At 39.1% G+C, this 60,948-nt stretch overlaps 1 long non-coding RNA gene across 1 annotated transcript; it reads left to right on the forward strand.

Annotated features, from left to right (window-relative positions):
• Positions 1-31,444: 31,444 nt before the first annotated feature.
• LOC128928691 (uncharacterized) lies at positions 31,445-53,958 on the forward strand. Its single transcript, XR_008474119.2, has 3 exons — positions 31,445-31,656; positions 51,229-51,333; positions 53,643-53,958. It is a non-coding gene; the product is annotated as an uncharacterized LOC128928691 (long non-coding RNA).
• The last annotated feature ends 6,990 nt before the right edge of the window (positions 53,959-60,948 follow it).

Raw genomic sequence — 60,948 nt, forward strand, 5'->3', positions numbered from 1 at the left:
GCATGGTGGCTCACGCCTGTAATCTCAGCACTTGTCAGAGGCCGAGGCAGGCACAGCAACTGAGGTGAGGAGGTGGAGACCAGCCTGGCCAACATGGTGAAACCTCTGCCTCTACTAAAATACAAAAAGTAGCTGGATGGGGAGGCTCATACAGGAGAATCACTTGAACTCGGGAAGTGGAGGTTCAAATGATTCTCCTTGTTCAGTGAGCCAAGATTGCGCCACTGCAACTCCAGCCTGGGTGACAGAGCGAGACACCTCAAAAAAAAAATAAATAAATAAAAAGAAAAGCAACTTAGAAACTGTAACTATTTTCCCCAACATTCTCAGGGAACGCTCCCTCTTTTCCATGGAGACTTCCTGATGCCTTTTACATCTGTGGGTGTCCTTAGGCATGTTTTAAGTTGATTTCTGGGCGTAGCAGGCTTCTCCCATCCTTGTCAATACAACACAGCCAAATTACCACACAGAGTTCCTGGCTTCAAAAGGTCCGATGCCTTTTTAAAGAAACATCTCTTGGGGCTTCCAATTCTTGGAAGTTAAGGAGAACTCTTAATGCCTTTCCCGCCCCATGACTGCACAACATGGGCAAGGTACAAAATGTTAATTTGGAAAAGCAACCTTATCAAGTCACATGGATGCATATTCATAAATTATTTGTCTCCCTGCCCATTAAGTTTCCATGTATTTGTTTCCCAGATTGCTGCACCTCTCTCAGGCCCACCCTGTTTCCTGTTTGTGAGCTCAGGCTGAAGAGTAGGACATCAAGCTCAGGTGTGGAGACACTCAGTAATTAGCATGTTAAGCACTGTGAGTTTTAGGTTGTATCTACTTTCTCAAGAAGATGTGTCCAATTACTAGCAAAGAACATGGAGAATCTGGTTTTTTATTGTCTATAGCCCAATTTGTCTTCCACATTTGAATGACTGAATAGTCATTGTTGGGAAGACAGTGAGATTTGTATGAAAGAAGAATGAATGACATACAACCTCCTCCTTGCAGTATGTAATCCACTAATTTGAGCAACAAAAAGAAAAAGATGAAACAAAACAATCTAAGTTCTAATTCTAGGGTTGCTATACCAGATAGGGCTTCCTAATGTTTTTACATAAGAAGATTACTTTTTAATTAAAAAACAGTCATGTATTCATATCCCCCCACACACAAACACAAACCATGTACCCCCCCTACACATGCAAACACACACAATTGTGGTTGTACTTTAGGTGTGTGTTATTTGGTAAAACATGTAGTGCCCAGATGCTACTATGTGTTCAGAAAGCTTAAAATAAATTTATATTTTAATCAATTAATTTTAAGAGTTAATCATGGGGCATCTATATACATTTGAAATATAACTGTGCCTAAATGTAGAAAATATATTTAAGCCACAGGTATACCTATGGACTCATACATTCCTAATAATAGCACTGAGGTTTTCACAGACTTGGATCAGCCCACAAGTTGAAAAGTTCAGAGTTGGGGAAGAAACACTCTATTCCACTTGAGCTGGGCCAGAACCAGGCTAGGCATCTGGAGGCCTTGGGTTTACTTGTGTCTGTGCCATTTAGCTATGTGAACTTGGGCATGTTGCTTAATCTCTTTGGGCTGCATCTTCTTCCTCTGTAAAGTGGTGATGATACGATCTAATGATGTCAATATGATTCTCAAATTAGATAATAGATACTATATAAAGATAAAGAGACTAAATTACTAGGATCGCAGCTACTCTTTCCCTTTCTATGACTCTCAGAGCTGGCCCCACAGCACATAGCTTATATGTACTTGCCTCATACAGCCAGAAGTAAGTGACTCAAGCCATATGGGTAGTGACATTTACCCACCACTAGCCATGCTGAATTTAAACTGATGACCTATTTGTAAACGTTTTGGTGTCTGTTTTCCAGCTTACCAAGTCATTTCCCAAACAAAATCTCTGCTAATCCCTCCATCTCCTGATATGATATGCAATGTTGCACAATGTTGCTCTCTTAAGAACTATTGATTGCGATTTATTCAAAGATTTTTAGAGAAAATGAATTCACAGCAGAGATGAGTCAAGGAAGTACCACATTTGTGGAAGAGATGGCATCATTGAAATTTTAGTATTTTGAGTCCACAAATTGTGACCCTTATGTAATCCATTATTCTCTGCAAGGATCGGTGGGCTCATATCTATTTAACTCATTTTTTTCTTGTCATCTGGTAAGATTTAGCCTTAACTGTAGCAGCTGTAACCCAAATTACCATGCTGCTTGGAAATGGCTTGTAGTATGCTTCTCTATAATGAGTATGTCTTTTTCTCATAGCAAACTTAAGAGTGTGGGTCCCATGCTAAGCATATATTCATAACCCAGGACGAGAGAGCAGGGCAGCACAGGAGCAGGTAGCATCCCATGGAGCATTGCTCAGCGAGCTGCAGCTGCTCAGCCCTTACCCCAAGGGCAGCCAAAACATCTAGATCAAAGGAAGTTCAGAAAGAATGAAAGCACAACCCTAATTCAATACAGGAAAATTGCCATGACTGTAGTGCTTAGTTCATTCTTCTAAGAAAACAACAACAGATGGGAAAAAAAATAAGATGAAAAATACCTAAGATCAGGCTCTGGCATCAGGAATTAGGCTGCCAAGGCGGAAGGCATACCCACTGGGAAAAGCAGCTCGTTTTCCGAGATTAATCAGAGTGCTTTGAGTCTGCTTTTATTTTCAAATGTACTACTGCCAAGGTACAACATAAGCCACTTAATTCCTTCCCAGAAACTAGAATTATTAGCTGTCATATAAGCTACCCAATTTTAATAAATCCCCAGGAAAAGTAAAACGCATTTTAGGTGGAAGAGTTAAACCAGGAGATAGGTAGTCAGAGGCTAGTGGGTTTCTACTTCATTAAGAGCCTAATACAAATCCATTTCTGGGTGTCGACGAAAAGCAGTTACCCCACGTGATTACCTGTTGACACCTGCCCAATAAATTGTTTGGTAAATCATTTTTGTGATGGACAGAGGGCAATAACAATAACCAAAGTTTCTCGGTGGAAAAACCAAAGATACAGAAAAATCTATGGGAAAATTATACTTTCCACTGATATGGGGCAATAATTGTTCTACAACTAGGCAAAAGGGGAGAAAACATTTGAATGAGGAACTTTTTCAGGTAGAGAGGGGTGCTCCTGGGACAGGAATTTCTGTGAGGAGTGCTCCAGAATGAGTCTTCCCACCCTGGGGATGTGGGGAGAGAGTGGGGAACAGCAGACCACAGAAGAGGCAAAGTGGACTCACACGGCTCCGGACTAGAATGGATTAGACTGACTCTTTTACTCCAGAGCAAGAATGCGCTAGCTGAATCTGTAGTTGCATTTTGAACCAAGTCTTAAATTGCCATCTTTCAGAGTTTGCATGAGGACATTTATCAGTTCGATTGGAAAAACCACCAACTCAGACCCAAATAGTTCATTCAATAATAATAACCTTAACCACAAAGATAATAGAGCATCGATTAAACTTTCCTTTAATATATTGTTTTAGACCAAGAGAAATGTATTCCTGGTCATATAGCAAAACTCCTTTGAATTTACCTAGTAATTGCTACTGCATACTGGTATAATTAATAATTTAACTTGGAAAAAGAAACACAGTAGGTTTTGTTTTGTTTCATTTTAAAAATGTTTCTAGTTTTGCATGTGTGTACCTCTTGTTCAACATGGTAGAGCAAAAGTAAGTTTGGAAAACATTCACATTTACTAGGTTTCTGTGATTATTTTTCTATTTTTATTTAATCTATTTCCCTTTGCTGTTTGCCTTTCCTTTCATTTCTGTAAATGTCCATCTTTTTTTTTCTCTGATTTCTAAATAGAGAAGAATTGAAACAGAGAATTGAATTATTATTAAAACAAATTTCCAAGTGAACAAATTCATCAATATTAGATAAGATGCCTTTCTTGACTAGCAAGGGTGCACAGCACTGGAGCAACAACCCTCTTCTGCTCTGAATGGACAATATGGTTCATATCAGCTTCCTTCCTATGAGAGATATTTTCCCTGTGTATGTTGTATAAAAAGCAAATATCGAAAAGACATCTAATTACAAATTCCTATTCTTACTAGAGGAAAGAAACGGTATGTGGAGAAGGCAAATTTTGAGGATTTTATTTACCAGTAGTTTATTGCTGATTGGGGAAAAAAGTTGAGATGAAAGAGACAAAGAAGAGAAATTTGAATCAGCTATTACCGCTGCTGATGCCTTATCCTGCTTAGGTGAAGCACAATAAGGCTTAAAAATAAGAAAGGATAAAGTTCATTGCTCAATAATTCTATCTGGCCAGCCCTAGCCTGAGGCTCCTGATATAAAACTATCATCCTAGGAGCCAAAAATCACTCCACTCTCCAGTAACTTGAAAAATTAGCCGATATCATTGCTACAATGTATCCTACAATTGTTCTAGACATCAGTTCTACTAAATTGCATAAAACAATAAGGAGGAGTCCCTGCAATCCAAACCCTTTCCAGAAGTATCAGTCAAGTTGTTTCTCAGGACTGCTTTCAAGTAAGATTAGTGCCTTTTGACTAGACCTGGCAATAGAAAGATGTGTAACATCACGAAACGGTGAGATTATTTCCAATGGGTCAAAGAAACAAGTTAGTTCCTCAGAAGCTGAGTGAAGTCTGCATCGTGTGGTGTTGGAATGCCATCTGATCCAAACTCCCACTCAGTGGTTAGAAGAATCTTCTACACCATGTCCCCAACAGATGGCCAGTCTCCACTTTAACATTTTCAGTGTGCAACACATATGACCCACACATTTACAGAATGGCCCATTTCTGTTTTCCAACAGCTCCAGTGTTTAGGTTGTGTCAATATCACACAGTTTTCTCCCTCTTTATGTTTTCATTCATCTGATGGTTTCACTCCCCTCCTCTAAACACAGATAACTCTACAGTGGCTTCAGAAGAAATCCAAATGCCTTAGCAAGGCATTTCAAGACCATGATGATGTACACCTCATTCTTCCACCCAAATCTACTTTCATTTCCTTACTTCAGCCATTTATTCAGCAAATATATATCAAACCATATACATATATGCATATACATATATGTGTGTGTGTATGTGTGTGTACATATATATATATTTGAGACAGAGTTTAACTCTTGTAGCCCAGGCTGAAGTTCAGTGGTGTAATCTCAGCTCACTTCAACCTCTGCCTCCCAGATTCAAGTGATTCCCCTACCTTAGCCTCCCAAGTAGCTGGGATTATAGATGCTCACCACCACACTCAGCTAATTTTTTGTATTTTTAGTATAGATGGGGTTTCACCAGGTTGGCCAGGCTGGTCTCGAACTCCTGACCTGAAGTGGTCCACCCACCTTGACCTGCCAAAGTACAGGGATTACAGGCATAAGCCCCTGCACCCAGCAAAACACTATATATTTTGGACACTGTGGTAAATACTGGAAGAAATCTGGCTTATGTAAGCAAAGATATAAATTAGATCCACATTAGGATCCACATTAGGATGTTAATAAAGTAAGGACTATGAAGCTTGGTTAGACTTTAAACCCAGAAAAAGAGTATTTATTGCACAGATAACAATACAAAAACATTTCTGTAAGACAAAATTATTCACTTCTTCCTATGTTCTCTTCCAATGCTTGATCATATGTATAAAATCCCAGCACGGATCAAGTTACGTTTTTTGAACTTCTTCTGTTTCTATGTCATGCACATTTCTTCAGGGTGCACAGTCTTTAACATTTTATTTCAGTTATTTTAGAATATCCAGTGTGTTCCTAACATATAATTTGCTCATTGGATGTTTAGTATATTTCTAATGTTTGCTCCTACACATAGTTCTATCTTAACGTATACAAATTTTCTTTTTTTTTTTTAACTTTTATTGTAAGTTCAGAGGTTACATATACAGATTTTTTTATATAGGTGAATTGCATGTCATGGAGGCTTGGTGTACAGATTAGTTTATCACCCAGGTAATGAGCATAGTAGTAATAAGCATGGATAATTTTTCTATCCTCACTCTCCTCCTACCTCCCACCCTCAAGTAGGCCCCATATCTATTGTTGCCCTCTTTGTGTCCATATGTACTTGATGTTTAGCACCCACTTATAAGTGAGAACACACGGTATTTGGTTTTCTGTGCCTTCATTAATTTACTTAGGATAATGGCTTCCAGTGCCATCCATGTTCCTGCAAAGGACATAATCTCATTCTTTTTTATGACTGCATAATATTCCATGTTGCATGTGTATTACATTTACTTTATCCAGTCTGTCACTGATGAGCATTTAAGTTGATTCTGTGTCTTTGCGATTGTGAATAGTGCTGCAATGAACATACGCATGCAGGTGTCTTTATGGTAGAATGATTTATATTCCTTTTGTCATATACCCAGTCATGGGATTGTTGGATCAAATAGTGGTGCCATTTTAAGTTGTTTGAGAAATCACCATTCTGATTTCCACAATGGTTGAACTAATTTACATTCCCATCAGCCATGTATAAGCATTCCCTTTACTCCTCAGCCTCACCGGCATCTGTTTTGTTTTTTTTTTTTACTTTGAATATAGTCTCTCTGACTTGTGTGAGATGGTATCTCTTGTGATTTTAATTTGCATTTTTCTAATGATTAGTGATGTTGAGCATTTTTTCAGATGCTGTGTGTATGTCTTCTTTTGAGACGTATCTGTTCACATCTTTGCCAGCTTTAAAATAAGATTATATTTTCCTTGTAAATTTGTTTAAGTTCCTTATAGATTCTAGATATTAGACCTTTATCAGATGCATAGTTTGCAAATATCTTCCCCTCTACCCACACAAGCTAGAAAACCTAGGAGAAATGGATAAATTCCCAGACACATACAATTTTCCAAGACTGAACCAGGAAGAAATTGAATCCTTGAACAGACTAATAATGAGATCCAAAAATGAATCAGTAATAAAAAGCCTACCAACCAAAAAAAGTCCAGGACCAGATGAATTTACAGCCAAAGTCTACCAGATGTGTAATGAAGAGTTGGTACTACTCCTACTGAAACTATTTCAAGAACTTGAGGAGGGACTCCTCCCTAACTCATTCTGTGAGGCCAGCATCATCCTGATACCAAAACCTGGCAGAGATACAACAACAAAAAAGAAAACTCCAAGCCAGTAATCTGGATGAACATAGATGCAAAAATTCTCAACAAATTACTAGCAAACTGAATCCAGCAATACATCGAAAAGCTAATCCACCATGATCAAGTAGGTATCATCCCCAGGATGCAAGGTTGATTCAACATATGCAAATCAATAAATGTGAATAATCACATAAACAATTAAAAACAATAACCGCATGATCATCTCAATGGATGCAGAAAAGCCTTTTGATAAAAATCAACATTTCTTCATGTTAAAACCTTCAACAAACTAGGCATTGAAGAAACATACTGCAAAATAATAAGCACCATTGATGACAAACCCACAGAAACAACATACCAAATGGGTAAAAGCTGGAAACATTCCCTTTGAAAACCAGAACAAGACAGGAATGCCCTCTCTCTCCACATTTAATAGACCTAGTACTGGAAGTCCTGTCTGGTACAATCAGATAAGAGAAAGAAATAAAAGGCATTCAAATAGGAAGAGAGGAAGTCAAACTACCCCTGTTTGTAAATGACATGATTTTATAACCACGATATAGATATAGAGTCTGTAGTCTCTTCCCAAAAGCTCCCTGGTCTGATAAACAACTTCAGCAAAGTTTCAGGATACAAAATCAATGCACAAAAACCACTAGCATTTCTTTTTTTTTCTCTCTCTTTATTTTCTTTTTGAGACGGAGTTTCGCTTTTGTTACCCAGGCTCAGCTCACCGCAACCTCCACCTCTGGGTTCAGGCAATTCTCCTGCCTCAGCCTCCTGAGTAGCTGGGATTACAGGCACACGCCACCATGCCCAGCTAATTTTTTGTATTTTTAGTAGAGACGGGGTTTCACCATATTGACCAGGATGGTCTCAATCACTAGCATTTCTATACGCCAACAACATCCTAGCTGAGAATCAAATCAAGAATGCAATTACATTCACAGTAGCCACAAAAGAATAAATTACCTAGGAATACAACTAACCAGTGAGGTAAAAGATCTCTACAACAAGAATTACAAAACATTGGCTGGGTGCAGTGACTCAAGCCTGTAATCCCAGCACTTTGGGAGACTGAAGCAGGCAGATCACAAGGTCAGGAGATCGAGACCATCTTGGCTAACACAGTGAAACCCCATCTCTAGTCAAATACAAAAAAATTAGCTGGGCATGGTTACACACACCTGTAGTCCCAGCTACTTGGGAAGTTGAGCAGGGGAATCGCTTGCACCCAGGAGGTGGAGGTTGCAGTGAGCTGAGATTGTGGCACTGCACTCCAGCCTCGGCAACAGAGCAAGATTCCATCTCAAAAAACAAACAAACAACAACAACAACAACAAAAACACTGCTCAAAGAAATCAGAGATGACACAACAAATGGAAAAACATTTCATGCTTATGGATAGGAAGAATCGATATTGTTAAAATGGCCATACTGCCCAAAGCAATTTATAGATTCAGTGCTATTCCTATGAAACTACCAATTGCATTCTTCACAAAATTAGAAAAAACTATTCTAAAATTCATATGGAAACAACAACAAAAAAAGAGCCTTAATAGCCAAGGCAATGCTAAGCAAAAAGAACAAAGTTGAGGCATCATGCTACCTGACTCCAAACTATACTACAGGTCTGCAGTAACCAAACCACATGGTAGTGGTACCAAAACAGATACACTGACCAATGGAACAGAATAGAGAACCCAGAAATAATGCTGTGCAGTTACAACCACATGATCTTTGACAATGCTGACAGAAACAAGAAATGGGGAAAGGACTCCCTCTTCAATAAATGGTGCGGGAATAACTAGCTAATCACATGCAGAAGATTGAAACTGGACCCCTTCCTTACACCATAGACAAAAATCAACTCAAGATGGATTAAAGACAAATGTAAGACAAATTTTCTTTGTTTCTATCATTTTCCTTAGGATAAATACCAGTAAGTGGGATTCTGGTAAGATAAATAAAGTAGAAATGTTTTATAGTTCTTGAAATGCTTTGTCATATAATTATATAAAAGATTTACCAGTTAAAATTTTCCATCAGCAATGTTTAATTCTCCCAAATTATATGGCATTGCCATCATTTTGTTAATCATTAAGATTTAAAATACAATTTATTGTCTGGAAACAACAGATGCTGATGAGGATGTGGAGAAATAGGAATGCTTTTACACTTTCAGTGAGAGTGTAAATTAGTTCAACCATTGGGGAAGATAGTGTGGTGATTCCTCAAGAATCTAGAACCTGAAATACCATTTGATCCAGCTATCCCATTACCAGGTATATACCCAAAGGATTATAAATCATTTTATAATAAAGACATGTATGTTTATTGCAGCACTATTTTATAGCAAAGATTTAAAACCAACTCAAATGCCCATCAATGATAGACTGGCTAAAGAAAATGTGGCATATATACACCATGGAATACTATGCAGCCATAAAAAAGAATGAGATAGTGTCCTTTGCAGGGACATGGATGAAACCATCATTCTCAAAAAAGTAACACGGGAGCAGAAAACCAAACACTGCATGTTCTCACTTATAAGTGGGAGTTGAACAATGAGAACACATGGACACAGAAAAGGGAACCTCACACATGGGGGCCTGTTGGGAGGTGGGGGGAAAGGGGAGGGAGAGCATTAGGACAAATACCTGATGCATATGGGACTGAAAACCTAGATAGGTGCAGCAAACCACCATGGCACATGTATACCTGTGTAATAAACCTGCATGTTCAGCACATGTATCCCAGAACTTAAAGTAAAATTTAAAAAAAGAAAGAAAGAAAGTACAATTTGTTGTTTAAATTTGTTTAGTATATGAGAGGATTAGCCACAATGTGTTCTCATATGCTTGTGTAAGAGGCAGCTTGGTCCGAAGCAGCTTGGTCTGAAGCTACTGATGCTTGGTCTGAAGCTACCTATCCTGATGTTGTATTTCGTGTGTGTGTGTGTGTGTGTGTGTGTGTGTGTGTGTTTTACCTAAGTATCTTCTCCATTCCAGCAAAAACAATTTTTCTGCTTTCCAATATACATAATTATGTTAACATGACTTTTTTTGAGCCCTCAAGTGTTTTGCTGGGCAGAAAAGTTTACTTGTAAGTTTACATAAGTTAAAAAGAAATAACTTTCAATTCATTGAAGCTACAAATTTAAAAACCTTTTGAGTTCACCTTCAAAATCTTGTTTTATATATAAGCAAAATCTTTATAATTTCTCTGAAAATTAGTTAGAATAATATTTTGTTCTGTTTATAAGCTTTTTAAACACTTATGAATAATTTTAACTGCATTAATACAGTATTTCTTTTTTGCTTAAATACAGTACTTGTTTTTTTAAGAACAAGTATATTTTAGGTACAACTATTTTGACAAATTTTTCTGAGTACTTTTAAGACTTTATTATTCTGGTAAGTTAAAACCATCAATACAATGGACTTTATGCTTTTTAAACTCATCTAATACTCAATAAGCTTGCTAAGATTTAAGTTAAAAGCACAAGTCTAAATTACTTACACAATTACACATTTCAAATTGGAGTGATAAGGCTGATCTATGACAATAAGTAAGTTTTCTTAAACATTATGAAATAAAATAATAGGTATATCAGATTCTTTATTATAAAAGTAATAATGCTATATGTTTGATTAGCTTAAACATCTCTAATTAGTGGCTAGGTCGACCCACTGGAAAACTTCCTTGGCTAACTGAAGTTATTCCTCCACCAGAGCTTTAGCCTGGGATACTGCCTGAATTTGTGTTAACAACTCTGGGGGAACACATTGAACCCAATGTATAGTCTATAACAGAGACCTCATAAACTTAAAACAAATATTGGTTTCATGTCCCTCCTAGGCTCATACCCAAAATGGTCTTCATCTCTGTTTATCTCATAGAAGCCAGACTGGTCACTCAATGGTCCTGGGCACTTGATTGGATTCCAACTCCAAAATCCTTTGAATCAGACTCAGTTCTGTATTTTCTTTCCTTTTTTTTCTGTTTTTTTGGGTTTTTTTTTTTGTAATTGCATTTTAGGTTTTGGGGTACATGTGAAGAACATGCAAGATAGTTGCATAGGTACACACATGGTAGTGTGATTTGCTGCCTTCCTCCCCTTCACCTATGGCATTTCTCCCCATGCTATCTCTCCCCAAATCCCCGCCCCCCACTGTCCCTCACCTACTCCCCCCAACAGACCACAGTTTGTAGTGCTCCCCTCCCTGTGTCCATGTGTTCTCATTGTTCAACACCCGCCTATGAGTGAGAACATGCGGTATTTCATTTTCTGTTCTTGTGTCAGTTTGCTGAGAATGATGGTCTCCAGGTTCATCCATGTCCCTACAAAGGACATGAACTCATCATTTTTGATTGCTGCATAATATTCCATGGTGTATATGTGCCACATTTTCCCTGTCCAGTCTATCATTGATGGGCATTTGGGTTGGTTCCAGGTCTTTGCTATTGTAAACAGTGCTGCCATGAACATTCGTGTGCATGTGTCCTTATAGTAGAATGATTTATAGTCCTTTGGATACATACCCAGTAATGGGATTGCTGGGTCAAATGGAATTTCTACGTCTAGGTTCTTGAGGAATCGCCACACTGTCTTCCACAATGGTTGAACTACTTTACACTCCCACCAGCAGTGTAAAAGTGTTCCTATTTCTCCACATCCTCTCCAGCCTCTGTTGTCTCCAGATTTTTTAATGATCGCCATTCTAACTGGGGTGAGATGGTATCTCAATGTAGTTTTGATTTGCATTTCTCTAATGACCAGTGATGATGAGCATTTTTTCGTATGTTTGTTGGCCTCATCAATCACAAGCATTCCTATACACCAATAACAGACTTAAAGAAAGCCAAATCAAGAATGAACTGCCATTCACAATTGCTACAAAGAGAATAAAATACCTAGAAATACAACTAACAAGGAACATAAAGGACCTCTTCAAGGAGAACTACAAACCACTGCTCAATGAAATAAGAGAGGACACAAACAGATGGAGAAACATTCCATGTTCATGGTTAGGAAGAATCAATTATTGTGAAAATGGCCATACTGCCCAAAGTAATTTATAGATTCAACGCTATCCCCATAAAGCTACCAATGACCACTTCACAGAACTGGAAAAAACCACCTTAAATTTCTTTTTCATTTTTATCTTCTCATGTCTACATGGGTCCTATGGTTAGTAGAATACAGCTGAAATTTTGATATCTTGTGTGGTTTTGTCTGACAGCTCAGTCACAATTTCCAAGATTATTCTACTGACTATAATAAATTAACACCCACTTTTGAGCTTTCATTTTTCTCCCCTTTGGAATTCATGTCTTTCTTTTCTATTATCAACCCTTTAAGATGAAAACTTGCAGAAACCGACTTGATTAATTTATAGGGCACTATATGACTTTATATTGCACCTCTCACATTATTGGGTTCATTAAGTAGTTATACCTTCACCATAACACTGATTTGTAGCCAAAGCATCTAGAAGTATATGTCATATAAGGAGAAGCAGAGAGATTCCAAGGACTAGGAAAAATATTTGTCATTATTTCAACACTTGGTGATATCTAAGAATTCTGGGTATTTGATGAAAGTAGGAAGATTTTAATGATCACATAATTAGAACAACAATAATTACGGTTCATTGAGCATTTACTCTAGTGCAAATAAGATTCACTGTGCTCTCACCGTGTGCCAGGGACTCTGCAAAGTTCTTTATATGTGTTTTCATTTTATCTAGTCATTATCGAACCCATGGAGTGACAGGTTTCGTAATATTCTGGCATTCTTGGTGTCGGGGAAAAAAAGGAAAACTTATAAGATAGGAACAAATATATGTTAAACACCAGTGTGACATCTAGCTCTGGGAATAATTAAGAGTTATTAAATAAAGTGTCTCTTGAATGGTTTGGGTGTTTTGTTTTCCATGTGTTAATCAGCAGTAGACATTATATGCATATTGGAACACAAGCTACTGTGAAATCATTTCAATCTTCACAGTCAAGTTTCAGGTCTCCTGTTGTTTGAATGTATCCACCAAAAGTCCATGTGTTGAAATTTTAATCCCCAGTTCAATAGCCTTGAGAGGTTGAACTTTTAAGAGGTGATTAGGTCATGAGGGCCTCACCCTTATAAATGGATTAATGTCATTATCCTGGGAGCGGATTCATTACTGTATGAATGGATTCCTGATAAAACAGTAAGTTCTGCCCTCACAATAGCTTCTGTTTCCTGCCTTCTGCCATGGGAGGACCCCCACCAGATGCTGGTGCTGTGCTCTGAGGCCTTCTAGCCTCCAGAACTGTGAGCCAAATTAACTTCTGTTCTTTATAAATAACTCAGTCTGTGGTATTCTGTTATAGCAGCAGAAAACAGACTAAGACAAGGCCCTATAAAAGTTAAAGGAGAACTTAATCATGTTTATAGTCAAGCAATCCTACCACGTGTCTCTTTACATGATGGTCCCAACATTGCTGCCAAGCTGAAAGACCATCTACTGGCCATTCACTTCTATCTTGAGGTGACGGAATAGCTGCCAAGCCAAAGGGAATGTTCTTGTTATCCTCCCACCACCGTACTTTCTAAAGTAGTATCACCAGCACTTGCATTTTACATATTCCCTTCTCTCAGCTCTATCTTCCCCAGATCATCTTCCACTTGCATCCAGAAATAATCAAGAAAAGTTATCATGGATGCAGTAGGTGAACGGCTTTCTTCCTTTGTATATACAAAGTCAAACAAAGGTTTGCAGAGAGAGGCTAAACAAAGTTTACAAACCTTTTCAAAAGCAAACCAGGCTGAGAGGATGGTGGAGGGAGAGAAAGCATGGCATCTGCTACCCAGAGGGACCGAGGCGCAAAGTCTTCGCTGGTGATTCTGGAGCTGAAACAGGGCAGCTGACATGAGGACAAATCTTCCTCCAATAAGCTCCCCAATTCATAATGTGGCTCACAGATGGGTTTTAATAACAAGGCTAAGCCATCTGGTAGCTTCCTATTTTAGCTAATTATTCTTGGTGACTAAGTGCTAAGCTTTTAAAATCGTTGTTTAACTTTTTTTGCCACACTCCCTCTATATTTTTGTTTCCTGGGGTAAATCCCTGCCCTAGTTACTTTTCTGGAGGAAAGCCTGGCTTATCCACTATTCTTAGGAGAAAAGCCCCTCAATACTTGCATTAGCACTCCGATTCTGTAAATGTTCCAATAAAATACACTGCCATAAACAGCAGAGTTGATTAAGTGCCTATCCCGGAAGTCTAGGGGTATGGCTCAAAGCAGCTCTCACTAGCAGTCTTGTACTATACCTTAAAATTTCTACCGGGTTTTCCTTTTGCCTTCTTATTCTATATGTGTCTTATTTGAATATGAAAAATGATTCAATTATCATTGAGTAAAATTGAATCTCCAGGAAGATGCATCAAATGATCATATGTCATTCTATGCCATTTATAAAGCTGTCACATTGAAAAAGTGAAATTGAGGAAAAAGACTTCAGGGATGTAGGGAATCATGGAAGAGAGAGGTCCTTGTTAGGTGTTGATAAACTGATACGTGAATTCCTGAAGAAATAATGACCGTATCTATGAAGCAGCCTAAAACTGAAAAACATCATTGGTAAATTAGACCAGCCAGAGGCCTTGGCCCCTAAGTCTTCACCGTTAGGGTCGAACTTTATCTGCTCTCAGCCCCAGGCCCTGCGAGCCACCACTCAGGGCCAACCTGTTTCATCAGTCAGAAAAAAATGAGATAAGGGGGACATAGGCTCCAGATACTCCAAACTATAATGAAAATGCAGTGGCCCGATCTTGTCTCACTGCAACCTCTGCCTCTCAGGCTCAAGAGAGTCTTCTGCCTCTGCCTCCTGAGTAGCTGGGGTTACAGGCATGTGCCACCACGCTTAGCTAATTTTTGTATTCTTAGTAGAGATGGGGTTTCACTATGTTGGCCAGGCTGGTCATGAACTCCTGACTTTATGATCTGCCTGCCTTGGCCTCCCAAAATGCTGGGATTACAGGCATGAGCCACTGTACCCAGCCCAAAGCCTGAGGGGTTCACAACATGGCTAATGCTGATTCAAATCCCAGCTCTTTCTTTCAGAAGGGATGTAACTTTGGGCAAGATTGTTTCGATTTCCTCAGTGATAAATGTGTAATGCTCATCTCATAGGACTCATTTAAAGATTTACTGAGGTTAAACATTTAATAGGGGCACATAGTTGGCACTTTTAAAATAATACACGATCTGTAGATTTAGGAAGTGTACAATGATTTATTAAGAAAATAAAGGCCCTCTATTTCATATAACTAATCTAACACTTTAAATGAGCTTCCTGTCACACTGCTGGGGGTAGACCGAAATGAAGAGCAATGAAGAGCACACATTTGTCCATTGACAGTAACTTCTGCCTTTTAGGAGTCTTGGATGTGTGTTTAGCCCATTAGTTTTTACTGCTGTCTATTGCAGACCATCTAGCCAATCCCTGGAACCGTCATGCTGGAGTCCATTGTGGGATAGCTGCCGAGCCTGCAGTCTGTACTCTGCTCAGTGGGCCTGATCAATGACCAGGGAGGCTGTGTCTCCTTGCAGCAAGCTCCCTCTGCGTGTGGATGTCTCCATGCCAGGGTTCAAAATGGACAGTGAAATGAAGCAGCCTCCCTTATTTTGACTTTTGCTTGAATCTCTCTAAATCCATCCTTCATCTTTAACATCCAAATCTTGCTTTTCCAAGTCTGTCTCTCCTTCCCACCACACGTATCAGGACTGAATGGGGAGGCTCCCACCCACTTTCCTGTGGCCTCTTTCATGAGGCTCTTGAGCTCTATCCAGCCCAGGCTTATAGTACCTTAAAAGTCATACTCTTTGTAGATGTGTAGCTACGTCATGGGTGTTGAGGAAATTTAAAAACATTTCCTCTCTAGATAAATTCTAGATTTCAAGACTATTGTCTTGATATGGTTTCAGAAATTCTGTTCCACTTGTCAAACACTGGATACAGACTGTTTGCATTCCTGCAGTACTAATCCTAAACTTCCCTAATGTAAATGGAGGTCTCTGGCAAAACAGAGAGAAATATAAACAAGAAAAGCATACTGATAGATTTTAAAATATATATTATTCTCATGCATTATTTCTTTCTCCAGAAAGGCAGTGTTTTATTTGATAAGGAGATTTCATAGCACTATACTGTCATATATATTTGTGTGGTGGGAGTTAAACTGGGTTTTATGGGCTGGCCTAGGAGTGTAATCATTATAAATAACATGATTTCTATGGGAAAATTTCTTGAGAGCGCCTAATAACTGACTTTCAAATGAGTTTTTGGAACACAGATGGTTTGTAAATTGAGAATGAGCAGTATTCCACTTTAATACCAAAAACTTCCCTGAGTTACACAAAGTGTAACCTAAGGAGGATGATTATCTTGGACTAGAAAAATTAATATTTCTAGTTTCTCTGTTTTTATAACTCACTTCCTTAGCTTTTTAGCACAAATATAATAGATCAGAGAGGCCAAATTTGAACTATAAACTAGAGGCTGTGGTGAATTAAATATATTTGCTTTGTTCTGCAGATGTTAAACACAATTCCCACAAAATTTGAAAGGTGGAGTTAATTCTGACTTTGACGAATCTAATGAGCATCTGTTTTGATTTTTCTTAACCATTGATCTGATTTTCTTTTAACCTGATACTGCATGGTTTACACAAGTCCATGTGATAATTGCAAATAGCCAAAGGTGAAGTCAATTCCAGAAAACCTCAAAACAGTTTTTTTCTTAAAATGTCAAATGATTCTTTGAAGATATTTAACAATTGAATATGAGTGCAGGATATATGACACATCAATACATTTACATTTATTTCTATAAATGTGTCTATATAGAAATACATAGCTAAATAAAGATTGAGACGTTCCTGTCTATAAAAGGAAGATGTTTCTTTAACAAGGATATAGAAAATTTTAAAACTCCACGTGATGGGCTGAATTGCCTTCTTCCAAAATTTATATCTTAAAGTGCTAACCCAGCGTACTTCATAATGAGACCACATTTGGTAATAGGGTCTTTAAAAAAGTAATTAATTTAAAATGAGGTCATTAATATGGGTCACCATATTCAATATGACTGGTGCTCTTACGTGAAGAGGAAGTCTGGGCACAGGCAGATACACAGAGGGCAGGCCATGTGAAGACGCAGGAAGAAGACAACCATCCACAAGCCAAGGAGAGCAGCCTCAGATGAAACCAGCTCTGATGATACCTTAATCTCAGACTTCTCACCTCCAACATTTGGAGACAATAAATTGCTGTGGCTTAAGCCACTCAGACTGTGGTACTTTGTTTTGGCAGCCCTAGCAAATCAACATGCTCCATAACCTAAAATTATGCCAAGAGGTATAAAATACAATTTAGGTTATTTGTTCTGGAGATGAGCAAAATCTGCAGAATAAATATTTTATACTATATTAATAGATCATGGGTTTTCAAATTAGGTTGCATTTTGGAGCTCTGTAAATGCTCTAATTTAAATTTTGCTCTAGGTTATATTTTAAACGTTTAAAAAATATATGTAAACATTCACATATATTGGGTATCGAAATTTGGTCCACTGCAGGCTTTTATTTCACTGACTTGCACTGCCCTGTTGTAGCAGCATTGTGTAGCTCTCAGAGCAACGCTTTTCCTAACATCGCTGTGTGGACATTTTAATTATCTGTAAATATCATCAGAACTACTGCAGTTTTACAATAGTATTTTTTAAAAATAGAGTCCTGCATAAAATATCTATGGCAGTAATTCTTTAACTTTATCCCATTAAATAAAGATTAATGGATCATCAAAATATATTACATATTCTTACAAGAAAACCTGGAAAACCAGTAGGAAGAAACACCCCCATAATCTCACCTCTTAGTTATATTAGTGATTTTCTCTGTAATTTCTTGTTTGAGGATGTTTTATGTTTTGAGACAGAGTCTCACTCTGTTGCCCAGGCTGGAGTGCAATGGAGCACAATCTCAGCTCATTGCAACCTTCATCTCCCCAGTTCAAGCGATTCTCCTGCGTGAGCCTCCCTAGTAGCTGGGATTACAGGTATGTACCACCATACCTGGCTAATTTTTGTATTTTTAGTAGAGAGTGGGTTTTACCATGTTGGCCAGGCTGATCTTGAACTCCTGACCTCAAGTGATCTGTCCACCTTGGCCTCCCAAAGTGCTGGGATTACAGATGTGAGCCACCATATCCAGTGAAAAGTTTTTTTATAGTTAGAGTATTAGACATGCATATACTGATAATTAAAACTAAAAATACATAATTTCTGAGAGTAAATATGTAATATGTTTATTGGGAATCATTCTGAAAACGTGGAAAATAATAAAGAAGAAAATAATAACTTAGAATTATAAACATACGCACACACATACATGCAGTCCTGCATGTATATCTGTTCACATAAAGCTATGTGCCTGCTCTTTCTGTGCAGATTGTTGAGTAGAGGTATGCCGTACTCAAATGTCAAGTAAGGCTCTGGTGTGTGTGTTCAGTACATGCCCTTGCCATGGTACATATAACAATCAGTTATATTTTTTAAAAAATACCATGACATGCTGAGTCATGGTGACATCATGTTAAAGACAATTTTGGCACATACTGTAAGTTTACTGTGTGATTATGTATGCAGCATAAGAAAAGAAGGCCATTATTAACAGTTAAATTTTGAAACAAAAATGTCCTAGTCATCCTCTTTCAAACGTTTATATCGTTTAATTAAAGAGAATTCTAAGATTGCAAGGGAAGCTGCTTTAAAAAAAACTAATACTATTTGCAATTCAAGATTTTTTCAGTACAAAAGATAACTGGATGTTGATGCAAATCTGCAGTAACCATCTATAAGCCTTTGTGTCAATGTTTTTGTTCTTAGTGTATAGTCTCATGGCTATCCTTAATTGACTTTACAGTAAGGACATATTTTACACTGACCACTGGCTTTGCCCTGTCATTTCAACCTAAGTTTAATTTAAAAAAAAATGTGAAAAACATTAATGTAGAGAAATGAGTAAAGGAACTAGGATCTTTAGTCTAATGAGGAAAAAGTTAAAGGAGAACATGTAAGCCGCCTTCATACATCTGAAAGAGAAGAAGTTTGCTTCAGACAGTTGGAGAGTGAATCGAAGTTGCAGAGGGACAAATCTTAGCACAATACAGTCCAAGGAAGAACTTTGCTATGACTACTCCTTTCTACAAGTAAAAGGTTACCTTATGGGCTCCCAAGAACCCCATCATGGGAGACATTCAAGTAAAGGTTGGGACTTTAAGGAGGACTGGATGAGAGTCCTCTTTGGGGAAATCATTAGCTCCAATTCAGAGCTCAGAATTTCTTTCTGCTCTTGGAGAAGAAAGAAAGCCTATTGGCCTTGTCTTTTAGGGATTTAACAGAAAATCTGTAAATTTTCTGTACTCTTAATCAGGTAAACCAGAAGGTTAAAGTCACAAATAGCCAGAATGCCACAACTGATATAGCAGAGCTCTACGGCACAGAACAGCTTTAGAAAAGCGCTCTCCTTAGGTGGGGATAAAGTGGTGCTTGGAAACACTAAGCTTCAGAAATTGGGGTTTGCAAGTAGAAAAAACAAGAGAAGGGATTCAAGAAATTACAACCTGAAGGGGGGAAATAATAATTTTGAGTTGACTTACATAAGAACACTTTACATGCTCAGGCTTATACAACTAAAAAGGGAAGCCGAGAAGCCTTGTCAATGAGGATGCTCCCGAGCCTACCCTAATATTCATGGCTTATTCAAGCTCTTGAATATTTACTTCAGGAAAAAGTTGAGGCATGCCCATTGCAACCTGTGACTTACTGTTGAAGTCATCCAAGACAGGTAACATAACACAATCTTTAGCAGTGTACCCTCTGAAGCCTGACTTCCTGGGTTCAGAGCCTGGTCCTACCTAGAGAGAGACCAACTCATCCCAGATTGCCAGGGACTTGGCCAGTTTTAACTCTGAAAGTCTCATTTTTGAGAGCCCTCTCCAGCCTCACGTAAACCAGAACAGTTCACTGTTCTAGCTCTACAACTGCCCAGTAGGGAGAACTTGTATAAAGTCCCTAAATTCTGTAGGAGCAATAAATGTACCTACTTCATAGTGTGGCTCTGAGGATAAAATGAGTAATAAATATAAATTGTGTAGAACATGGTTACTCAGTAAACAGGAGTGGTTTTTAGTATCTGTGATCTGTTCAGTCAGCAATGTGACCTTAAGTAACATGTCAGTTCTGGTGTGTGTTTACATGCAACTATTTAAAACAAACCCCCTCCCTGTTTTCATCATGGTCCTACTAATAGCCCAATTACTAGCCATTTAAAAAAAAAAGAATGCTCTCTGTCATTTAAATCCATAAACTTAAATCCGCATATAAACTTCCCGTACATTGCTTAAACCTACTGATCAGAAAACCATACTCCAGGAATTTCAGGAAAGTGCTTCATCTGTAGAAGATACAATGGGTTTTAGAATCACCTGAAATGGCCCTGCGAAGGATGTTGGAGGATGGGAAAAGGGAGCAGAAACAATAGATTAATCAGCAGGATGAATCAGAGTGCTGATGCAGTTCAATGGAACTAGTAACTTCAGAGACACATTAAGGAAAAGGCCTGGGAATAATGCAGTGATTGGTTTCATCATTTATACCATGTTTGATATTCATCATGAAAAAGATGTATAAAATGCAGAGTATTTATGCCTAACTACGACTGGGCAAGGACATTCCTTTACAACCTAAAAAGCACCTTCGTCATATATGCGGGAAAGACTGACTGTGGGAGACCACACCTTGCCAGAGTCATTAAGGGCATCTCACTTGCTTTCAAGTGACACAACCCAAGGCCACCAGGCCACTATTTCTACTTTAACTAAAGTGGGCTGGGTGATCTTTGAGTGTCCTCATGGAAAAAAAAAAAGTGAGGGGGAGAGTTTGCTGTTTCAGAGCTTAGAAATTTAGTAATAGTCACTGAAATAAATCAGGTTAGCACAGGTTGCTGAAGACCCAAATGTGTGTGGACAAGATCCCATAAAGCACATTTCCTGGAGGCCTGGATCCTGCTTCCCGCCTTCTAAGCAGCTGGGTGTGGGGTGTGTGGGGCAGGGTGTTATGTCTCCAAGCATCCCCTTACCACCAATCCTTCTCAGACAGGAAGTTTGCAAGTTGCTAGGCTTTGAAAGTATTGTTCCTTGAATGATCCAGAGGTAACAAACCACATCAATTTTGTTCTTTCATGGAGTAGTTCCATTTATTCACCCTGGAGATTGGTTTAGACAAAAGAAAACCTTAGTCAACTGGAGCCTGACTTACTACAACCATCAATTAACATTTTTCCTTTTCATTTAGCTTCCACGAGAAATGAAGTGAATCACAAGGAAGTCATTTGACATTAGGGATTCATCTTTTTAACCAACCCGTTCCCAGATCTAACCAGGTATTTGTAAGTATTCTTTTCTAACTCATGTTTTATGTCTTCTAAATTAAAAATGTGAATTTATGCTCAGATTAATGATCCTGAAACATAAAGTGGTGTGAAATATCCAGAATTATTTCAACTAAAAGGTTTTTACTTATCTTGCAATCAAAGAGCATACTAGCATTTCAGAATTGAGAGGAACCTTAGAGATAAGGTGTATGCTTCTGATCTGGTTCATGGTCCTTCACTCTCTAAGGACTCCTGGTTTGGACAACACATCATTTGCTCATCATACAGATCATCCATCTCAGTGCTTTAAAGACAATGTTAGCAGCAAAATCTTTTTTTCAAACAAAGTCTTACACAGCGCTCTAATATATAGACAGGGTGACTGGACATCCCAGTTTGACCAGAACAACAGAGGGGTTTTAGAATGAAGGACTTAAGGCAAGAATTGGGATAGTCACTGGTGAAACAGATAGGTCTGTCACCCAATTACAGAGTACATAAAAGCTCTGTTTTGTCAGCGTGATTGCATTTCGTAAATACAAATTCATAATATTCATGTATTATTAACACAATCAATGAAAAAATAAGGCTATTTTAATAACCACTAAACAAGAATAACATTGAGAGTGAGGCTCATTCTTATATGAGCCTCAGCATCCAGCTAATTTTTAAATTCATTTTGGTTTTGTAGTACTGAGGAAATTCTGATTCACATGAAGAAGTAATCGTGAATGTTAGCTCATTGCTGATATTTAGCAATATTCTGAGCTTTATAAGCTCAGAATTCTAATTAGACTAGCCAAGAGGCTTATAAGAAGAAAAGCAGACTGTTTTCATGTTAAATCATTAACTATATCTAACATATTATTTATGAAAAATGTAAAAGTCAGATAAGAAGCATCAAAACTTATGAAGGGCATAAAAATTCTCGATTACATGACATACATATGTGTATGTGGTGTGCGACATGCTAGTGGCCCACTTTTCATTGCTCAGCTCTCCAAACATCAGATATTAAAGCTCCTGAGCCTGCCTGGCTTTCTTGCCCTTTAATTGAGGCTGTGGCATCTGTGCTACAATAGTGTAGTGTCCTGTACAATTCTGCACTGGGAATACATGTATAGGCCTGAATGGTAAGAAACACCAGCACTCTTAAGCAATAGTCATACATTTGCAAGAAAATGTGGTAGGAGAAACTTTGTCCATGTCTATACAAAGCAAAGTTAAATAACACAAATTTAAAAGTTGTCAATGTGTTGTATGTTGACATGTAAAATATCTTTGCTTATTATTTTTAATAATCAACACACTTTAAAATGATATTACAATTATACCTTTACAGAACTGGGTTTCAGAAAGTGCAAAAGTAGTGATGATAGGGAACGCTTCTCTTTGTTATTTTTTTTTTAATTTTAAGTTCAGGGGTACACGTGCAGGATGTGCCGGTTTGTTAAATAGGTAAATGTGTGCCATGGTGATTTTCTGCACAGACCATCCCATCACCCAGCATCCACTAGCTGTCCTTTTTGATGCTCTCCCTCCTGTCCCCACCACATCCTCTGACAGGCCTCAGAGGGTGTTGTTCCCCCACCATGAGTCCATGTGTTCTCATCATTGGGCTCTCACTTATAAATGAGAACATGTGGTATTTGGTTTTCTATTCCTGCATGTTTGCTGAGGATAGTGGCCTCAGCTCCATCCATGTCCCTGCAAAGGACATGATCTCGTTCCTTTTTATGGAGGCATAGTATTCCACAGTGTACATGCACGATATTTTCTTTATCCAGTCTACCATTCATGGACGTTTAGGTTGATTCCATGTCTTTGCTATTGTGAATAATGCTGCAGTGAACACACATGCATGTATATATACAATAGAATAATTTACATTCCTTTGGGTACATACCCACTAATGGGATTTCTGGGTCAAATGGTATTTCTGCCTCCAGGTCTTTGAGGAATTGCCACACTGTCTTCCACAATGGTTGAACTAATTTACACTCCCATAAACAGGAAATCTTCTTTATGTAGCATTTAATCCACATCAGGCTCTAAATATCAACTCATTTAGTCCTCACAACAATCTATAAGATAGGCTTTACGCCCTTTTGACAAAAACTGCAGTGCTGGGCTGAGTGATTTGCTGAAGGTCACAGAGCTATGAAGTGACACTGCCAGACTTGACTTTACGCAAGCTGGATCCAGGTCTGTGTTCATAGTCACCAAACTTGACACTACACTCACCTCGGTGTAAAAACCCTGCTCCAATATGTTTTATAGACCAGGAAACCTGCTCCTGAAAAGTTATGGGACGAGGCCATGCCTATGAAATTTGTAAACGGCAGAAGGTCAAGAATCTGCCTTCCCAAAGCCCACTTCAAAGTCCTCTCTCCCACACCTGGGCGTCCCTCAGGGTGCTCTGCTAACCCACCTGTACAGACACCAATAACAGATTTTAGTTCTGAGCTCTCTGTTTCCTGCCTCTGAGTAGCAAAGGCTTTTCTAACCGTGGGGTATTGCTTTATGAGCATTCATCTAATCGTGGGGTATTGCTTTATGAGCTCAGCAGGACACACAGATGCACACTCCATAGCACCAATGGACAGTTAGAGAGTAAGTGAACAAGGTCCCAATCCATTAAAAGAATAAAGAGAGCCTCTTTCCTTGTACAGATTATCTCAGCTATAAAGGATCTAAGGATCTGTTTACAATTACACAAATGTTGCCTGTTTTGTTCCAGGCAGGGCTGTTTAAAACATCATAAGCAAGCCGCAAAAGCCCAGAGGGTGGCCCCATTTCTCCCTGAGTATTAAACAACTCTGTGAGCTTCTAGAGTACAAGAGGGACTCCTTCTTTCATCAGTAGCTACAGAGAAGCAAACATCTGCCAGTTTGGTGCATATCACTGAATTGCCCATTAAATATACCCCCAAAAAACAGACTGATGGAAAATCACAACTGCCTTTACACATGCATGCCATTCTCTCCTTAACTGATGTTACTAAAATGTGATTTTAAATTGGATATGATACTTTCATTTCTTGTATTTTCCAAAGAAACATCACAAATGGTGATATTCCCAAACTATCTTCTTTCCCAAATGTATTCAGTGCCTGTTAGGTGAAATACTACATATTTGCAATCAAAAAGAGAAAATGATATTATAGAATATATTGTCTTCAAAATAGCAGAAGTACCGTATATTTAAACCTATGCTTTATAAATATACTTTAAAAATAAATGCATATAGTAATTTCTGGAACATATTGGGACATTTGTCACTAAACAATGTTGAAAGCATAATTACATAACTGTTCTTAGTTATCTTTAATCATGAAAACCAGACTTAATTACAGAAGACAAAACAGTAGGTAGCAGTAGTAGTGCTGCAAGGAGCTTCTGGGCACTTTCAAGAGCTGAGAGTAGGAGAGTGCCTTGGTTCTCCGTGTCTAATTTTACTTCTAAACAAAGGCTCTCCTTTTCCTTCCTGTTGGAGGCAAATCAGATTATTTGCTGCCTCCCGCTGCCTTCTCCACCACGCTCCCTCCTTCGCTGTGGCTTCAGTCCCCACGGACCACTAGTGAGGTCACATGCTGGTCATGGGTTAGGCCGGGTGGCCTTGCACAGACACATCTCACGGCACTCTCAGAGGCTGCAGATGCCTGCTCAGAGTCTTGTTCTAGGGCCAGAGGTTATAGCAGTAACTAAGGGCTGGACAGGGGCCAGCATGCTGCCTGCATGACTGCTGGCCCTGGCCATGTTGGCCCCACCCACCGCCTCACCCCAGAAGCAGTATCCACAGTCAGTAAACAAGAATGTTCTATCTTTATATTTGCAGGATAAGAAGACAGGTATTTTTTAAAATCCAGCCTCGATAAAAAAGCAACGATTCTTGCTCCACAGAAGAAAAATATGAGAAAAACATAGGCACTAAATGTAGATTTCATAAAGAGAGTTGACCCAGGACCCAGAGCAAATCCTCTGACTCACATGCTTAGTTTGATGATGTTCAATGTGACTTCCTCTAGGAAGTGGCCTTGCCCCTCCGTGGCAGGTAAGGGTCCTCTCAACTTCTCACTTGGCACCTAATCACAGTTTCCCTCACTCTGTGGTGGAATCCCAACCTGCTGGTCCTCATTCCTCACTGGACCCTGGAATGTGGTGGTTAGGAGCATACACTTTCGATCCAGAATGATCTGAATTCTAGTCTCCCTATCCGAGTTGGTCTGACCGTGGGCTAGTTCTTTAACCTCTCTTAAGTCTCAATTCCTTTATCTGTAAAATGAGGAGATGAAGAATTTCTTACCTCATAGGTTTACTGTTACTAACAAAATTATTATTTAAGTTCCTGGAATAATTATTTAAATTACTAGCTGTATCACCAGCTCCTATCATGGTGCTCAGCCCAGAGAGTATGTAAAATAAATATTAATTAATTGGATCATTAAACAATGCTCAGCTAAGGAAGGAAATACAACACCAGATATAGAATGAGGTCTTCACCCAGGCACCTGCTGCTAAGAAACAGTTAAGTTGCCGCAAAGGTTTTCTGAGAGCGTGATGCTTCCTCTGATTTTAAGGATGATAAGTGGTCTCTGCTATTTCAAGTGTGGCAGGACACCCTTGCTCTGTGAAGTGCTGTTTCACAAACAGGTCACCATCTGCTGCAATGATAAAAACGTTTGGCGCTGAATTTGCTGGGGTTGTCGGTATCGACGTGCCTGATATTTAGAACACTTACTTTTTTATGGAGGCGATTTGGGAGCACAGAAAACTTCTGGGAAAATTGCCCTACATAGCTGCCCTTTACAGGCAGAACAGCTGTGTGGCAGTTTTACTGTTCTGAGGCTGAGAATAGGGAATTAAAGAATCCTCACAGCCAGGCACCATTTCAGAGCCCTCGTAGGATGCTATTCCAGGGCAGCACACACCCCATCTGCACCTAGCTTACCAGCTTTGTTTTGATTTTAGTTTTTAACATTGCACGTCAGTGTTACGTTTTTAAATGTTAAGTTTTAACTTTGTAAAGTGCCATGTGGATATATATTTGGTTCACAAGTCTGATGTGCAAGAAAAGTGTTTCCTTGAGTATTTTTTCCTATTAACAACTTCATTTCTATTTAGAGTTCCTATTTCTTGGAAGCTGCAGAAATTTGATTATTCGTTCGGTTTGAATCCTTTTTCTCAAGGGTTGCATGGACGATCCGAAGGTTCAACACGTCAGGCTGGTGTGGAGTCTGGGATGTGCCTGGTTCTCCATGCGTCTGTCTTTACCGAGTCATCTGTGGACCCTCAGGCATGGATCCTCCAACTCACTTGCCACTTCCGGTGTCACGCTTTGGAGGTGGGGAATGATCCTGTGGTTTTCTGGTTAGGGTAGAGTGTGGGATTCTCGGTGAGGCTCTCTGTGGCCTTGTTTGCCAAGGCTCATGGAAGAACCCTTCCCTTTCTAAAGCTGTGTGGCCTGGGGTAGGGGGACAGGTCCAGGCACATGTCCTTTAGAGAAGGTGTGTTTTAGAGCTCACCTGTCGAAAAGGCTGTGTAGGCCCTGCTGTCTAGGACCACTGCCTCAATACCCACACTTGGCCCCCATCTTTCTCGGGGGCAGTCCAGGTGACAATCTGGAAAATCCTAATATTCATCAAGCTCTCAACAATTTAGAAAATTCCAGAGTACTTGCCATTTCCCTGAGGCTGTGGGATTTTGTAAGAGAGAGAGACTCCCCTTTTTCTCTCCTTTGTGCTCTGCCACATGCTTGCCCTATTGCCAGGAGAATAGGCCAGGAGTATAAAGAGAGAATAGGAAATTGCAGAGGGCAGATAGAGAAAAGAGGTGGGCATCTGTTAATATTTCAAAAATGATCTAGCCACAATACACTCATTGGTATCGTTTAACTGTCACGACAGCTGTGTGAGGTAGAAGACATCACTTTTCAGGTGAGGAAGCTGAGACTTAGAAAGGCTAAGCCATATGTTCAGTGCCAGTCTGGCACTGTTTTGTTTTTTTCAGGAAGATGGGGAAAGGTAAACCAAGTCTCCACACCCCAGACCCAGTGCTCTTTCCACAACACGCAGCATTCCAGGTGAACTGGATTCCTCTCCGTCTTCATTCACAGCTTTCCTGCATATCTTTGGACCTTTCTCCATGCTCTGGAATGTTCTCTTTGCCATCCCAACCTGTCAGAGTCCTCCCCATCATACGTTCTGGAAGGCTTTTCTCATCACTTAGGGCAGCAGTGATGAGAAAACCTTTAGACATCAGCTCCCCTCATACTGCCTCTTGCTATTCTGCTCTGTCAGGGTCATGTGTACTCAGATCTTACTGCATGCACAAGATGGCAAGACCTTTTTTTTTCACAGAGTCTAGCTGTTTCTCCCAGGTTGGATTGCAGTGGTGCGATCTCAGCTCACTGCAGCCTCTGCCTCCTGGGTTCAAGTGATTGTTGTGCTTCAGCCTCCCAAGTAGCTGGGATTACAGGTATACGCCACCATGCCTGGCTAATTTTTGTATTTTTATTAATAGTAGGGAGGAAGCTTGGCCATGTTGGCCAGGCTGTTCTCAAATGCCTGGCCTCAAGTGACCTGCCTGCCTTGGCCTCCCAAAGTGCTAGAATTACAAGTGTGAGCCACCGCACTGGCCCTAGACTGCAAGCTCTTCGAACTCAGGAAACTTACCTTGTTTTCTTTAAAAGAATGAACAAATGAATGGATGGGTGGGTGAGTGGAAAGTGGTGCTTTGTGACTCCAAAGAGAAAAAGTCTTGGCAGCCTCACGTCTCAAGTCAGTCCATGGGAAGAGCTATCAAATTTTAGGGCAAGATGGATGGGAAGAAGCTCTGTTAACTAGCTGGCTAGTCTAGAATAATGATGGCAGCCTATGTATTAAGGAAAGAAAAAAAAAACAGGATCATGGACAGTCATAATAGTTCTTCACTCTAAGCAAGGTTGTCCTTCCAGTGAGGGGTGTTCATATGTCCACTGCTTATTACACCTAGATTCTCTGTCCACATAAATGCAGAAATAACAGGGCCTGAGCATGAGCTGCTATGAAATAATCACCTCACAGGATCATTTTGAGGACAACACTATAGTAATATTATTTCAGTAGCTTCTACTTACTCAGGGTCTGTAGTCTACCATGCTTATGCCAGGCACAGTGGCTCATGCCTCTAATCCTGGCACTTTGGGAGGCTGAGACATGAGGATCATTTGAGGCCAGGAGTTCAAGACTGGCCTGAGCAACATAACAAAACTCCATCTCTACAAAATATACAAACATTAGCCTGGTATGTTGGTGTGCATATTGGTGTGTGCCTGTAGTCCCAGCTACTCAGGAGGCTGAGGAAGAGGACTACCTGTGCCTGGAAGGCTGTGGCTGCAGTGAGCTGCAATTATGCCACTGCACTCCAGCCTGGGCAACAAAGCAAGACCCTGTCACATTAAAAAAAAGGGATTGTGAGAGAAAAAATTCTCAATTTTACTTATCAACAGTTAAAGATTTAAAAATAGCTATTGGGGCTGCTTTAATGACTTCTAAACATCAACGTGGAAGAAGATGTTCAAAATAACAACAGGGAAAATTTAAATTTGTGAGAGTGGAAGGAGGCATAGAGGTTTTCTAAGTGGTCAGCAGAGAGACTTCGTGGTTACCCTGCAGGAACACTAAAGAAAATAAGCAGTTGGTTGCTAAGCACCATCTTTCCATCAGCATACCTCCACACTCAATGACATCATACAAAACAAGATTCATTCTTATGATCCATGAGCTTCTCTGAGGGAAGTTCATCCCAGATGCCTGGCATATCAGGAGCTTATTTAGCCAACTGGTAGGTGGTTGATCAACTTAAACCAGGGTTGCAACCAAATGTATACAACCACATGCTATATAGAAAACGTAACTATTAAAAGGTAACTGTTAACTTGTTAATTATAATCTAACTTCTTTTTTTAAAATGCAGTACCAAGTAATAATTTTTAAAGGAACAAAGGCTTATATCAGGGCTTTTCTCTCCATGATTTAAAGAGGAAATAGACTATGACAGGAGAATATTTTAGGTAAATAAATGATGTGTGTCAATTTCCTCCATTTGTTTTAACCTTCTTCAGAGACGCTATTTGGCAGTCCATCCCCCTGTCCCAAAGGGTGGGACAAGCTGTGGACAACATTCTTCCACCAATTACCAAGGTGTCTTGCCTTGGTAATTGCTGTTTCCTTAAATAGAACAACAAAACCAATGCTATGTGGGCAAATGACAATGAGGAATCTCTCATATTTCCCAGAACAAGGAAAATCTTAGCCATAGGGGTAAGGTTGCGTTGAGCCAGATACTATGTCAAGCATTGAAAGTATAAAAACACAAAAATTAGCAAATAAGCTGTAGCCCCATTTTTCCCAGGTGGACTTTAAAATGCACCCCCCCCATCACACAATGATTTCCACCTCCTGGTGTTCATGCCTTTGTGTAATTTCCTGGTCTTGAGCATGAGCTGGACCTAATGACTCACTTCTAATGAACAGAGTAAGTCAAAAATGATGAGCTGTCACTTCCAAGATTAGATGGCAAAAATATCTATGGCTTCTGGCTTTGGCATCCCTTCTCACTCTCCCACTGGCTTGTTCTGAGGGAAGCGAGCTGCCTTGTCGTGAGCTGCCCTACAGAGGGGCCCATGTAGCAAGGAACTGATGTCTCCAGTCAAGAGCAGCAAGGGTCTGATGCCTGCCTACAGTCACTTGAGTGAGCTTGGAAGTGTATCCTCTCCTGGTTGAGCTCTAAGTTGACTGCAGCCCTGGCCAGTATCTTAATTGCAGCCATGTGAGAAACCCTGAGTCACAGTGATAGAGTTTGGATGTGTGTCCCCACCCAAATCTCATGTTGAAATATAATCCCCAGTGTTGGAGGTGGGGCTTGGTGGGAAGTGATTGGATCATGGGGGCAGATTTCTCTTGAATGATTTAGCACCATCAGCTTGGTGCTGTCCTCACAATAGTGAGTGCGTTCTCATGAGATCTGGTCACTTAAATGTGTAGCACCTCTTGCTCCTGCTTTCTCCATGTGACTTGCAAGCTCCAGCTTTGTTTTCTGCCACGACTGTAAGCTTCCAGCGGCCTCCCCAGAAGTAGATGCCAGTGTTAGGCTTTTTGTACAGCCTACAGAACCATGAGCCAATTAAACCTATCTTCTTATAAATTACCCACTCTCAGATTTTTCTTTATACCAATGCAAGAACAGACTAATACACACAGGCACCCAAATAATCTGAATCCAGGTTTCTGATTCACAGAAACTGAGAAAATAAACGTTAGTTGTTTTAAGTCACCAAGTTTTGGGGTAATTTGTTCTGCAGCAATAGATAACTAAATAGTTACAGAAACAAAGAGTAACCAGCATCCACAGTATCTTTATTATGCATCAGAAACTGGACTAGATGTTTAACATGCATCATTTCATATATTTCTCACAATGCTATCCCCTTCAGAAGAGGTTCTTAGCCTCACTAACCCAGAAGAATAGGGAAAGGGGCACCAGAGGCCTGGTGAATTTGCCGTTGGAATAAATATCATGGACCCAAAGAGCTTTGTAGAAAAGTTGTTTATTAGAAAGAGAGAGAAAGACAGCTCCCTTGCTGTCGTGGGAGGGAACCCAGAAAAGCAATCGTTTAGGTAAAGAACAGGGGTAGGTTTAACCCTGGAGTTATTCCCTCCCCGTTCATGTCTTCGGCCAATGAGAGGAGTTCTTTTAAACTTCGTCTGGAGTGATTGATCTTTGACTCTGATACCAGATTGGCTACTTGGTCTACAACTCTGAGTTACACAGCCCCCTCCTCCCAGAGCTTTCCACGGGTTTATTGGGTCAAATGAGCTCCACATGGCTTTCTCCACCTAGCCGGTGAAGGGGAAACCTAGACAAAGAACTTTACATTTGAAACCCCTCTGGATCCTGGATGGAGGCGTGCAGCCGGGAAATTCCTGCCTTTGAAACCACACCTCTCACAGACTCGGAAAGAGAAGCCCCTGACTATGAGATATTATTGTTATCCCCATTTTACAGGTAAGACAATGAGACATAAAGAGGTTGCTTAACTTATTCAAGGCTACACTGCTAATAAATGGAAGAGCTAGGGCTGAAGCCCATGTCTGATTTAAGAGTCCTTGCTCCAAGGTCAGTAAATACTTCCTCACAGGCACATGCAATGAGGTTCATGCAACAAAGAAAGTATGTAACTCCCGAGGTGACCAAGGGAGGGAGTCAGGCATTAATGCCTGAAGGCTTTAGAGACGTTTTTGTATTTATGTTGGGTCTAGAAGAGTAAGAAGCTGATCAGACCTCTAAAAATTAAAAGTCCATTATAGGACTAGCCTAAGCAGACTATCATATGCAAATGCATATGAGATAGGAAACGCTCTTCAAATTTAAGAACTTCTGGTATAAGTTCAAAGCTATAGGAGATGAGGCTAGGCAAATAAATAAGGCTAGATTGCAAAAGGGTTTTCTCCTGTTAAATAAAACACAAATTTTTAATTGGGTTACTCTTCCTTTATCTTTCAGCTCTTAAATATAAATAAGATATTAATTCAAAATTATGTCCAAAAAACACAATTTAAATTTCCAGGTCATGGAAGTTAGGCTTTGCAATTGACCAGAATTTTTATTTGAAGTTTTAGATTCAGATTACAATACAGACAGTTCTAAGAAATACTAATCTTTTTATTTAATGGTCTGTGACAAGTAAATACATAATGAACAAAGTGAACAGAGCTTACTGTTTGTCAACATGACTAATTCTGTAAATATTATCTCAGCCTTTATGATTTCATTGATTTCACATCAGGTGTGCGGTTTCATCTATCTCAACAAGCTGCTGATCTAATGCATCTTACTTGGGAAACCTGGCCTTGGGTACTAAAAAGAAAACACAACATTGAACTCTCATTTATTGAGGTGGTAGCTTTTATTGTAGAAAAATATAAAATTGCAACTAATATTTATTATGTCAAATATTAAGTTGCTATACACCCAAATGGATCTCAGATGGTTTAAAGAATTATGTATTATCTTACAATAGAAAAGCAATCAGAAATGCTAATATTTAACAGAATTGTAGAGGAACAATAACTTATTCAAATATAAAACATAAAGAAAATAAAAACAAATGTATAGAGCTTTCAAAATATAAAATTAGCCTGGCAACATAGGGAAACCCCATCTCTATAAGAAATAAAAAAATTAGCTGAAGGAGGGGGCACATGGCTGTGGTCCCGGCTACTTGGGAAGGCTGAGATGAGAATCCTCTGGGTGGAGAGGTCAAGGATACAGTGAGCCATGACCATGCTACTGCACTCCAGCCTGGGTGACAGAGCCAGACTCCGTCTCAAAAAATAAAATATAAAGTTATTATGCTGTAAGTTGAAAATAGAAGAGCAACATATTGCAGCAGTCATTTCCATTAAATTGGACGGAAGGTAAATATGTATAAATAACTGAATTCTACACAGAGAACACCAATATGCAAATAAGCAGTCACAGTTATTCCCAAAACACCTTTTGTATTCCAGATGCTTTGTTCATTTTCTCATTTAATTTTTTCAATAATCATGCAAGGTCTTGATTGTGATTCTAGTTTTGCTCCTGAGAAAACTGTAGCTTAGCAAGATTAAATAACTAACCCAAGCTTAGTTAGTGGCAGAGGCATCTTTTAAATGGGACTCCAAGGTCTGTGTTTTGTCTGCCATGTCATTCCCTGTAATTGAAAGCATGAATATCACAAACAGACTCTATATAACTTCTGTAACATATTATCCTCAAGTATAACCTAAGTAAAGTAACTTGCAGGTAAATGTTAAGCATTCTAAAATACCTTTAGATTTAATGATAACACAAATATCAGTATAGGTTTGAAAATGGAAGGAAGGAGTAAATTTTTCCCCATGTCAACATTATGATTTGATAAAACCTAACTGGAAAGAAATTTGGCAAGTACTTTATAAAAAAATTCTTTGGGACTATCTGAACACTGTATTCACTAAAGCCTTTCCTATTGTCACCTTGCCCAGACAGAATTATGTACCTTTCCTCTCTACTTTGAAAATATTGACCTCTGTGTCCCTAATGCATCATGTGACTGACACACACAAAGAATTTCTTCATAAGTATTTATTGACCAAATGAAGAAATAATTCCTCAGAAGTTAAAAAACATTATACACATAGAGACATTCATTGCAGCATTCTATACAATAGCAGAACGTTAAAAACAAAGTCAACAAAACTGAAATGGTTAAAGGTCATTATAACAACAAGACTGTTTCATTGTCTAAAAACAATTTAATATGCAGTCACCAGTGAGACTTAAAGAATATTTAGCTATTATGGAAAAATAAAAATTGAATACAAAATGTAGTATGATTGCTCTAATGTTAAAATGTGTTTGTATAGGACAAGGACTGCAAGTTAATATATCTAAAGGTAAAAGTTGCCAGATGTGGCGGCTCATGACTGTAATACCAGCACTTTGGGAGGCCAAGATGGGAGGATTGCTTGAGCCCAGAAATTCAAAACAGCCTCGGCAACATGGTGAGACCCTCTTCTCTACCAATATATATATTAAAAATTCTGGGCATTGTTTCACATGCCTGTGGTCCCAGCAACTAGGGAGGCTGAAACAGGAGGATACCTTGAGCCAGGGAGATTGAGGCTGCAGTGAGCAGCCTGCACTCCAGCCATCTCCAAATTAATAAAATAACCAGTAAAGTAAAAGTTAATGGTTATCTTAGAGTGGTGGGATGAGGTTTTCTTTAATCATTCGGAAGCCAAGAAAAAATATTTTGTTATCAAAACTTTCTGTCTTGACCATTAAGAAGTTCAGAGCTACTAGAACTTTCCTTAGCTATTTGTTTCTGATATAATTATTTTCTCCCACCTCGATCTCTATTAATACTTAGCCTAGTTCTTACTTTTATTGTGCTCTAAGTGATTTGAGGAGTTTATATCTGTGTTTTTAAGCTGCTTCAAATTATTTGTGGAAGTAGAAGCTTTACAAATAAGTAACAATAAAGATTGCCATGTAATAAATAAGCTATACATAATACTAAGACATTATTCAAGGAATTAAGCTGTTGTCATTAGATGTCTAGAAAACCAACTAAATGCTAATAAAAGCTAACTCCTTTACACTTTCAACCTTCCTCTCTCCTTCTCCCCCAAAGAACTAACACCCTTACACAAAGCTCTACTGCATTACTTATCCATGACATCTTTTTATTTTAAATTTGTACCAGCAGTGCTACCTTGGCACAGGATGTGCTCTTAGTCTGAACAGGCTGCTGAACTGTACGGCATCATCGGCTCCCAGTGGGTCATCACCCCTCTGTTGCCTTCCAGGCCACCACCCTCCTCCTCCCCCACAAGCTCTTTTTCTTTCAGGATGTGATCTGTACTTTAATCCTTCTCACTCTATTGTAATGCTTTGTATTTTTAGCTGTTTCGTCATTTACTAAAAGCAAGAGTCACATAACTCAATTGTTCATTTTATAAGCAATTCCATTCACAGAACAAAATTGCTCATTGTAACACAGCCCTTGGAGTTAACCAACATAAGAATACACGAGAACTAGTTGTATCTGGTTCTCTCTTAAGGTTTATTAGCACCATTTTCCATGTAGGCTCTTTTAAAAGACATGCTATCTAAATAAAACCAGCCTTAAATTGTATAGGAAGAGACTAGTTCAGGTAGGATATCAAAAGACTAATTGTCTGCATTTACTAAATCAGATACAGTGACCTTGAACTCCTATGACCATTATAAACCCTGCCTTCTAGCCTCCCATCCATCTTACCACAATTGGTATAAAATTGGTATTGAACAGAAAATTGAAAAAAAAATCGCATTTTATACCATTTCATAATAAAAAAGGAATTGGAAATAAAACCCAAACAATATTTATATAGTCCATCTCTATCTTACTGTGTAATTTGAGGACCTTACAGGGGTTTGAAAGATTAAATATTATTTTCAGTGTGCAAAGGAAGTAACTTACTTAATACCTGGCAATTAAGCCTTTGCAAACTCACAGGCTGAAAGGTTTTATTTATACCTAACAGAGACCAAGTTGAAAAGAGTTAAAAGAATTTATTTTGCAAAGTTAAGAATAATCCTAAGCAAACTTAATCTTTTCTAAGCACACAACAGTATTTCCCAAACCTTCTCCATTAAGGAGGATAAACAGAGAGGAAGCCTATACAATCTACATTGTATTTCAGGACAGGAATTACATTTTTAGTAGTGTTAAACAGAAAGTCCTGATAGTTCATTTCAAGGGAACCATTGATACCAAAAAAAAAATAATAATAAGAGTGGAGAGAATGCCTGTTATGGGCATGTGCTTGCTTCTAGCTGACTGACTAACAATAGAAACACCATTTGGGACGTTCCTAAGAAATGAGCACCAACATGATTTTTCCTTAACAATGTGTAGAAATAGATGAATCAAGTCATGTCAAGAAAGTAATTTTTGTTACCTGTGTCATAATGATATGATTAACAGCTATAGAATCATAAAATATAGCTCAAGGACAGCCTTAACTATAAAGTAAATACATCCAGTCTTCTACTTTTATTTTATAGGTAAGAAAACATGGGTAAAAGATACAGTGGGTTGCCCAGGGTCTGACGATTTGTGGTAATCAGCCTCAGGACTAGAATTCCTAATCCAGTGTTCTAGTAACCATGCCATACTGCCTCTCATCCATCCTTCCATCTGTCCATCTGCCCAGCCATCCATTCAGTCTATTCTACAGGCATTTATGAAAACTTCGTGCCAAAAACAATGTGGGGCCCTAATGAATCATTCCTCCCTATGTGCACACTCCTTTGCAGTATGACTTTTCTGTTCCTCTCGTCAGGTGGTAGAGTTTACTTCCCCACCCATTGAATCTGGACTGACTTATCCACTTGTTTTGACCTTTAAAATATAGTGGAAGTGATATTATACAATTTCTAAGTCTAGACCTCAAGAGACCTTGAAGCTTCTGCTCTGCTCCCCTTGCTGCTTGGGGACTGCCATGCCAAGAGGCCAGAGCAAGTGCCCTTAAAGCTGAGAAGCCATGTGACAGAGAACCAAGATACCCCAGCCAACAGCCCCAGACACTGCCAGACATGTACATGAGGCCAAATAAGACCAGCCCAGTCCCTAGTCAGTGTGCCAACTGACCACAGATGCATGAGTGAGCTCAGTCAATACCATGTAGTTCAGAGACTAGCCATCAGATGAGCCCTGCACATATTGTTTACCCAGAATCATGAGCAAATAAAGCTCTATTTGTAGCCTCCACTTTTTGGGGTGGCTTTTTAGGTACCAGTAGACAACTGATCAAATATATTAAGTGCTAGTCTCTAGAGAGAACTAAAGAGGTGAATAAGACAGTCTTCACTATCAGAAAACTCACAGACTGGTGAGGAATGCAAACACAAAAGTCATTCTTTAAGAAATGGAGTGTGTTTTGTGTGGTTTTCTAAGTGAGAAATTATAAGGGGCTAAATTATGGTATTGAGGGTAAATTCAGTAGGGTTTGATGACTGAGTGGGATGATCGAAGGAGTCTAGTGTGATGTCTACTTCAGAATGCTTGATAGCTACTGGTAACATTAAGATAGAGAAAGCCTAAAGAGGAGTAGGTTTAGGAGGAAGGAGAGGGAGATGAGTAGTGCAGATTTGACGTACTGACTTTGATAAGGAAACTAGAAGTTTCAATATAAAGTTCAGGACTCTGTAACATCTAGGTAGAAATGGACACACAAGCTTGAAGTTCTGGAGAGCAGATTGGACTAGATGGCATCCTTGAGAATCATCTACACCTAGTAGTAGTAGTTTAAGCTACAGGCGGGGATTAAACTGACAGGGCGAATATACCAACTAAATTAGAGGTGAGGAAGTAGAGACAGTCAGTGGATTGTTGTTTTGAAAATTTTTCTGGGATCAAAAGGAGAGACATAATGAGACATTATGTCTCATGCCAGACTTGAAGTCAGAGTCTGCACTTATTCACAGTTTCTTGTCTCATGCCAGACTTAAAGTAAGATTCTGCGCTTATTCACATTTTCTTTTCTCCCAAAGAAAAACTACTACACAAAGCATCAGCTAAGCAAATAAAATGTCTTAAGAATTTGAGAGGACTGAGCATGGATGTTATATCACTCAGTACACAGCATTTCTTTCCAAAGATCCTCATCAGATAAGTCTTTCCAAGTCACCCATTGAGTCGCCAGCTATTGAGTCTCATTCTCTCTTTTGAGATACTTCCCTTGCAGGCCCTTACATACATTCTGCCTTTTTTCTTGTCCAGATCAATTTAGCTCTATGTCGGTTCTCTCCATGTACCCATAGGCCCTGGAAGCCCAGCCTCTAAGTGGGATCACCAAGGCATTCACACAACAAAGCAAGCACCTCATGGGATATTGCTAAGAAGAAGAAACAAAGATTTCTCTATCTTGGTACACATTGAAATGGGTTTCAGGAAAATACCTTGGAAAGAAACTAGAGCAGGGGAAGGAAGTGTAGTGCAATATCAGGATGGGCATCAAAGAGATGGATAATCAAAAGTGATGCAGTTGAGTCCTGGACAAGGGTGATAGGGGTAAGAAGCACAGAGGGATACACGGGCCTCAAGGCTTTCAATTAGACGTTGCTGATCCTTATTTAACTAACTTGACCAATTTTTTCTTTCTAATTGAAATATGTTTTAGTTTCAAGGAAGAACTATCAATCAAAAGATGAACTTCTTATAATTAGAAGTTTAACCTAGAAACCATGAAAATAATAAAAAATTTAGAAGTATTTTTCATTTTTTACTAAACATTTTTCACCTACAAGGAAACTATAATATTCAACCATTTTAGCTTTTAATTAGCATTTCCTCATACAATGACAAATAAGACTGCAAAAATTATTGAAAAAAATAATTATCACCATTTTCTTTAGCTACTGTATTGTATTAGAATCTGCAGGGATCTCTGGCTCTATTTCCTATGCATTGGTAAAGCAGAAATATCTCTGGAATGAACTCTGTACTAGAACCTGCCCCCTTATAGAATGAGGAAAATAATTTCTGTTATGGTAATTATCCTTGTCCAACAAAATCTGCTGAGGTAAGAATTAATAGAACAGCCAAGTTCTTCATCTTTAAAAATCATTTCAATATGTATCTAGTGCATCTCAAGGGAAGTTTGGTGATGTTTTCATATTTTACCAAACCACTTAAAAGTTTTGTGACACAAATGAAAATAGTAATTTTAGCTGGCAATAAAAAATAATATCTCAACGATGGAAAAATTTGCTAATAATCAATTATACTAATTAGGATTAAGAAACTTTGACACTTCAACAAATATTTAGAATCTGGTATTAAAATAGTTATGAAAGACCACATTTTTCCAAGAAGTATTAATGTACATAATTAGACAATCGGGTGTGTAGGTCTATTAAACAGGAATCACATTTCTGCTCCTTTTCAGAGGCCTACATGGCTAAGGATACAACTATTCATAAACTTCCTGATTCTGAAAGAATTGTTTATTTATGAATGGTGGGAAGGTATTTATTTTGAAGATGAAAGAAGAAATTTGGATACCTTTAGAAGACCTGAAACCCCTCCATATTTGTCACCCAATATTTAGGCTTCATATTAGCTACTACCATTAAAATAAGAAGGGTTGAGGTTTCAGAACCCCAGAAGACATTCTTGTATGTAGTTCTGAGAAGCCTCTGGCAGTCTGCACTCTATAAGAACACCACAGATATGACTGGAAGTATAAAAAAAGTGTTCTTTTCCAAGTTATCTTGCATCTTCATGTCAAAGTAACTGAAATTTCACCATAAGAGATTTTTATTCCCTGGGTTGTTTTCTTTTAGAAACAAAAAAAAAAAACCTTTTTTCTCTATGAATAAATATTTACTGAGCTCTTACCAAACTTTACAATTAGTTTGTGGTATATGTTCTAAGAGTTGTAGGACAATGTAGGATCCAATTGCTGCCATCAAGGAGAAACATTCAAGTTGGGAAAACACAAAGACTGCAGAGCCCAAGGTAAATGCCATCGTGTTGCTCTGTGTGATCTTTTGGCCTGTCAGAAGAGAAAGACACCACGGAATACAGAGAAGTCTGGAGAGAAATGGGTGTGTGGAGCCACGTAGGGGATACACAAACAAGCTTCTCTTACATTAAAAATCTGCCTAAAGGCAGAACCGCCGCTGACCACAGCATCCCGGCAGCCAGAATGATTCACTGGGAAGGGTCAAATCTCAACATACAGGTTTCTCCGTGTTGAAAGACGTACTGTCCATGTCTCTGTCCCCTGACCTTTTTTCCTTCCTTATACCATTCTCCACTCTATCCCCCAAATATACACATCTCTAGAACTAGAGGGAGAAATAGAATTCAGGTGAGGCAGGCATTGAGAGAAAAAACTGAATAATAAGGTGGTTTCTAGGGACACTGGGATGGGGACAACTCATAGGAAAATCTAGTGTGAATCCAGATATTAGATTCCTTTTAGGGTTTTCTGAGTCACACCAGGAGCAAAGGAGACGCCCTCAGTCTATGATACTACTGTTTCCTTATATCCCTGAAAAGATAGAGCAAATCTAGAGAAGGAGGGAAAAGGGGAAGAAAGGAAGTTACTTGGGATGGAGGGTTCAGGGCAGGCAGATGCAGAGTAAGCAAGAGTAAGCAATGCCCCGTGGGCATTGATGTAGGTGATTCAGCTCAAATGTACAAATGTCCATGGGCACCTTAGTGTTCCTGCCCCGGGCAAGGAAAGGTGGCTCTTCTAAGATTGTTCATGTCTTATGACTGGAGCTCAGACCTGGGCTCATGATCTGATATAAAAATACATAAAACAACACCTCAGTCTGTACACATTTTATAATGTGTTATACTTCAAGATAACATTAAAATGAAAACAGTTCCATTGCAGTTTCACCTCATCTCTTTTTAAAGATGCTGTAAACGTAAATAGAAAAAATGCTCAGCTCTAGCTGCAAAATATGACATGGGAGGGTGAGAGAATACTGTAAATATATTTTTAAATGTATTGCTAAAACAGGTCTGTGGGTTTATAGGTTTATTTTACCAACCTTCAGCTTGCTGATTTACAGAACAGCTTTGAACACAACCCCAGAACCGGTCTCAAACTTGGTTCTGGTTTCCCAAGGAAAGGTGCTGCCAACTGCAGGTGCTCACAGGTGGAATGAAAGGGCCAAGAGGGAGATCCACTGGGAGAATGAACTTGGGATACACACTGAGAGTAAAATTAAAAATTATTGAAAGCCCAAAATGGTGGCTTCAGAGAAGGCTGGTAAATGTAATCATTAATTTCCTTGGTCTTGAAGGCATGAAACTTTATAGTCAATATATCATAAATATTACAAACCCTGACCTCCCGCTCTTACATGAACTCAGTCAATATCTGCATTGTAGATAGCATCCTACATCCATCATTTCTTCTGGGGAGACAACATCTACATCCATCATTTCATCCTTCCCAGACAGCATCTACATTCATCATTTCTTCCTTTGTAGACATTTACATCCATCATTTCTTCCTTCCTAGACACCATCTACATCCATCATTTCTTCCTTCCTAGGCACCATCTACATCCATCAATTCTTCCTTCCTAGACAGCACCTACATTCATCATTCCTTTGTTGATACCCTATCTCTGTAGGACCAAGAGAGTGACTATTATGCAGGTTCATAAGAGAGTGATTCTTTTCAGTTCTAAGTTAGGAATGAGAAAATTATGGGAAGGATCATGGCTGAAATACTTACCATTCCCTCCTCCCACCCAACCACAAATAAAGTGGAGATCTTCTGACTCGTGAAGAGGACTCATGAGTAGCTTTCCTGCTGGCCTTTGTCCTGTCCAATGAAATGTCCTTCCCTCCTTTCCTCTGTTCAAGTCTATTTTCCTTCCTCTGTCCAAAACCTCATTCAGCCACCCAGCTGAAGGTGAATGCATCCTCTTACATCATGATCACCTCTATTCTCCACTTTACATCCACCATAAATGACTGAATGTTGTCAGAGACAGGTTGTTTATCTGGGCTTCTGAAACTTCAGTTTCCAAAAGATTCACCTAAGGAGCAGAGTGTGTGTGTGTATTTCAGCATATTTAGTAGGGTGAATTCTAACCAGTCCTTCTGGTGGTTTTGGTGCAGTTGCTCTAAGAATCACACTTTGGGAGATACTGTCCTATATACACACACACAAACCAGGGAAACTATACTTGGAATTTGCTCATGTCATTCATAAACAAACAAAAATGAAACATTTTTATAACATCTATTTTAAAAGAGGAAAAAAGAAAGCCCACTATGGAGTCTAATATTTTAAGACGTTTGTTTCCTAATTACTGGTAAAATAAACATCTCTTAATAGAAGACTTTAATGTCTTCATCTGCTTACTGCATGCAAAACTATCTCTAATGCACATAATTATTTTGCACATAATGCAAAACCATCTCTAGTCTCTAAACCTTGTTATTCTCTAATCTAACCCAGAACATTAAAATGAAACCTTTGCGTTTAGAATCATAAATAAAAAAGTTCCCACTACCTAGAGGGAAGAAAATTTTTCCATACTCCCTGGGGATTGAAAAAATGGGAGAATGTTACTCTTCTTGATCTTCACAAATCATTATATAATTATAAGAAAGATCATAGGATTTAGTAAAAGGCCATTCTCAACCTGCTCAATGGTCTTGCAAAATGCCAGAATGTGAAGGTCTGGTACTCAGATTAAAATAAAAATCATAAGCCCTGCTAGGGGAGACCTTTGTTTGCCCTCCTAGTGATTCCATGTAGAGGCCCCTCACTGGACACCACTCCAAAGAGGTTCCCTGCTCACCCACACTTCTGCTTTCAAACCCTGCGAGCTTCTCCTGTTGGATCTGCCATCTACAGAGAGGATCCATTCTGCTCTTCATTGTGCATTGGCTAAGTGGGTCAGGTCCCCTACACTGGCAGCCTGCAGGCTTCCAAACTATCCCACAGCACTTGGGGCTAGGCAGCCACCTGTCTCATTCAGGGGTGGGCACAAGCCCATTTAGCCACATATCTGAAGCCACATTCTCCCACCAGCTTGTCAGGAGTGAGGCTGGCATTTATCTCATCTCTCAGTCTCCTTTGTCATGCTTTTTTTAAGCAGAGAAAGAAAGAAAAGAGTACGGGAAAAAAAGACTAACTAAGGAAGTCATTCTATTATTCCATTCAGAATTACTAAGCATTTCCAGAAACCCCAGGCTGGGTGGTAGTTCTCCATCTCTGACGTCGGTGGCCTTATCTTACCACCTCATACAAAAACGTCCTGGTTATAAGTCTGCTTTCCTGACTAGACTGTAGGACCTTAAGGACAAGAACTATATATCATTGAAATTTGTATCCCCAAAAGTTAGGGAATACAAATGGCCCCTTCTGGGGCCAGCTTCATGGGCATGTGACCCACACCACCAGCCTTTGGTTTAATGCTCTACTACCACCATCTTGACTTTCTTAATCATTTTTTCCCACCTTTTAAGAAACAAAGAGAACAAAGAGCATTTGCAATTATCATACAAGCAGAAATCATGAAAACTAGATCTCTTGAAAGATTTCCCACAGGAAAGTAAAAACGCCTGCCTACTATTCCATACTCCACATTTTTATTTTGCAGCAGGCTTTGCAAATTATATATCCAGTCCTGGCTATAGTAGGCCCTGAGTATTCAAATAAAATCGCATGTTAGGATAAATGACAACAGAGTTCAAGGCCTGACTCTTGGCTCTGCCACTTGCTATCTATGTGACCTTGGCAAAGTTATTTAACCTCCTGAAGCCTCAGTCTCTTCATCTCTAAAATTGGAATGGTAACAAAAATAATAGTTATAATGAAAATTTAATTAGAAACTCCAGGTTAGGTGCTTGCTACAGTTCCATCCGTGTTATTGCAATTATGCTAAGTGAAATAAGCCAGACAAAGACAGACAAATACCACCTGTTCTCACTTATGTATGGAATCTAAAACAATCAACCCACACGAGCAGAGAATAGAATGGCAGTTTCCAGAACCTGAGGATGCAGAGAATGGGGGATAATAACCAAAGGGTATACAGCCCTAAGATAGGAGGAATAAGTTCAATTGTTCTGAGAACTATTGCACAGCATAGTGAATATAACTAATAATTGGGTACTGTACATTTCAACATCACTAAGAGTAAATCTCAAATCTCATCACAAAAAAGATCAAATATTTGAGGTCATAGAAAGCTTAATTATCTTGATTTAATCACATCACATTGTATTCGAAAATTATATATACAATTATATATAATTGATATAAATTGTATATAAACTATAGTTTGTCAGCATACAATAAAAGTGCTTGCTACAATTCCTGACACACAAAGTCTTAATAAATATTCAATACTTCACTTATTACTACTGCAACCAATACTAATACCACTGCTGCTACTGCTAATATAAAAATCAACTGGATTCCAAGGAGATATTGACATGGTCATGTCTTCTGGGATGTTCTGTGCTCGAGTTGATTTTAGCTCCCAAACTTTTTTCTGCTAGCTCTTAAAAGAACTTTGACAGAAGTAATTGTTTCACTTTTTAAGACACAAGAGACAACAAAGAGCAATTGCAATTCCCACACAAGCAGTAATCATGAAAACCCGATCTCCTGAAAGATTTCCCACAGGAAAGTGAAAATGCCTGCCTACTATTCAGCACTCCTGTATCCCATCCCACAAGGGAATATTTACAGTCTGTCTCCTTTATCTCAAAAATAGTGAAAAAGGAGGCTTTAACAAGACCCTGATGGTGTTATGGAGTGTGGCCACATGGCTTCCCTTAGGGAGATGGTACAAATGAGCAAGTGGCCCTAGGAGGCAATGCACACCCCCATTATTTAGGGACAACTCTTTTCTTGGTAATTGGGTCTCTCTTTTATTTTTCTAGCTCTTTTTAAAAATTTCAATATATTTAACTGAAAGAGAAGTCATGTCATTTGAGGTAAATTTTCTGAGAATGTTCTCAATTTATCACCTCCCTGCTGATTCCCTTGTACTTCTCTGAGCGGCTTGGAAAGTTTTGAATCTATTTCCTCTTGACTAATTGGGTCAGACAGACTCCTAGCATGACTAGAACTGACGTTTTTCCAGAGGCAGTGGGTTAAAGATCTTGATTCTGCAACTGGTGAGCTTTTCATCATTTCTCCTCTTAGTTTTAGAAGAGGAGAGGGGTCAAATATAAATGACGCCAATCTCTTTGAGGCCAACAGTTAAGTAACTTTTGTGTTTGTGTCTCTCCTCATCAAATCTTGGTTCTTAAATATATTCTGTCCTCAATCTAGACTTAGTTTACCTGCATTCTTATCTAGCCCCATAACTTCCAGCCACCCTCAATGGTTAGACAAATGACAGAATCCTTTTTCATTGAATAGGCAAAGGGCACCCACCTATTTCACCTGAATTTAGTCCCTATGATCTCTAATTCCTTCTTTTTAAGAAATCTGCCAGAGTCCACATCTTTATACAGGTTAGATTTTACTCTCTTCTCTTTGTGATGACTCCTACAGCAAGGTAGCAAGAGTAACAGGGCACATTGATCTGGTGTAGAAAGATGGTGTCTGCTCATGACTGTCACTTCCCTAGGTTGCTAGAAACAGGCAATTCTTAAATTCACTGACCCTACATTTCTCAACAATTAGCACCATCTATTTTTCAGTTTCTATCCATTCCTTGACTATATGTGGAAGTCTATGTCTTAGAATTTTTAGATTATCTTAATCTAGTAAGGATTTAATTATAATTAATTATAATGTACAATTAAAATATTTTCAAATTCTTTCTGTGGCTTTAGTGCCTTCCTGAATAAAATAAATTTAAGGATGACAGTAAGACTATTTTCTAAGTACTATTAATCATAGACATTGAAGTCACTGGGAGTCCAAAATACTCTTGGATAGTTCGAATCTCAGTCCACAAACTCAGCTGTGTAAGAGATGTAACTTCCTTTATTTTTTTATAATTGAACTTAATTTTTTTTCAGATAGGGTCTCACTCTGTTGCCCAGGCTGGAATGCAGTGGTGAGATCTCAGCTCACTGCAGCCTTAACCTCCTGGGCTCAAGGGCTCCTCCCACCTCAGCCTCCCAAGTGGCTGGGACTACAGGCATGAGCCACCACATCCAGCCAGAACTTAATTTTTGTTATATAAGTTCTCATGCTTCAGGTAGAAAGAACTTAAGCCCAATCAGTTTATCCCTGTCACCATCCCTCTCCCTGGAGTTGTGTATATTTTCCAGGAGAGTTTATGTGGTGCCAGAGGGATATCTTCTTACAGTTGTCACCTTTCCATGGTGACATGTATCCAGCTGTCTTGCTTCTATCTCATCTCTGACCCCATGTCAATATAAGTCACTGTCCACCACAGGCTGTCCAAGTCTGTGTATTTCATCTGTCCATTTACCTGCCTGTCTGTCTCTATGTGTTTATCTGTACTTTCTCTCTCTGCTGGCACATGGGATCCTTTTGCTTCTCTTACAAAATAAAGGGAAATTTAATGAGACCACTAACATGCCATGTGGGTATATATGAGTAACTATAATGCTGCAGGACTTGTGGAAATTCTGTGAGGCCATCTCAAGTCCATCAGCATGGACACAGTTCATAGAGCCTTCTACTTGCCCACTCCTTAAGCTCTTCCTGAGAAAAAAGACCCAGGCCTTCATTGCTCTCAAATCCTCAAATCCAAAGCCAGCTTGGATTTCAGTTGTCCCCTACTCTGAACCTGAGAGAGGGAGAGACAGAGAGAGAGGCATGAGTCCTTCTTTCTCCAGGACCACATGGTTGGTTCACCTCCTGCTTCCCCTTAAATGCTCCCCACTCCCTGCTTTAGGGGGTCTTTGCTTGCATGTACTTGTGCACTTGTATGCATCAGTGAAAGCACTTAGTTGTGTTCATTTAGGGGCAGAGTGGGGTGTGAAGATGCCACAGTAAGCCTTCTTTTTCCATCATAAGGTTTCTACCAAGTCTGTTTCCTCTGAATGGGGCTTTCTTTCCCCCATGGAGGCCCTGGGAATTTGGAACTCAAAACCAGGAAAAAAGCCTTGGTCCTCTCTGGTTTGTCATCTGTCCCTTGAAGCAGTTATTATAGAGCACCCAGCAATGTCCTGAATGGAGGTAAAAATCTCCAGAGCTATGCCATCCACAACTCTAGCTATGAGCCACACAAGGCTGCTGAGTGCTTGGTATGTGCCTTGTCTGAACTGAGATGTGAAAGACACACTCCAGATTTCAACAATTGTAAAAGAAAAAAAAAGTGAAATATCCCTTTATGTTCAGGCCATGTTGAAATAATAATATTTGGGGCATATTGTGTTAAGTGAACTATATTATTAAAATTAATTTTACTTTTTTTTATATATTTTAATGTGACTTAAAAATTTCTATTAATACATTTATAGTACTTTAATCTTTATAAATCTTATTTTCTGTTATCATCCAGAATTCTTAAGTAGCCAATCTCTTTAAAAAAAAAAAAAGAAAGTAAAAAAGAGCAATACATAATTTTTACAGTTTATTTAACCTGTGAAAAAACCCTAACAGGCTAATTTACTGCAAACCACTGACCATAGGGTAAAGAAAATGTTTAGTCATGGATCTACCCTGACATACAATAGATTTTTAAAGTCGCATTATTTTTAAGTGAGTCCACTGCAAGCTAAGAAGTTAACAATAAAATGGGTTCCTGGCAGAAGTAAATCAAATCCTCCCTGAAACTTCACAGGATTCTCACAACTAATGGCAGGCTGAAAAGAAGCTCACAGTCCTCAAATTCTGACACACTGTAGGCAAAAGTCTGCAGGCATCATGCCAGCAGAACTAGACAATGAAGAATTTCAACAAGTAATTCTAGCAGAAGATACTATAAAATAAGTATATTTGAAATAATTAATAAAATATAATAAACAGCTTAAAACACAAAAAATCTTTAAAATAGAAAATTGGAGAGATTATGGGATGAAATAAAAGTAAAGGTTGACTACTGGAAAATTTTTAATCATATATGTGACTTTCATCTGTGGCTTACATTACGTTTCTATTGGACAATGCTAATCTAGCAGATTAAGTAATGGGAACCAAAAACAAATAAATATTTTGAAACTCTTATCACTCAACGTCTGCATTATATCCTGCCCGAACCTACTGTTTCCAACAATTCAACAAAAGTCAATAATTATTAACTGTGTGTTATATGCTACATTTGCACCAGAAACTGTGGGGATAAATTTGAGTAATACATTATCCTTTCCATCAAGGAACTCAGTTCACAGCTTGGTAGCATGGACTGGTGAGAACATGACTAATTATCAGAATGCAGCGAGTTCAGGATAGGGGCATTGATTTTTTTCTTTCTGAGTAGAAATGGGAAGAACTTAGACAAGGGAAAAACTCCCTAGAAGAGCTGTGTAAGATATGTAGACCTTGGTAGACAAAGGGCATTCCACATGGAGAGGACCGCACACAAGAGGGGGTCTACTCAGGAGATAGTGAAGAGCATCATGTGGCTGAGGGCAAGCTGGGTCCGGAGACAAGAGCCTGGAAGCTTCAACTAGATTCAGATAAGGAAAGACCTGGAATGCCAAACTGAAGGGATTGACTTTATCTTCTATGTGAATGGACACCCATCAAACACTTTAAGGCAGAAAAATAACATGGCTCGACTAGAATTTTAGAAAGATAACTCTGGCAGAAAAAACAGAGGTTAAATGAAAGTGGGGAGACTAGATGCTGGTGGGCTGAGGCCTGAAGGATTGGATTGTTATCTATAGATCCGTGTGACTTTGGGAGTGGCTGAGTTCATAGCAAAGCCACTTGGTCTCGCTGTTGCTCACACTTAAAAAGACACTGTTTCTGAAATCCTGGTTAGAACTTCTTTAGTTTTCTATTCAAGGCTAGCTTGACAACATTTTATTTCTGGTTGCTCAGTAATCAGTTGTTCAGGGGGAAAAAAAAGCTTTGGTCTATTCTTAGAGAGCACTCAGTCCACTTAGGGCATGAACTGGTCATAGGCGGTTACCTCTTAAATTTTCTAAATTCCACTTTCAGGATTGACATGAAAGAGCTCTGAATAAGGCTGAGTTGTATATGAAACTTATTCCTCAACATCCTCTCTGGAGGTGAACAAGTGTCAGAGGTGTCTGAACCAGAGCAACTCCATTATGAATAGGTAAAATGAAGCTGAGACCTACTGGGCTGCATTCCCCGGTGGTGAAGGCATTCTAAGTCACAGATCAGAGAGGTGGTCAGCACAAGATACAGATCACAAAGACCTTGCTAATAAAACAGGCTGCAGTAAAGAAGCTGGCCAAAACCTACTAAAACAAAGATGGCCACCAGAGTGACGTCTGGTCGTCCTCACTACTATACTCCCACGAGGGCAATGACTTTTCGCAAATGCCATGGCAAGGTCAGGAAGTTACCCTATGTGGGTTTAAAAGGGGAGACATAAATAATCCACCCCTTCTCTAGCATATCATCGAGAAATAACCATAAAAATGAGCAACCAGCAGCCTTCAGGGCTTCCCTGTCTATGGAGTGGCGATTCTTTCATTCCGCTGCTAATAAACTTGCTTTTGTTTTGCACTGTGGACCCACCCTGAATTCTTTCTTGTGAGAGATCCAAGCACCCCCTCTTAGGGTATGGATCGGACTCCTTTCCTGTAACACAAGTATATGTATTCTCTCGTGTCTGGTCTAAAAGTGGTCCAATCAACTCATACCCATTGCCCCTCACCCCCCAGCCTCAGCTCTCCCCAACACAAGGCACAATGCAGGAGCGAATGTCAGCTTTACTAACCCACAGAGCAAGAGCAGCTGGTCAGTCCAGCGAGAGGAGGAAAGAAAGCCTGAAAACATTATTTAATCATCTCAATCTGCATCTTTACCTGTGTTTCCAGGTCCTATAATAAGTGTATGGATAAATCTGAATTAATAGAGCAAGTCTTTTAAAAAATAGGTTCCTTTCTGAATACGTCACATTATTGGTTGGATAGATATGTATTCATTCATTCTCCTAAGTTAACTGAAAGCACTATCAACAGCAGTAGGAAAACAAAACAAAACAAAAAACCTGGCTGAAGCAGTGTTCAGAATTCAGTAAAAATAGAATTGGACTGCTCCATTGCCTGATGCCTCTTAGTTCTCCTGATGGCGAGTAACGTAAATAACAACGGATCGGTCCTCTGCTGTGTCTCCCTACCTCTGTGAACAACATGGTGGTTTGAACAGGTGAAAGAGATTATGTGATAGCTGCTCAGAGTCTGAAGTTTTTTTCCAGTAGATATTTCTGAGAATCTTATAGTATGAATCAAGAGATTCTTGAGGATAACCCTCAGATCCAGATAAGTCTGAGAATTACACTGTGCTCAAACCTGTGTTTAAAAGGGGCACTGCTGTCTAATTACCTGCATGCAGCTGGTCAGAGGGGCAGAAGGTTGACCTCCTGGCTCTTGGCCTTAAGAAAATAAAGAAAATAATTTTGAATAAAGCCAAGAAGATGGTATTGGTAAACAATAAGTGATCGCAAGGGTTAAAAATTTTAAATTGGTGTTACCCAAATCCAAAAAATCAGTTCTCATAGTTGCACGTGTGTGGGCAATCACCCATCATCACAACCTATGTTTGCCTCACCTCACCTCTGAAAGAGAGATGCAAGCTATTCTGAAAGCAAATAAATACCTTGACATATTTTTGGAGGTAGCATGTAAATCAAGAACAAACTTGTTCAAGTTGACCTAGACTTAAGAACTTTTGCAATTATGTGGTGTGACTAAGTCTGCTAAATGCTTAATTTTTACACAATACCATAGAGTCTAACTTGGAGCAGTACAGCTGTAGTAATTGGGCAAAATGGTCAGGTCTGTTAGCAATAGTATAGGTGAATCAGAAAGAAACAATTAGGGATAGGCAAACCCAACAGGTTTTAAGACAAACATCTTGGCTGATTCTAATTCTAAGAAAACAGTTGTGCTTTCCTCTTTTATTTTAAATGGAAAAACAACTTATTAATCAAAGGAAATTCACTTAATAGTTCTACTTAGTCTAAATCTTGATGTATTTTAGGCAGCCAAGGCATTTTTAGAGGTGTTATTAAAGTAAATAATATAATTTTTTATTTTAAAAACCTGATAGTTTAAATTCTGAGGAAAATTCAGGGTCCAATTTTGGGCTATTAACAATTATACAGAATCTGAATGTACAGAAATAAAGAGCCTTCTTTTCTTCTCTACTGAAGACACATTTGCAATCATTATAGATTCTCTTACTATATTCACACAACATAAAATTAATGTGCATAAAACCAAACCCTTAATGTCAACCAAAATTCTACTTTTTGATAGGATGCATTTGAAAATCAGTGTATACTTTTGTTTCAGAATCTCCCAAATCTTTTGTAGGCATGCAGTTTGCATATCTTCAGAATTAAAAACACTTCTAGCTTTATAATCTCTGTAGATCATTGTTTTTTTTAGGACATACCATGCTGATTTCATAAACACAATCAAATCTTTGCCTTCAGGCAGACATCTGCAGTTGCTGGCCTCCAGGTGCTTGAGAGTCCTGGTACTTCAAGACACTCCCTCTAAGGAAGGGAAAGAAGTGAACCTCCAGGAAGTCTGCAGGTGTAAGTGTGTTTGGGGGGAAATTAATGAATTATGGATTGCCCTTCTTTTATGTTGTGTATTCAAATAGGCAGCGTGTGTTTGCCCTGATACCGTTCTGACCTTAAGTACACAGAACATGAGCTCAGAACTGTTTCTTGGTACTTGTGATGGAGTTTCCCTCTCTTGTGGCCAAAACATCCATCTTTAAGAGTACTGACGGAGATACTAAGAAAATGTGTTTTCTAAAAGAAAATAGCTAAAGAATCTCAGTAAAGGACCATTTATACTAGAGAGAATAAATGTATGGATACTGTATTCATCCATTTTCACACTGCTATAAAGAACTACCTGAGACTGGGTAATTTCTGAAGAAAAGAGGTTTAATTGATTCACAGTTCCACAAGCTTAACAGGAAGCACGACTGGGAGGTCTCAGGAAACTTACAATCATGGCAGAAGGCAAAGGAGAAGCAAGCACATCTTACCATGGCAGAACAAGAGAAAGAGAGTGAGCAGGAAGCACCATGCTTTTAAACCATCAGATCTCATGAGAACTCACTGTTAAGAGAACAGGATGAGGAAAATCTGCCCCCATAATCCCATGATACAATCACCTCCCACCTCTGGCACGTGGGAATTACAATTGGACATGAAATTAGGGTGGGGATACAGAGCCAAACCATATCAGATATGCTTTAAGCTAGCAGCTCTCATGAGAACTCACTATCACGAGAACAGGATAAGGGAAATCTACCCCCATAATTTCATGATACAATCACCTCCCACCTCTGGCACGTGGGGATTACAATTGGACATGAAATTAGGGTGGGGATACAGAGCCAAACCATATCAGATATGCTTTAAGCTAGCAGCTCTCATGAGAACTCACTCACTATCACGAGAACAGGATGAGGGAAATCTGCCCCCATGACATAATCACCTCCCACCCCTGACATGTGGGGATTACAATTCAACATGAAATTAGGGTGGAGACACAGAGCCAAACCATATCAGATACCATTGTCTTCATCACTTGGACATTTGCCTTTGACTGAGTGTTTTGGTCCAGAAGCAGAAGAAAATATGAGATAAATGGCTTATGCCCAAGACTCCTAGATGCCCAAAGCCACTGATTTCCCCATGCTTCTTTAAAATTTTTCATTTTTTTTTCTTGAGACAGAGTCTCACTCTGCCACCCAGGCTGGAATACTGTGGTGCAGTCTCAGCTCACTACGACCTCCACCTCCCAGGTGTAAGCAATTCTCCTGAGCCTCCTGAGTAGCTGGGACTACAGGCACCTGCCACCATGCCTGGCTACTTTTTTTTTTTTTTTTTTGTATTTTTAGTAGAACTGGGTTTTAACCATGTTGGCCAGGCTGGTCTTGCACTCCTGACCTCAAATGATCCACCCACTTTGGCCTTCCAAAGTGCTGGGATTCCAAGCGTGGGCCACCACACCTGGCCTGAAAGTTTTTATTCTTTATCCACTTTTTTATTTTCTTTATTCTCTGATGGCTCAAAATTCTCAATTATTAGTAGACACTCATATCTTTTAGTCATGGTATACTCAATATCCTTACCCCCAACAATGACCAGAAATATAATTCATTCTCCAGACATTGGCCAACTTGAACTATGTATATTAAATCAAAGGAAAAGGCCATTTGATCATCTAAGGAAGGTTTAAGTAGCTTAAGGGACATATGGGTCATGTTCCACTTAGATTATACAAACACACACGCGTGTGCACACACACACACACACACAGCCCACACATCTTATAGAGAATGTCTGGAACATAGTGAATTGTTGTTACCACCAAAAGTAAATGAAGAATTTGGAAGTAAGAATCAGTCACTTGGGGAAAATTCTCTAGGTGAAGAAAAAAAATCCTAAAAAAGCAAAGACTGAATGGAACAAAAGAACGTAGGAAAAGGAGCATCACACACTGGGGGCAGTTGGGGGATGTAGGGGAGAGACAGCGGAGGGGAGGGATAACATGGGGAGAAATGACAGATATAGTGTGCACCTAAAGTAAAATAACATAAAAATTAAAATTAGAAAAAAAGAGGGTAGATGTCTCCCTCTTGGACATTATCTGGGCTACACAATGTTCCCACCACAGATACACGTGGTAGATGCTCTTCCTTGGCCAATGAAAAATTATTTCCAATCCCCTTCTCATTGGACACCTGCCACTATGAAGTCCGGAGAGGGAGAGCTATCTACTCTTGTCCCCAGACTTTCTTGCCTCTAGTGTAAAATGCCAAGTTGTGGCCAAGGAAAAACAAAAAGTATTCTGAGGGAATTCCTGATATTTTTCTTTCCAGATAAAGAGAGGAGCCCTTGACACTTCATCTTGCCTTGCATGTGAATGTGACGCCTGAAACTGTGTCGACTTTATGCAAACATGGAGTTGTAAGCATGAGAAGAAAGCAAGCATGTGAGGATGATGAAAGATAAAGGGAGAAATCACCTGGATCCTTCATGGCTTGGCAGAGCTACTGACCCAACGCCAGCAAACACCTAACTCAAGATTTCTTGTAATGAGAGGCAAAAATAGCACCTATTGTTTAATCTACTGTTAATCAGATTTTGTTTTTGTTGTTGTCGCTTGCCCCCAAAATACATCCATCAGATATGGCACGTTATTCACAAGCTTTTATCTATCTGCATGTGGGGAAGTCACATCAATGATTGCTTTGTGTCTCACCAATTTTAATCATGAGTCCTTCATTCTCTGGAGCTGCACAAAATTGGATACTTACCAGCAACACCTGGAGATCTTGTAAGAAATAGAGATTACTGGAACTAATACCCAGAAATATTGTTTTAGTAGATCAGCAGTGTGATCTGAGGTGATGTCATGGTTTAAGAGATACCTCAAGATGCACTTTCACTCAAAAGCCAAGGGAAATATATTCTATTTTTGTGAAAGAGTATCTTTCTAAAAGAAGTCCTCAACCCATAGCTGTTATCCAAGAAAATTCAATCAAGAAAGGAACACACATTTTAGGACTTTGTTTCACAATCTAAAACTACCAACACAGATTCTAGGCTGGAACACAGGAATTCACGTTTTAAATAACCACCCCAACAGACTCTGAGTCCTTTCCTCCAGATGGTTTTACAGACTGCCATTCATTCCTTCAAGAACACTGGCAGATCAACCAACATATACCAGGCACTGTTCTAGGTACTGGGCTTCCAGCTGTGAACAAGATAGCCCAGGCCCTTACCCTCATGTAGCCTATATGGGAGGTGAGGGGCAAGACATACAAATTAAAAAGTAAAGTAATAAATCAGTAGGAATTCCAGATAGTAAGTTCTATAAAGACAACAAAACATGATATGATGTTGTAATAGAGAATGCATTGCTTGGGATGGAATGGAAGAAACCAATCAGAGAAGTCTCCACTAAAGAGATGGCATCTAAGCTCAGTTCTGGAAGAAAGCAGAGGGCCCTTTTGCCATGAACTAGGAGAAGCATCTCACAAGAAACCGCAAGGCAAAGGCCTTAAGCAGGAATGAGCTGGCATGCTTGAGGTACATAGAGAAGGCCAGTTTATAGTGAAAAGAGATGAGTTCAGATTAGAGATTTGGGTATTCTTGGCCAGAATAAGAAGTTTAAAAGGAACTCTATTTTGGGGGGAAGCTAGCAAAAGTTTGTAAGCAAGAAGGAAGAGGAAGGAGAGGTGTGTGTGTGTATGTGCTTGTGGTGGGAGGGTGTATCAGTCAGGGCTGTGCAGAGGAATGGAACCAATAGAGGAGGGAAAGATGGAGATAGAGACAGACAAACAGAGGCAGACAGAGAGAAAGAGAGAGAGAGATTTATTTTAAGGAATTGATCACACGATTGTGGAAGCTGGCAAGTCTGAAATTTATGGAGCATGCGACAGGCCAAAAATTCAAAGAAGAGTTGATGTTGCAGTCCTGAGTCAAAAATCTGCAGGCTGGAAACTCAGGCAGGGTTTCTATGACGCAGTATTGAGTCAGGATTGCTTCTTTTTTCAAGAAATCTCAGTTCTGGCTTGTTAGGCCTGTAACTAATTGGAGGAGGCCCATTGTATTGTGGAGGGACATCTGCTTTACTCCATGGCTACTGATCTAAAGTTACCTTCACAGCAACATTCTGGCTGGTGTTTGTCCAAACAGCTGGGCACTGTAGCTTAACCAAGTTGACCCAGAAAATTAACTATCACAGTGTGTGTGTAAATGTGTGTGTGTGTGTGTGTGTGTGTGTGTGTGTGGTGTATTTGAAGTGATGCTCCTCTCAATACCCATCCATCCATTCATAACTTTGGATGTATAGAGCAGCAGGTATGACCTCATTCCTGCCTGGCTCACTTAACATGAAAACTCTACCTGTCCTTTGCTGGAAGATGCCCTTGTGGTCAGTCACCCTGGCTGCTTTTCACCCATCTATGGAGGCTGTGTTTCTTTTCAACTACCCTGTTCAATTGCTCCAACCTGTCTTCCTGCTTGACTCCCTGCCCCTATTGGCTCACTGACAGTTTGGGGAAGACTTTTTCATTTAAACCTTAACTTTCAAAAACACTTCTCTCTTCACAATGGGTCAATGAAACTATGATCCTTTGGGATGGAGCTTTCTCTATGTCATAAATTAGTTAATGTGGTATTAGGTTCAATCATCTGTAAGTCATGCAGAAGATGTGTCAATCAAGAATGGGACAATTAAACAGTTAAGTGTATTTTTTCTAAGCCCTTGCTACTCAAATTGTGGTTCATGGACTGGCAGCATCAAAATCATCTAAGAAGTAATTAAAAATAGAAAATTTAAAACCTTAGTTCAGACTTCCTAAATCAGAATCATATTTTAATAAGATCCCCAGATGGTTCATATATACATTAAAGCTTGAAAAGAACTCCTGTATGCTGGTGGTCATCAACCTTAGCTGTACATGGCAATCACCTCAGAGGCTTAAAAACACTGTTGACTGAGTCCCAACCTCAGAGATTCTATTTCATTGAGGGATTTGGGAGGGGAACAGCAGGTATCAGAGTATTTATAAACTCACCAAGCACTAAGGCATGATTCTTAAGCATTAGTGTGCAAAACCTCATCTGGAAGGCTTGCATGATTGCCTATTCTTGAGCCCTCTTCCAAGGATTGATTCAGGAGGATCGGATGCGTTTCAAGAACCTGTACATTTTTAACCAGCACATGTAGTGGATTCTGGTGTAGGTGGCCCAAAGACCACACTGAGAAACACTGCATTAAGGAACTGTTGAAGGAAAAAAGCAAAAAACACTATGAGAAAAGAATGCCAATTAATTTAGTTGTTGATTGATGCATATCTCTAGGTAAATCTACTAAATAACTGCACATCTTCTGAAGACATAAAACAATGTCAATTTCTGGTGATCATCTTCTGTATCAGAGATAAACTCCTGTCAGAAAAAATGCTGCCTTCAAAGATCCTATAAAACATCCTGTACTCTTAAATGGGCCAAGGTCATGAATAAGCCTATACCAAGGAAACCTTACAGGTTGGGAGAAATCACCTTCCAGGATAGAGAAGGAATTCTGCTTTCAAGCCACATACTTTCTAATGATTGGCAACTAAATCAAGAAAGCCCTTATTGTTTTGGAAAGTCTAAAAAGCAGGATAGTACCAACTACCAAAGAGTACCCATAGCCATTGGATTCACCTTTCTCCTATCTGGTTAGCCAGCTCTTCTTAACTCTTCGAGGTTCCACTTTTTCCAGGAAGATTTTGAGAAACACTCACACGTCCAGGGTCTTTCTCTTCTCCAAACTCCAACTGGTCTCTGAGCCTGCTTATTACTGGTTCATTACTATTTCATTGCTTGCTAATTATCTTCTATATGCTAGTTTCATTTCCCTAAATAGACTGTTTAACTGCTTCAAGACAAGAATGAGGTCTATTTAGTACAGTGTTTTCATTTTTCCACAGTGTCTAGATACACTGGATACACAATAGGAGCTTAGCAAATAGTTGTTTGATTAACTGATGGCAATCAATACATTATACTGTTTTCCTGAATAGTTCCGTCAGTTACCATGAGTGATCATTAAAAAGGCAAAGTGCAGTAATCAAACAGAAAATTCTGAATTATAAGCTTTCCATCAGTATTAAACAGTATTAAAATAGCAATAAAAATAGAAACCAAGTAGTTTTATTGTACTTTATAGTTTTTCAAAAATGTCAGGAGAATTAAACCATCACTGGATCCCCCATCACAACTTTATGAAAAAGGCAGGGGCAAAGTTTGGATAGTTTTCTTATTATTGTGATAAAAACACTTCACATGAGATTCCCTCTTGGCAAATTTTTAAGTGCACAATACAGTATTGTAAACTGTATGCACCAAACTTTACAGAGGATCTCTAAACTTACTCATCTTTCATAACTATCTACTTGTGAACAACTCTATTTTTCTTTCCCTCCAAGTCCCTGGCAACTACCATTCTACTCTCTGTTTCTGTAAATTTAACTATTTTAGATACCTTGTACAAGAGAAATCATGCAGTATTTGTCGACTTGTGGCTGGGTTGTGTTTTTGTTTTTTTTTTTTAATTGCACTTTAGGTTCTGGCGTACATGTGCAGATCATGCAGGACTGTTTATTGTATAGGTACATACATGTCAATGTGATTTGCTGCCTCCATCCCTCTGTCACCTATGTCTGGCATTTCTCCCCATGTTATCCCTCCCCAACCTCCCTACCCCACACTGTCCCTTCCCTATCCCCCTACAACAGACCCCAGTGTGTTATGCTCCCCTCCCTGTATCCATGTGTTCTCATTGATCTATAGCCACCTATGAGTGAGAACATGTGTTATTTGATTTTCTGTTCTTGTGTCATTTTGCTGAGAATGATGGTTTCCAGATTCATCCGTGTCCCTACAAAGGACACAAACTCATCGTTTTTATGGCTGCATAGTAATCCACAGTGTATATGTGCCACAATTTTCCTTGTCCAGTCTATCATCGATGGGCACTTGGGTTGGTTCCAGGTTATGCTATTGTAAACAGTGCTGCAATGAACATATGTGTGCATGTGTCTTTATAATAGCATTATTTATAATCCTTTTGGTATATACCCAGTAATGGGATTGCTGAGTCAAATGGAATTTCTATTTCTAGGTCCTTGAGGAAGTGCCACACTCTCTTCCACAATGGTTGAACTAATTTACACTCTCACCAGCAGTGTAAAGTGTTCCTATTTCTCCACATCCTCCCCAGCATCTGTTGTCTCCAGATTTTTTAGTGATCGCCATTCTAACTGGCATGAGGTGGTATCTCAATGTGGTTTTGATTTGTACTTCTCTAATGACCAGTGATGATGAGCATTTTTTCATGTGTTTGTTGGCCTCATATATGTCTTCTTTTGAAAAGTGTCTGTTCATGTCCTTTGCCCACTTTTGAATGGGTTTGTTTGTTTTTTTCTTGTAAATCTGTTTTAGTTCTTTCTAGATTCTGGATATTAGCCCTTTGTCAGATGGGTAGCTTGCAAAAATTTTTGCCCATTCTGTTGGTTGCCAATTCACTCTAATGATTGTTTCTTTTGCTGTACAGAAGCTCTGGAGTTTAATTAGATCCCATTTGTCTACTTTGGCTTTTGTTGCCAATGCTTTTAGTGTTTTAGTCATGAAGTCCTTACCTATGCTGTTTTTGTTTTTGTTTTTGTTTTTGTTTTTAAGAGACAGGATATCAGTAAGTTTCCCATCTTGAACTCCTGGGTGCAAGCCATCCTCCTGCCTCAACCTCCCAAAGTGCTGGGATGACAGGTGCGAGCCACCACACCCAGCCAGTGACTGGCTTATTTCAGATAGCATAACATCCTCCAGTTATCCATGTCATCACATATAGCAGGTTTTCCTTCTCTTTTATGGCTGAATAGTATCCATTATGAATGTATACCACATTTTCTTTATTCATTCATTCATCACTGGACATTTAGGTTGTTTCCATATCTTGGCTATTGTGAAAAATGCACAATGAACATGAGGGTGCAGATATCTCTTTGAGATCCTGATTTCAGCCAGGCACAGTGTCTCATACCTGTAATCCCAGAACTTTGAGAGGCTGAGGAGGGAGAATTGCTTGAGCCTAGGCGTTCAAACCAGCCGGGAACCATAATGAGATCTTGTCTCCAAAAAAAATTTTTTAAAGTTAGCTGGGTGTGGTGGTGAATGTCTGTAGTCCCAGCTACTCAGGAGGCTGAAGCAGGAGGATCACTTGAACCCAGTAGTTCAAGGCTGCAGTGAGCTCTGCTCTGATTGTGCCACTGCACTACAGCCTGGGTGTCAGGGTGAGACCCCATTTCAAGAAAACAAACTTAAAAATAAACAGATTCTCATTTCAATTCTTTTGCATATATACCCAGAAATGGAATTCCTGGATCACATGGTAGTCCTATTTATAATTTTTTTGAGGAAACTATATACAGTTTTTCATTGAGGCTGAACCCCATTTTACATTCCCATCAATATTGCACAAGAGTTCCAATTTCTCCACATCCTCATCAACATTTGTTATCTTTTTTTATTTTTATAATACTCATCCTAACAGGTGTGAGATGGTATCTCACTGTGGTTTTGATTTGCATTTACTTGATGATTAGTGATGCTGAGTGTCTTGACATATATTTCTTGGCTACTTGTCTGTCTTCTGTGAAGAAATGTCTATTCAAATCCACTGCCCATTATTAACACAAGGTTATTTGTGGTTTGCTATTGAATTGTAGGAGGTCCTTACGTGTTTTGGATATTAACCCTTTAACAGATATGTAGTTTGCAAATATTTTTTCTGATTCCGTAGGTTGCCTTTTCACTCTATTGATTGTTTCCTTTGCAATACAGATGATTTCTAGTTTGACATAATGCCACTTGTCTGTTTTTGCTTTTGTTGCTTGTGCTTTTTGGTGTCATACCCAAGAAATATTGCTGAGCCCAATGTCATGAAGCTTTTCTCCTACATTTTTTTTCTAGGAGTTATTCAGTAGTTTTAGGTCTCACATTTAAATATTTAATTCATTTTTAGTTGATTTTTTGTGTGTGGTATTTTTTGTGTATTGTGTGAGGCACCAGTTTCATTCTTTTGCACATGGATATTCAGTTTTCCCAACAACATTTGTTGAAGATACTACTATCCTTTCCCCATCGTGTATTCGTGGAACCCTTGTCAAAGATCAGTTGACTGGGTATACATGGGCTTATTTCTGAGTTCCTTAATCTGTTTGATTGATATACATATCTGTCTTTATGCTGGTGCCATAATGTTTTAATTACCATAGCTATGTGATATAATATATTTTAAAATCAGGAATCTTGATGCTTCCATCTTGGTTCTCCTATCTTAAGATTGCTTTGGCTACTCAGGATCTTTTGTGGTTTCATATGAATTGTAGGGTTGTTTTTTCTATTTCTGTAAAAAGGTGCCATTGGGATTTTTGATAGGGATTGTATTGAATCCATAGATCACTTTGGGTATAAACATTTGAACTACATTAAGCCTTCCAATTCATGTACATGAGATGTCTTTCCATTTATTTGTGTTGTCCTCAATTTCTTTCATCAGTATCTTCTAGTTCAGTGTACAAGTCTTTTACCTCCTTGGTTAAGTTTATTGTTAAATATTTTACTATG

The sequence above is a fragment of the Callithrix jacchus genome, chromosome 9 (assembly GCF_049354715.1).
Source record: "Callithrix jacchus isolate 240 chromosome 9, calJac240_pri, whole genome shotgun sequence".
Taxonomy (NCBI): domain Eukaryota; kingdom Metazoa; phylum Chordata; class Mammalia; order Primates; family Cebidae; genus Callithrix; species Callithrix jacchus.